Source organism: Salarias fasciatus, chromosome 7, assembly GCF_902148845.1.
Source record: "Salarias fasciatus chromosome 7, fSalaFa1.1, whole genome shotgun sequence".
Taxonomy (NCBI): Eukaryota; Metazoa; Chordata; class Actinopteri; order Blenniiformes; family Blenniidae; genus Salarias; species Salarias fasciatus.
In genome coordinates, this window is record NC_043751.1 from 2,623,420 (window position 1) to 2,694,622 (window position 71,203).

Genomic DNA, 71,203 nt, shown 5'->3' on the forward strand with positions numbered 1-71,203 from the left:
ATTTCAAGAGATTCCCATGTCTTTTGGATGCTGTTACATTAGAATAGAATATTTTTCATTGCACAAGCAAAGTGAATCACACACACACACACACACACACACACACACACACACACACACACACACACACACACAGAGTGAGTCAGTGTGTTTACTTGTGTTTGTGATGGTTGGTTGATCTTTTCTCGGTATTGATCCTGATTAAATGATCACAATACTGAATGATCCGGCCAAAACTCCAACATCTCACTTTATTTTTTATCAGTGCTTCTTTGACCCAATAATTTATGGTTCAACGTGAGGAAGGGTCCTGAGCCACGTGAAAGTTCTTTATTTATGCATGTTGCTACACAACCGTCTAAAAATACAGTCTGAGAAACGCCGGCTTTATTAACTGGTGCTGGGAGAGTGTTTTTAATTAATGGCCTGCGGGCTTGAGGAGTCACTGACCTCTGTTTCCATTCCATCATTCGCAGGAGGAGCAGTCGGAGCAGAAGAAAGTGTCGGGGACGAACTGTGACACCTGCAAGACTCCAGACAACGACAAGAAACAGACTGTACATCAGGAGAGAAAAGCAGGAAAGAATAGAAATGCCAAGAAAGAGTGTGAGCAGGAGAAGAGAGATGAGTGTCATCAAGAAAAGAAAGGTGTGATAGGTGGAACCAGAAGGACGGAGCCCAGCAGCCAGAGCCTGGAGAGGTCCTCTGAGAGGCTGAGCGGGAATCCCATCGTCATCGACAAGGCTCTGGAACAGATCCTGAGGGACGAGCCCACCATGACCGAGGTCAACCTCAACAACATCGAGGACGTCTCCCCGGAGACCCTGCTCCGCTTCGCAGAGGCCCTGTGCACCAACACTCACGTGCACGTCTTCAGCCTGGCCAACACTCACGCCGACGACCGGGTCGCCTTCGCCATCTCCCAGATGCTCTGTGAGAACCGCTCCATCCGGACCCTGAACATCGAGTCGAACTTCGTGTCCGGGCAGGGTCTCCTGCTCCTGCTGGCAGCGCTGCGGCACAACGGCACGCTGGTAGAGCTCCGCTTCCACAACCAGAGGCACATCTGCGGAGGGAAGGTGGAGATGGAGATGGTGCAGCTGCTGAAAGAAAACAGCACTCTGCTCAAGCTGGGCTACCAGTTTGAGCTTCCAGGACCCAGGATGGCTGCCACAGGGATCCTGACCCGCAACCAGGACCAGCAGCGCCAGAGGAGACTCCAGCAGAAAAAGGAGCAGAGCCTTTCAGAAGATCCTGGACACCTTTCCAAATTACCCACAGACCAGAAACCACAGAAGAAGCCACTGCAGTCACACTGCAATGTAGAAAATCAGAGAAGGAATTCACCTCCATCTCTGGATCCTCCCACCAGGAAGATCGCTGAGATGGTCAAACACCACGAAGGCTCCAGCGGCTCCAAGCCGCCGCTCAACCAAAGGAAACCCAAGTCCAAGAAGCTCAAGAATGGCGTCAACGAGAAGGAGAGCGCAGAAATCCTCAAAGACCTGAAGAACGCCTTGAAGCCGTCGTTTCAGAAGAGATGGGACGAGTCGCCCCGCCCGCCGCCGCCGCAGAGGTCAAGCCGTGACAACCTGATGGCGGCGATCCGCCAAAGCAGCATCAGCTCATTGAAAAGGGTGAGGCATCCAACGGTCTCAGAAGAAACATGGTTTGGCTTGGTCAGCACCGTGGTGGACAGGATGGTGGTTAAGCCTCCTGTCAGCAGACGACAGGCTGTCGCTGCTGGAATTCCTCAAGTCTCTGTCAGGTTATAAATAGTTTGACTTCTTCACTGCTGGCTGATAAGCTGCTGGGATTCCAGCAGACAAGCTCAACTAAGTGCTGTCAAGAGGTTCACTTGCTGTAGACGTATCCCTACATACATCAGTGGAACGAGTTCATACGCTTTAAAACGGCAAATGAACCCAGGACTCAACTCTGCCTCTCAGACACACTTGGCAAAAAGAATGATGCCTTAATGTTGATTTTAATATGAAAAACAGAAGAGAACTCAACAAAACAAGAGTGTTAGTTTGTGATTTCAGGCTCTCAGTGTCTCCAGTTCAAAACTCACTGACATGTTGATTAATAAAAGAGTATCCAGGAGCACCACAGGGTCCTGTTAGCTGCAGTCATAAGTTAGCATCACCAGATTGTGAACAAACAGCAACACTGGTTTGCTGACAACCAACAAAAATATTGACTTGTTAAAAAAATCCTCATCACAAAAATCCAAGAACAAGCAGTTAAAGTAAAGCCAGTGGCGAAATGTTCAGCATCACAATATCACTCAACCAACCGACCCCAGGAAGAATCGCTACTGAGATTTCACTGGCTAATGGGGATCTTAAACTAAACTAAATACTTAGATCAACGCAGAGCAGCATTTTGGTCAGGCACCCTTGAAATAAAATGTATTTTCTTCCAACGGCACCTTTCAAAGCACTCAAGGTCACTTTACAGATCAAAATAAATAAAAACAACAAACAAGACCAGCAGACCAGTGTGTCATCTTAAATCAGGCTTTACTGGTTCCAGTGTGTTCCTACCAGGTTCAGAAGTTCTGCCTGTTTTATTTCTCCAAGTCCAGATAAATATGCAGTACAAAAAGGATATGGCGCCATTCAGAGGCAGTCTTGACATTGCCTTGATTCAAAATCAGCATCTTACCTGGTTCCCTTAGTTCTTCATGTGTGGGCTCCGTTATATTTACAGAGTATTGCATGCTAATGTAGCATGGTGTCTGCCACATCAGCCCCATTTATTTTGGGCAATGAGGCCAGACGTTTGTACCAGCTAGTGAATAACTCTGACCAGTTTGTAGACACAGGCGAAAGCAGAGGTTCAGAGGCACAGGCTGGCCCTGAGGGACGCCAGAGAATGCAGTGGGGTTCAAACCCTGGAGGGAGACCATCAAAATGAACTGAGAGACGTGTTTGGGTGGGAAGAAGCGAGAGGTCCCACGGATACACACAGGAAGAACATGCAATATAGCAAGGTCCTGAATTACAGGTGCAACTCCAAAAGAGGCACTCAGCAATAAATTTACTATAAAAAAACAATTAAAATCATTCCCTTTTTTCAGCTGTCATTGAAGAAACATTCTCTTTAAACAATCTGTTGATTCCATCAACAATGTCTTGGTCGGGGTCTTTGTCTTGTGAGGGTCTGCTGGGAACGTCTGGTGGAACCCTCTGTCAGCAGGGTTTTCAACTCCCACCTCCAGGAGAGCTTCTCTCATGTCCCGAGGGAGGCTGGGGACATTGAGTCCGAGTGGACCATGTTCTCCACCTCCATTGTGGAAGCAGCTGCTTGGAGCTGTGGTCGTAAGGTCTCCGGTGCCTGTCGTGACGGCAACCCCCGAACCCGGTGGTGGAGACAGGAAGTAAGGGCTGCCATCAAGCTGAAAAAGGAGTCCTATCGAGTCTTGTTGGCTCATGGGACTCCAGAAGCAGCTGACAGGTACCGGCAGGCCAAGAGAACTGCATTCCGAGTGGTTGTGGAGGCAAAAAATCGGGTCTGGGAGGAGTTCTGGGAGGCCATGGAGGAGGACTATCGGTCGGCCTCGAAGAAATTCTGGCAAACCGTCCGGTGCCTCAGGAGGGAAAAGCAGGTCTCCGCCAACACTGTTTACAGTGGAGGAGGAGCTGCTGACCTCCACTGGGGACATTATAGGACGGTGGAAGGAAGACTTCCAGGACCTCCTCAATCCTATCGCCACGTCTTCCGTAGAGGAAGCAGAGGCTGAGGTCTCAGAGGTGGACTGAGGTCTCAGAGGTGGACTCGTCCATCACCCAAGCTGAAGTCACCGAGGTGGTCGGTCAGCTCCTCGGTCTCAAGGCACCGGGGATGGACGAGATTCACCCTGGTACCTTAAGTCTCTGGATGTGCAGGGACTGTCTTGGTTGACACGTCTCTGCAACATCGCGTGGCGGTCGGGGACGGTGCCTCTGGATTGGCAGACCGGGGTGGTGGTCCCCCTGTTTAAAAAGGTGGACCGGAGGGTGTGCTCCAACTATAGGGGGATCACACTCCTCAGTCTCCCTGGGAAAGTCTATTCCAGGGTACTGGAGAGGAGGATCTGACCGATAGTTGAACCTCGGATTCAGGAGGAACAATGCGGTTTTCGTGCTGGTCGCAGAACACTGGACTCATGGGAGTTCGCCCAACCAGTCCACATGTGTTTTGTGGATTTGGAGAAGGCATTCGACCGCGTCCCTCGTGGCGTCTTGTGGGGGGTGCTCCAGGAATACGGAGTCCGGGGCCCCTTGTTAAGGGCTCTCCGGTCTTTGTATGACCAGAGTAGGAGTCTGGTCCACATTGCCAGCAGTAAGTCGGACCTGTTCCCGGTGCATGTTGGACTCCGGCAGGGCTGCCCTTTGTCACCGGTTCTGTTATTGATCTTTATGGACAGAATGTCTAGGTGCAGCCAGGGGTCGGAGGGGGTCCGGTTCGGGAACCACAGGATTTCATCTCTGCTTTTTGCAGATGATGTTGTCCTGTTGGCTTCATTTAACCTGGACCATCATGCACTGGGGCGGTTCGCAGCCAAGTGTGAAGAGACAGGGATGAGGATCAGCACCTCCAAATCCGAGGCCATGGTCCTCGACTGGAAGAGGGTGGTCCTCCCTCTCCAGGTCGATGGAGAGATGAGTGGGGGACAGATGGAGGTGGGATTGACAGGCGGATCGGTGCAGCGTCAGTGATGCAGTCGTTGTTTCGGTCCGTCGTGGTGAAGAAGAAGCTGAGCCGAAAGGTGAAGCTCTCGATTTACCGGTCAGTACACGCCCCCACCTTCACCTATGGTCATGAGCTCTGGGTGATGATTGAAAGGACAAGATCCCGGATACAAGCGGCCGAAATGAGTTTCCTCCGTAGGGTGGCTGGACTTCCTTAGAGACAGGGGGAGGAGCTCAACCACCAGGGAGGAGCTCAGAGTAGAGCCACTACTCCTCCACATCCAGAGGAACAGCTGAGGAGGCTCAGGCATGTCCCACCGGGACGAGACCCCGGGGAAGACCCAGAACACTGGAGAGACTATGTCTCTCGGCTGGCCTGGGAACGCCTTGGGATCCTCCAGGAAGTGCTAGAGGAAGTGTCTTGGGACAGGAAGTCTGGGCATCTCTGCTTAGACTGCTGCCACCACGACCTAGTCCCGGATAAGCGATGGAAGATGAATGGATGGATGGAAGAACCTTCTGATTTATTTGGTTTTCAAAGCATGTTCTGATCTTTCCATGCAGGACACACCTGTAGGTCATTCACAGTCATATGTTGTTTACCTTAATGTTAGCTTGTTAGCCACATGATTAGCATGGAGTCAGTGTTGGTAACTATTTCCAGTGTGATTAAAGGTTTCTTCAATATGTGAAAGGGCCTGCATCATGCTTTTTTAGCTCGTCCAAACCCCATTATTGGCATTAACATGGTAATAGTTTATTTTTGATGCTAAGGAAAAGTCATTTTGTGTTAAATAAAAGATTTTCTGGGGCTAATTCTGAAACCCAGAAGAGAAAACGCTCTGTTTCACTGAAAATCCCGCCTCTCCCCCTGTGGACTTTGACTGACAGTGTACTTCAACCAATCGGAGCTTCAAAACAAACACGTCATGCGTTAGCATCTCAAAGGGTTAGCTTTAGCTCTTTAGCTCTAGCTTCTCTACACGCAAAGACACGCGAAAACGTCTTTTCCTGTTAGAAACTCACCAAGTGCAGACCCTTCAGACCCTCCAGACCCTCCAGACCCTCCAGACCCTCCAGACCCTTCAGACCCTTCAGACTCTTGCTCTTGCTTGATTGTTGCTTTCAGACGATGGTTAAAGTTTATATCCGTAATTGGAGATACAAAAAGTGGCAATGCTGATTGCCGAGGGCCTGCGGGAGGGGGGTGGGGGGTGGGGGGTGGGGTCTCCTCAGTGGAAAATGTGAATCAGCTGCTGCTGGTCAGAGGAGAGTGGGGTGTTGTCTGCGGGGGTGGGGTGGGAGAAGAGTGGTGGGAGGAGTTCAGCTTTTGTGACGTACTTAGGTTTGAAGAGTTTCAAACGAGCTGTTTTCTACCCGAAGGGAACCTGAAAGAGATTACTCAGATATGCGTGGATGAAGGCAAATAACATTTTGGGGGTGGTTTTAAAGGTAAATCAACTTTGTGACATGCTTAAAACCTGAAAAAAGTGGATTTTGCATGATATAGGTCCTTTAAGTCTGATGATGTGATTTTTGTTTCAGGTGGATCCCTCACAGACCTGAACCTGGACAGCTGACTTTTGATTGGAGCCACAGAGCGTTTCGCAGCTGGTGTAGCTGATGTAGCTAGTGTAGCTGGTATAGCTGGTGTAGCTGATGTAGCTAGTGTAGCTGGTGTGGTTGATGTAGCTGGTGTGGTTGATGTAGCTGGTGTGGTTGATGTAGCTGATGTAGCTGGTGTAGCTGATGCAGCTGGTGTAGCTGGTGTAGCTAGTGTAGCTGATGTAGCTGGTGTAGCTGATGCAGCTGGTGTAGCTGGTGTAGCTAGTGTAGCTGATGTAGCTGGTGTAGCTGTTGTAGCTGTTGTAGCTGGTGTAGCTGTTGTAGCTGTTGTAGCTGGTGTAGCTGGTGTGGTTGATGTAGCTGGTGTAGCTGGTGTAGCTGATGTAGCTGATGTAGCTGATGTAGCTGGTGTAGCTGTTGTAGCTGGTGTTGCTAGTGTAGCTGATGTAGCTGATGTAGCTGGTGTAGCTGGTGTAGCTGATGTAGCTGATGTAGCTGGTGTAGCTGATGTAGCTGGTGTAGCTGATGTAGCTGATGTAGCTGGTGTAGCTGGCGTAGCTGATGTAGCTGACGTAGCTGGTGTAGCTGGTGTAGCTGTTGTAGCTGATGTAGCTGGTGTAGCTGTTGTAGCTGGTGTTGCTAGTGTAGCTGATGTAGCTGATGTAGCTGGTGTAGCTGATGTAGCTGATGTAGCTGGTGTAGCTGATGTAGCTGATGTAGCTGATGTAGCTGGCGTAGCTGATGTAGCTGACGTAGCTGGTGTAGCTGGTGTAGCTGTGTGTGAAACCTTGAAACCAATACAATAAAGTTTGGATTGTTGACCTCAGTCTGTTTGTCGTTCTTCAGTAATGCCAGCGCTGTGCTCTGGGGGGCAGTAAGGAGTCCAGACTGTGGTCTGCTAGCCATGTACATGATGGAGTCACTGCACCATCTAGTGGTATGCTGTGATACTGCAAGTCTCATCTGCTTTTTTTGAACATTTGAATTGTTTCTTAATCTTTGATAAGTTTCAGAACATATTTTTCTCTTCAACTTGCTTAAATGAGTGAAGTTGTTCGTCTGACTGTGGTTCAGAAGGTTCATGTGTTCAGACGTTATATTCAGTATGAAGTCTGCTCAAAGAGCCGTAATGAAGAGGGATCGTGGGATCATGGGATCATTAACACTTCCAGAAATCATGCTCTGAACACAGGTACACCGCGGTGGAGACGACAGACAGTCTCCTCTTGTGAAATCCAAAAATCCAAGTTGAGGTTATGAAAAAGACACCTGGAAAATGCTGCTGTCTTCTTCTGAACCAGATCTCATTTAAAAAGATCAGAGTTCAGGACAACAAGGCACTCCTCCGACAGGAAGCAGTTCAGAGAATATGATAACACAGTAAGCCAAGCTCAAGTCTATCAGGGAGTCAGCTCAGGATGGACTGCAGGTTAATGAAGGGAACCTCGGGTAAACAGCAGTTCAGCAAAACAGTAACTGAAAAGAAAACATCTTTGGCTAAATGTCATTATTCTATAAACAGAATAACCTCGCCCTGCAGAGACTGGAACCCATCATCTGGATTAAAGTGGTCTGGATAGTACTGACAGGGTCCACTTGGTTCCTGTTAATGACTCTTCAGCTAAGACTGAAGATAAACCTGGAGTTCCACAGGGTTCTGTCTGAGAACTTAAATTGTTCACATTCTCTATGCTTCCTGTAGGGAACATCATCAGGAAACTCTCATTAACTTCCATTGTTCTGTAGATGAAACAGAGATCTGTTGATCAGTGGAACCAGATGAAACTGATCCACTTGTCAAACTGGAAGTTTGTCTTAAAGACATCGGAGTCAGAATGTTCTGCTTCTGAATCATCTAAACATCTAGAACCACTGAGGAACCTGGAGTTCCTTTAGACCAGGACCAGAACCACTGAGAAGAACCTGGAGTTCCTTTAGACCAGGACCAGAACCACTGAGAGGAACCTGGAGTTCCTTTAGACCAGGTCTTCTCCTGCAGCTCCACATTGAACCAGTCTTCAGAACCTCCTGTTTCTCCTGGAAAGTCTCTAAAACCAGGAACCTGAGACTCAGAGTCATTAGTCCTTCATCAGTTCCTCCAGAATAGATTATAATAATTCTCTAGAACCAGGGAGAAACGAGGCCGGCTGAAGAGACTCCAGGTGATCCAAAATGCTGCAGTAGAGTTCTGACAGGACCCAGAGGAGAGAACTCATCACTATAGTGCTAACTTCTCTTCATTAGACAGTCTCTAAGTCTGGTTCTGCAGGAAGTCTCCTCTGGTTCTGGTTCTGCAGGAAGTCTCCTCTGAGTCTGGTGCTGCAGGAAGTCTCCTCTGGGCCTGCTTCTGCAGGAAGTCTCCTCTGAGTCTGGTGCTGCAGGAAGTCTCCTCTGGGCCTGCTTCTGCAGGAAGTCTCCTCTGAGTCTGGTGCTGCAGGAAGTCTCCTCTGGGTCTGGTGCTGCAGGAAGTCTCCTCTGGGTCTGGTTCTGCAGGAAGTCTCCTCTGAGTCTGGTTCTGCAGGAAGTCTCCTCTGGGCCTGGTTCTGCAGGAAGTCTCCTCTGAGTCTGGTGCTGCAGGAAGTCTCCTCTGAGTCTGGTTCTGCAGGAAGTCTCCTCTGAGTCTGGTTCTGCAGGAAGTCTCCTCTGAGTCTGGTGCTGCAGGAAGTCTCCTCTGAGTCTGGTTCTGCAGGAAGTCTCCTCTGAGTCTGGTTCTGCAGGAAGTCTCCTCTGAGTCTGGTGCTGCAGGAAGTCTCCTCGGGGCCTGGTTCTGCAGGAAGTCTCCTCTGGGCCTGGTTCTGCAGGAAGTCTCCTCTGAGTCTGGTTCTGCAGGAAGTCTCCTCTGAGTCTGGTTCTGCAGGAAGTCTCCTCTGAGTCTGGTGCTGCAGGAAGTCTCCTCTGACTCTGGTGCTGCAGGAAGTCTCCTCTGGGTCTGGTGCTGCAGGAAGTCTCCTCTGGGCCTGGTTCTGCAGGAAGTCTCCTCTGAGACTGGTGCTGCAGGAAGTCTCCTCTGAGTCTGGTTCTGCAGGAAGTCTCCTCTGAGTCTGGTGCTGCAGGAAGTCTCCTCTGGGCCTGGTGCTGCAGGAAGTCTCCTCTGGGCCTGGTTCTGCAGGAAGTCTCCTCTGAGTCTGGTTCTGCAGGAAGTCTCCTCTGAGTCTGGTGCTGCAGGAAGTCTCCTCAGGGCCTGGTTCTGCAGGAAGTCTCCTCTGAGTCTGGTGCTGCAGGAAGTCTCCTCTGAGTCTGGTTCTGCAGGAAGTCTCCTCTGAGTCTGGTGCTGCAGGAACTCTCCTCTGGGCCTGGTTCTGCAGGAAGTCTCCTCTGAGTCTGGTGCTGCAGGAAGTCTCCTCTGGGCCTGGTTCTGCAGGAAGTCTCCTCTGAGTCTGGTGCTGCAGGAAGTCTCCTCTGAGTCTGGTTCTGCAGGAAGTCTCCTCTGAGTCTGGTGCTGCAGGAAGTCTCCTCTGAGTCTGGTTCTGCAGGAAGTCTCCTCTGAGTCTGGTGCTGCAGGAAGTCTCCTCTGAGTCTGGTTCTGCAGGAAGTCTCCTCTGAGTCTGGTGCTGCAGGAAGTCTCCTCTGGGCCTGGTTCTGCAGGAAGTCTCCTCTGAGTCTGGTGCTGCAGGAAGTCTCCTCTGGGCCTGGTTCTGCAGGAAGTCTCCTCTGGGCCTGGTTCTGCAGGAAGTCTCCTCTGAGTCTGGTTCTGCAGGAAGTCTCCTCTGGGCCTGGTGCTGCAGGTAGTCTCCTCTGAGTCTGGTTCTGCAGGAAGTCTCCTCTGAGTCTGGTGTTGCAGGAAGTCTCCTCTGAGTCTGGTGCTGCAGGAAGTCTCCTCTGGGTCTGGTGCTGCAGGAAGTCTCCTCTGGGTCTGGTTCTGCAGGAAGTCTCGTCTGGGCCTGGTTCTGCAGGAAGTCTCCTCTGAGACTGGTGCTGCAGGAAGTCTCCTCTGAGTCTGGTTCTGCAGGAAGTCTCCTCTGAGTCTGGTGCTGCAGGAAGTCTCCTCTGGGCCTGGTTCTGCAGGAAGTCTCCTCTGAGTCTGGTGCTGCAGGAAGTCTCCTCTGAGTCTGGTTCTGCAGGAAGTCTCCTCTGGGCCTGGTTCTGCAGGAAGTCTCCTCTGAGTCTGGTTCTGCAGGAAGTCTCCTCTGAGTCTGGTGCTGCAGGAAGTCTCCTCTGAGTCTGGTTCTGCAGGAAGTCTCCTCTGAGTCTGGTTCTGCAGGAAGTCTCCTCTGAGTCTGGTGCTGCAGGAAGTCTCCTCTGAGTCTGGTTCTGCAGGAAGTCTCCTCTGAGTCTGGTTCTGCAGGAAGTCTCCTCTGAGTCTGGTTCTGCAGGAAGTCTCCTCTGGGCCTGGTTCTGCAGGAAGTCTCCTCTGGGCCTGGTGCTGCAGGAAGTCTCCTCTGAGTCTGGTTCTGCAGGAAGTCTCCTCTGGGCCTGGTTCTGCAGGAAGTCTCCTCTGAGTCTGGTGCTGCAGGAAGTCTCCTCTGAGTCTGGTTCTGCAGGAAGTCTCCTCTGAGTCTGGTTCTGCAGGAAGTCTCCTCTGAGTCTGGTTCTGCAGGAAGTCTCCTCTGAGTCTGGTTCTGCAGGAAGTCTCCTCTGAGTCTGGTGCTGCAGGAAGTCTCCTCTGAGTCTGGTTCTGCAGGAAGTCTCCTCTGGGCCTGGTTCTCTGGGGTTCACCTCTTCCTGCTCAGGTGGAATTGCTGTTTTTTTCTTTGTCTTCAGATGAGTGTTTCTTGTGCTGTATAAACAGGGCTGCACATAAGCAGTGCGCTGGTGCGCATGCGCTACCAAATTAAAAAATGCGTACCTGGTGAAACATTGTAACGCTCATTTGCGTACCAAGATTTGGGGATAGCAAGGTGCATGTGAGTGCTGGATAGGACAGTGTTCACCCGTACTGTCGGACCGGGGGGCGGTGCTCACTCTGAGCTGTCTTCAGGTGTAATGTTCTGCTGTTGTGAGTAAAATGATGCGCATAATACTTCGGACTGCTGTTCAGTCAACACTCCCGCGCAGGGGGTACTGCAGCCTCACAGGGAAAAAAAGCTCGCTGCGCCTCCCCTGAAGCCCTCTGGCGCCCCCCAGGGGAGGCGCGCCTCACACTTTGAAAACCGCTGGTTTATGTGATAAAAAGCAGATACTGTACGAGCAGTTTTTTTTTCAGAGCTTTAAACACTGTTATATTTTGTGAAAGTTACAAGGTTTCAGACATTCTGTTGCTGCTTCTCTTCATTTTCAGTTGAAATTAAAGCAGCTATGTAACACTGTCCACGCATCCCTCTACTTGGTTCTTCCTGTTGGTAGGCGTGGGAAAAAAATGTATTTAAAAATGTGAGGACCAAGCAACAACCCAAGGTTCTCCCCTGAGAACCAGATGAAAAATATTATGTGCAACCCTGTGTATAAAAAAAGTTGACTTGAATTTGGTGAAGAAAACTGATTCAGTCAACAGTAGAGTTCAGACTAAATGAGACAGCAGCTCTGCAGCTTCTCAGCAGTACGTTCCACTGCCTCAGAACTAACTGGTGTCTTTACCACTTCCTCTAAATCGGGGGTGTCCAATACGTCGATTTCAATCGCCTGGTCGACGGCCTGGCATTAAACGGTAGAGGATGGATGATCGGCCACCATCAATCCACCAATTCGACGTCTGATCACTTGTCGACTTCCGGGGTGTCGCCATACGCATGCCAGCGAAAACCCACTGATTTCTCTAGCGAGCGTGTTGCGTAGCTAGCCTCCAGTTTATTTAAACTAAATTTAAGAAGGGTATAAGATTGTGTGAAATAGCTGGACCAAGCAGGAAGCCTAAAACCTACCGCTTCATACGGAATGGGAGGACTGTTTTTCACCATGTCATATTCCAAGTGCGTTTGCCTCGTCTGGCAGAGCGCCACTGCGACTCAAAAGAAGGGAAATGTGGAGCGGCATTTTCAGACTGTTTATAAAAACTTTGAGACTGACTTTCCACCAAAAAGTGAGATGACAGAAATAAAGGTGAACAAGTTAAAATCCCAGCTGTCCGGACAGCCGTCGTGTTTCTCTCATCCAACCACAAAAGCAAAGGCAGCCGCCGAAGCATCGTTCCTGGTGAGTCACGTGACTTAAAGCTCGTGTCCGGAGTTTTGAAAGACAGAGTTTTTTTTAATCCAGCGTCTCAGGTTCCCCCTCCCTCTGCTTTCATGAGCGACCAAGCCACGCCCCTTTAATTGTGCACGCTATTATCCGTCGGGTGAAAATGAGAGCCTCTGAGTCCTACAGCATCCTCCATGTTGAGCTGTTTACGGTGGATGTTCAGCAGACAGTGGATATATCTGCTGCAGAGCTAACTCTCCTCTGCTGGGCGAGCGGCCGTGCTCTCTGGCTGCTCCACACTTTGATTGACAGCACGAGAATGCGGGAGCTCGAAATCTATTGGCTGAAGCTGACCGGCGCTTTTTCGGATAACATGGGGGTCTATGAGACGAAGGCGGGGCTCATAAATAAGTTTTTATATTGCTTTATGCTAATATTATATTGTAGTATGGAACCAGACTGACACATTTAAGCTCTGCTGAAAAATGATACATACAAACGAACGGAAACTCCGGACACCAGCTTTAAACAGAGGAAGTCCTTCCCAGACGGAAAGACGGGAAAAGAGCAGCTGGTTCGTTTCAAGACTTTAAAGGGACTGAAGGCAAGATTTGTGAAAAACTTCACATGCATTAACGGGTCGTGAAGCATTAAAAACCTAAAATAACAGGCCAATCCGCGTATCTGTCTGTTACCTTATACAGGCTGTGAGCCAAATAATTTGTTGCTGTTCAGGGTCCGAATTTCCCGCGCCGTCGTGGGGATGTGACGTAAATTGACACTGTATGCGCGTTGCCGAACAGGAAGAACATGGCCGCCGTGGACGCGGACTCAAACACTGCTGGGATCAGGGGTGACTTTCTCGTTAAATCTGGTGACTTTCCAAAGCCTCTTGGCGACTTTTTTTTGTCAAAAGCCACTAGCGACAAATTTAGCAACTTTTTCTGGTGCTGTGGAGACGTGACAGGACGTCTCCGCTGTCCTCATCAGGCAGCGGGTGCTGCGTGAGCCCCTCCCCCGTCCCAAAGCACTCACAGGCGGCCAGTCTCAGCAGCGCCCCCTGCTGCAGTAGAGCAGAGAGGAGACCCACACCACTCCTCCACATGTCAAATGAATCAGCAAATACACCGCTGCTCACTTGCTGACAAACCAAGAATCAACAGAAGAAAGTTAATTTGTAGTTCTATTTGTAGTTTCATTTGTCCGCTCTCCCGGTATATTATACATTTACTCCCATCTGTGAATCCAAGCACGAGCCGAGCCCCCCCCCCATACAATCGGATAACTACATTCACTCAAAGCCCACAAAAAACACCACGAAGAAAAAAAGGACTTTATCGGCGTTATCTCGCGAGTCAGAAAAAAAAAAAAAACAAGACCGAAGCCGCAGGCACCCGAATAAATATTGGATCTGCGTTTGATTCATGGAGGGAACTTCAGCTGCATTTGGGAGTGAAAACAGATGCTGACAAAAATCACATAATATGCGCTGTGGTCTTGCAGTAAACCGCGACGTAGTGAACAGCAGGAGCATCCCTGGTGCAGCGCTGTGAAGACGGACATTTTGTAAAATGTTTGTGGCGCTCCCGCGCCGCCTTGGCTGGTGGCTGCAGTTCCCCGCAGCGCCTATCGCGGCAGCACTGAGGTACATTTTGAAAAGTTGCCTTAAAGGTGCTGTAGGCAGGATTCCGCATCTCCGCCATCTTGCTTAGGGTTACTTAAGCAAAATGGCGATTTGACCCATCTAAGATGGCCATTTGAAACCCAGCACAGCCAATCCTGTCCTGTTTTCTCTGACATCACGCCCTTAAATCCCCTCCCACAAGATTGTGCGACGAACACCCCTCAACCAATCACGGTTAGAGCCTCAGGGGCTCTTCTGATTGGTCAAAGATACCTGGAGCTGTTGAGATTCCTTTTCAGCTCAGAACAGAGACAGATGGAAACGCTGCGCCCTCGCGGTAGAGCAGTTATGCTGCAATCCTAAAGGATTATCAATGGATACTCTAACATTTAATCCAAAGAAAACACAGAAAAAATAGCATTGACTAGCAAAATCCTGCCCACAGCAGCTTTAAGTCCCTTTAAAAAAAGAAATCGGAAATGTCTTCAATTAAAGCTCTCCTGCTATCAAGGAATACAGTTACACGCGCTCTGAAGGAATGGCCAGAGATTTGACTCAGCAACTCTGGAAGGACGTTGCAGACTGCGAGTGTTTCTCACTGCAATTAGGCGAGTCAACCGAGGTGACACAGCCCCGCGGTGCATTTTCACTGGGATGATCTCCACTGACATGAATGCAAACGAGGAGCTGTTGAAGGAGCAAATGGAAGGAGAGCACATTTCCAGTCTTTCAAAAACTTTGAGAAAACCCAGCTCCCGATGTGAGAACTCGTCCCCATCACCACGGACGGAGCCCTGCGATGATTCGCTGCTCGAATGGATTCACTACCAAGTGTAGGGAGGATGGTGATTTCCTGGACTTCCTGTTACCACTGCAACACATCAACAGTGTTATGCGCTAAAACGCTCAACATGACAGAGATTACAGTTGTGGCAACGAAGACTGCCTGTTGTATTTGCGCCGGATCTCTCCGGAGCTCCCAGCGTACAAACTTTGCTTGGAAAAAGCACAAAACACCAGCGTCTCTCTGTAAATATTAACATTTATTCAGGTATACAATTTAGTGTTTTCATGTCTCCCCTCCCCCCTTCACAGGTCGGATGTCAGTATCTCCGGACGGAAAAATCTTCCACCACAGTTAAGAGCAGCGCTGTTAGGATTTCCTCGCGGCGCCTTGCAGAACTCCTCAAGCTGCTGGAACACGCCACTTTTGGTTCTTGTTATTTGCTTCTTGGATTAGTTTTCATGAGGAGGCATTTACAGTGGCATTGCATAAGACTGTCTGGATGGACAGGTGGACGGACGGGACAGGGACAGATGGACGGGGGGGCGGGGACAGATGGACGGATGAGTTTTATTTTTGTAAAGTGGTGTGCTGCTTCCTGTTGGGATGATGTCAGAACAAAAATCAACCAATCAGGCATTAAGAAGAAAACTCCCAGGGTTCACCCATCAGGAGTCACTAACTGGGTCATTCAGTCTCTTCAACTTCAAGTAAAAAGACAAACTATGGTAGAAACGTGTGCAAATACAGACTATATAAAAAAAGAAACACTGATGATCGCTCAGTCGTTTTGGTCTTCAAGAAAAAATAAGACGGTTAAACTGATTTAGCAGGAGAAACCTGGAAACTAGGAAAAGAAGGACGGTAAGAAAATAGTGTTATCTGACATTTAAAGCAACCACTATCTCACACGAAGAGGATCCGGCCTGTTAGCACCCAAGTCTCCCTTTTCTGTAACGCAGAACCGAACACATGGAGAGAAGGGTGACGGACAGACGGACGGACGGGGTGGACAGGATGGAGGGACGAGGTATTGCACAGAATAATTAGAGTCATTGTTGAAAAGAGAAAGAAAAAGAAGCAAAAATAAATATACAGCAAAATGGTACATTTACATCACAATGAGTCTGAATCTGGAGGACTTTCAGGAGATCTTAGTGTCAGCGGTCCGGCGGCGGCGGAACGGGGGAGGGGCTTCAGTCATCCCACTCATCGTCGTCTTCAAAGTCCTCGTCTTCATCGTCGTCCTCATCTTCGTCTGGATGGACGAAACAAAAGGTGGAAAAGCTGTTGGTCTCTTTTCTCATTCAGACGGAAGCATGAGAAGAGTGAATCTTAAAGTATTGTTTAGAACAAGGTTCCTCCTGAGAACACCAGAACCCTGGTAAACCGGCCCCGCCCACTCCTCAGAACACCAGAACCCTGGTAAACCGGCCCCGCCCACTCCTCAGAACACCAGAACCCTGGTAAACCGGCCCCGCCCACCCCTCAGAACACCAGAACCCTGGTAAACCGGCCCCGCCCACTCCTCATCCACACCAGAACCCTGGTAAACCGGCCCCGCCCACTCCTCATCCACACCAGAACCCTGGTAAACCGGCCCCGCCCACTCCTCATCCACACCAGAACCCTGGTAAACCGGCCCCGCCCACTCCTCATCCACACCAGAACCCTGGTAAACCGGCCCCGCCCACTCCTCATCCACACCAGAACCCTGGTAAACCGGCCCCGCCCACTCCTCAGAACACCAGAACCCTGGTAAACCGGCCCCGCCCACTCCTCAGAACACCAGAACCCTGGTAAACCGGCCCCGCCCACTCCTCATCCACACCAGAACCCTGGTAAACCGGCCCCGCCCACTCCTCAGAACACCAGAACCCTGGTAAACCGGCCCCGCCCACTCCTCAGAACACCAGAACCCTGGTAAACCGGCCCCGCCCACCCCTCAGAACACCAGAACCCTGGTAAACCGGCCCCGCCCACCCCTCAGAACACCAGAACCCTGGTAAACCGGCCCCGCCCACCCCTCAGAACACCAGAACCCTGGTAAACCGGCCCCGCCCACTCCTCAGAACACCAGAACCCTGGTAAACCGGCCCCGCCCACTCCTCAGAACACCAGAACCTTGGTAAACCGGCCCCGCCCACTCCTCAGAACACCAGAACCCTGGTAAACCGGCCCCGCCCACACCTGGACTGTGGAGCTGGGAGGGTCTGGGGATAAGGCAATGCAAATACAATGCGACGGAGCAGTTTGACTGATGAGCCAATCAGTGTTGCCGCTTTTTGTTTTCGAGTTTTTTTGGTGAATTCCGGTGGCAGAACCGGAAGTGACGCCATCACTGCGTAGCTTCTTCCCAAACAGACGTAGCGGAGATTACAGAGATGACATTAACCCTCGTCGGAAAGCTGAAATGAGTAAAGTTAGAGCAAAAATACCAAGAATTACAACAATCAGCAGAGCCAGAGTCTGGCCTGGAGAGGTTCTAACAGCGAGTCAAGAAACTAGAGCTAAAGAGCTAAAGCTAACCCCGAGAGAAGCTAGAGCTAAAGAGCTAAAGCTAACCCTGAGAGAAGCTAGAGCTAAAGAGCTAAAGCTAACCCTGAGAGAAGCTAGAGCTAAAGAGCTAAAGCTAACCCTGAGAGAAGCTAGAGCTAAAGAGCTAAAGCTAACCCTGAGAGAAGCTAGAGCTAAAGAGCTAAAGCTAACCCTGAGAGAAGCTAGAGCTAAAGAGCTAAAGCTAACCCTGAGAGAAGCTAGAGCTAAAGAGCTAAAGCTAACCCCGAGAGAAACTAGAGGTAAAGAGCTAAAGCTAACCCCGAGAGAAGCTAGAGGTAAAGAGCTAAAGCTAACCCCGAGAGAAGCTAGAGCTAAAGAGCTAAAGCTAACCCCGAGAGAAGCTAGAGCTAAAGAGCTAAAGCTAACCCCGAGAGAAGCTAGAGCTAAAGAGCTAAAGCTAACCCCGAGAGAAGCTAGAGCTAAAGCGCTAAAGCTAACCCCGAGAGAAGCTAGAGCTAAAGAGCTAAAGCTAACCCCGAGAGAAGCTAGAGCTAAAGAGCTAAAGCTAACCCCGAGAGAAGCTAGAGCTAAAGAGCTAAAGCTAACCCCGAGAGAAGCTAGAGCTAAAGAGCTAAAGCTAACCCTGAGAGAAGCTAGAGCTAAAGAGCTAAAGCTAACCCTGAGAGAAGCTAACGCATTTTGATGGCGTATTAGTTTTGAAGCTCTGATTAGCCGAAGTGCGCTGTCAGTCAAAGGAGTAACCGACGCCCCCTGCTCCCCCAGACCCCCCTAGCTCCACAATCCAGATGTGGAGTAGGCGGCTCCGGTTTACCAGGCTACCAGAACCCCACCAGCACCTCTAAGCACCCAGGAGGAACCTCCAGTGTGAGTTCTACTGAAGAACGAACCCAAACAGGCAAGTTCCACTGAGAGGAACCAGAACACAGCAAGGCCTGCAGCGCTTCTCTTTCTGGGAGGACAGACAACAAATGTCCCTCTGGAGGAACTCTGTAGAACCTGAACCTGGACCCAGACTGGACATGTGGTTCTGCTCTTAAACTGAAGGAGGAACTTGTTACCGTCATTTCACCAACTAGCTGTTTTTCCTCATTTCTCCCTGCAGAGCTCCAGTCTCTCGGGACTGGAACCAGTCTCGATACAGAGCTCCAGTCTCTCGGGACTGGAACCAGTCTCGATACAGAGCTCCAGTCTCTCGGGACTGGAACCAGTCCCCCTGCAGAGCTCCAGTCTCTCGGGACTGGAAGCGTCCCCCTGCAGAGCTCCAGTCTCTCGGGACTGGAAGCGTCCCCCTGCAGAGCTCCAGTCTCTCGGGACTGGAAGCGTCCCCCTGCAGAGCTCCAGTCTCTCGGGACTGGAAGCGTCCCCCTGCAGAGCTCCAATCTCTCTGGACTGGAAGCGTCCCCCTGCAGAGCTCCAGTCTCTCGGGACTGGAAGCGTCCCCCTGCAGAGCTCCAGTCTCTCGGGACTGGAAGCGTCCCCCTGCAGAGCTCCAGTCTCTCGGGACTGGAAGCGTCCCCCTGCAGAGCTCCAGTCTCTCGGGACTGGAAGCGTCCCCCTGCAGAGCTCCAGTCTCTCGGGACTGGAAGCGTCCCTGCTCTGGGTGCTGGGTTGCAGCAGTAGCACTGTGCTGAGCGTTAGACAGGAGTGGTCCTGCACTCCGTGGAGAGCTGGCGGTTACCTGAAGAGTGGATGGCTTTGCTCCTCTTCTGCATCACTTCCATCAGAGCGCCGACGATGCCGGCGGTCGGTGCCAGGGAGGGGGGGCTGGACTCCGGGAGCTCGGACACCTGAGGACAGGGAGACAGACCCGGCCCAGCTCGTTGAGGTCCTCATTAAAGGTTAAAGACACAGCGAGGCTGTAACACTGAAGGCTTCTCACGGTCTTGAGCTGGATCCCCTGCCGGATCTGGTCCAGCAGGGCGTCGCGGCCCGCGCTGGAGGCCGGCGCTCGGTGGTTCTGGTCCACCTTCTTCAGCTGGGTTCCTCCTCGGATCTGCTCCAGGAGAGCCGATTTACCCCCGGGACCCGGAGAGCGAGGCGAGTCTCCTCCTCCTCCATCGACCTCGGGGGGTGGAGGGGGGGGAGGAGGGGGAGGCGGCGGCGCCGGGGCACTGCTCACCGGGGACTGGTGCTGGGCCGGCGGGGGAGGGGGAGGGGGCGGGGCTTGGGGAGAGGAGTGTGAGAAGGATGAGAAGGATGGAGGAGGAGGGGGAGGCTGGTGGTGGTGATGGTGCGGGGGAGGAGGGGGCTGGTGGTGACCACCCCTGGTGGGGGGAGGCGGGGGAGGGGGGGCGCCCAGAGTTCCCGGTCTGGAAGGAGGCGGTGGAGGAGGCGCAGAGGCTGGGGCTCTGGACGGAGGAGGGGGAGGAGGGGCGCCACGGCCCCCTCGGGACGGAGGGGGAGGGGGGCCAGAGCTGTGAGGGGGAGGTGGAGGAGGTGGAGGGCCTCCACGGGAAGGGGGGGGGGGCGGAGCTACAGGGAGTGGATGAGAGATAAACATTAAACTACAACATTGATAAGCAGCACCAGGCGGCCAATCAACACGGCTCAAACACTGAAACACGCCCAATGATCACCAACAACCATCTCAGACCACACGGTGGCGCTCTGACCACACTGCTCCCATCACCTTATCGCCCCAAAATGTTCAATGTTCAACATCTTCACCTTCACCCTGTTCCGTCCCCCCCATCAGTCACCCTGTTCCGTCCCCCCCATCAGTCACCCTGTTCCATCCCCCCCCTCATCAGTCACCCTGTTCTATCCCCCCCCTCATCAGTCACCCTGTTCCGTCCCCCCCATCAGTCACCCTGTTCCATCCCCCCCCTCATCAGTCACCCTGTTCCATCCCCCCCTATCAGTCACCCTGTTCTATCCCCCCCCTCATCAGTCACCCTGTTCTGTCCCCCCCATCAGTCACCTTGTTCCATCCCCCCCATCAGTCACCCTGTTCTGTCCCCCCCATCAGTCACCCTGTTCCATCCCCCCCATCAGTCACCTTGTTCCATCCCTCCATCAGTCACCCTGTTCTGTCCCCCCCATCAGTCACCCTGTTCCGCCCCCCCATCAGTCACCTTGTTCCATCCCTCCATCAGTCACCCTGTTCCATCCCCCCCATCAGTCACCTTGTTCCATCCCTCCATCAGTCACCCTGTTCCATCCCCCCCTCATCAGTCACACTGTTCCATCCCCCCCATCAGTCACCTTGTTCCATCCCTCCATCAGTCACCCTGTTCCATCCCCCCCTCATCAGTCACACTGTTCCATCCCCCCCATCAGTCACCTTGTTCCATCCCTCCATCAGTCACCCTGTTCTGTCCCCCCCATCAGTCACCCTGTTCCGCCCCCCCCATCAGTCACCCTGTTCCATCCCCCCCCTCATCAGTCACCCTGTTCCATCCCCCCCTATCAGTCACCCTGTTCTATCCCCCCCCTCATCAGTCACCCTGTTCTGTCCCCCCCATCAGTCACCTTGTTCCATCCCCCCCATCAGTCACCCTGTTCTGTCCCCCCCATCAGTCACCCTGTTCCATCCCCCCCATCAGTCACCTTGTTCCATCCCTCCATCAGTCACCCTGTTCTGTCCCCCCCATCAGTCACCCTGTTCCGCCCCCCCATCAGTCACCCTGTTCCGCCCCCCCATCAGTCACCTTGTTCCATCCCTCCATCAGTCACCCTGTTCCATCCCCCCCATCAGTCACCTTGTTCCATCCCTCCATCAGTCACCCTGTTCCATCCCCCCCTCATCAGTCACACTGTTCCATCCCCCCCATCAGTCACCTTGTTCCATCCCTCCATCAGTCACCCTGTTCCATCCCCCCCTCATCAGTCACACTGTTCCATCCCCCCCATCAGTCACCTTGTTCCATCCCTCCATCAGTCACCCTGTTCTGTCCCCCCCATCAGTCACCCTGTTCCGCCCCCCCCATCAGTCACCCTGTTCTGTCCCCCCCATCAGTCACCTTGTTCCGTCCCCCCCATCAGTCACCCTGTTCTGTCCCCCCCATCAGTCACCTTGTTCCATCCCTCCATCAGTCACCCTGTTCTGTCCCCCCCATCAGTCACCCTGTTCCGCCCCCCCCCATCAGTCACCTTGTTCCATCCCTCCATCAGTCACCCTGTTCCATCCCCCCCCATCAGTCACCTTGTTCCATCCCCCCCATCAGTCACCCTGTTCCGTCCCCCCCCATCAGTCACCCTGTTCTGTCCCCCCCATCAGTCACCTTGTTCCGTCCCCCCCATCAGTCACCCTGTTCTGTCCCCCCCATCAGTCACCCAGTTCTGTCCCCCCCATCAGTCACCCTGTTCCATCCCCCCCCCATCAGTCACCCTGTTCCATCGCCCCCCATCAGTCACCCTGTTCCATCGCCCCCCATCAGTCACCCTGTTCCATCGCCCCCCATCAGTCACCCTGTTCCATCGTCCCCCATCAGTCACCTTGTTCCGTCCCCCCCATCAGTCACCCTGTTCCGTCCCCCTCATCAGTCACCCTGTTCCATCCCCCCCATCAGTCACCCTGTTCTGTCCCCCCCATCAGTCACCCTGTTCCCCCCCCCCCCATCAGTCACCCTGTTCCACCCCCCCATCAGTCACTCTGTTCCATCCCCCCCCATCAGTCACCCTGTTCTGTCCCCCCCATCAGTCACCCTGTTCCGTCCCCCCATCAGTCACCCTGTTCCATCCCCTCCCATCAGTCACCCTGTTCCGTCCCCCCCATCAGTCACCCTGTTCCACCCCCCCATCAGTCACTCTGTTCCATCCCCCCCCATCAGTCACCCTGTTCTGTCCCCCCCATCAGTCACCCTGTTCCGTCCCCCCATCAGTCACCCTGTTCCATCCCCTCCCATCAGTCACCCTGTTCTGTCCCCCCCATCAGTCACCCTGTTCTGTCCCCCCCATCAGTCACCCTGTTCTGTCCCCCCCATCAGTCACCCTGTTCCGTCCCCTCTGATTAGCATGAAGGCCTGCAGTGTGAGCGCAGCCTGGGTTGTGTATGAGCGTCTTTACCCTGCCTCCTCAGCTCGTTCTTCACCGCCTCCACGCCGCCTTTCTTTTCGATGAAGTCGTAGATGACTTTGGAGGTCTCGCGGTCTTTCAGCTGAGCCTCAGAGATGCCGCACATGTCGAAGAGGTTCTTGAGCTCCGGGTCCAGGTTGTTGAGCTGTGAATCAGAGTCCACAGAGGCGCCGCCCACTGTCACCATCACAAACTACACTGTCGCTGTATTCTGAACATTTCCACATTGGTCTGAGTTCAGGCTTCCATGTCTAAACATTCCGATTGAACCTAAATCAGCTGACTGGGCGATTTCTAGTTTTCATACTGTAAATCCACATCTTCAAGTCACAGAACTCTTTGTGTTGCTCTGTTCATTCCAGCTTCATGTATTTCATACCGACAGTGATTCAACTTAAATTGTGCCCTGGAGGTTTCTCTTTATGGAGACGTTGTTGCTGTGCCTTCACGGGGTTTTTCTCTGGTGTTTGTAACTGTGTCTGTGGTCGTGCAGTGACACCTAGTGGTCACAGAGTGTTAATTTAAGCCACTAACAGGTCACTAACCAGTCGCAGAGACCAGCTGAAGGAAGAAAGTAGACAAAGTCTGGAAAACACTACAACCCAGAATTCATGAGGAATCGCCACATAATCGCTAAAATCTCAAAACACATTAGGTTCATTGATCAGCCATAACATTATAACCAGTTAGGACATGCAGGTTTTTACAAAGCAGCTCTCTAAACAGAGCATGTGGATTCTGACAGCTCCGCTCTGCCTCTTGGTCTGTCAGCTTGTTTCTCCAGTGGTCTGTAGTCTGCACTGACCCCTGCTGGCCACCCAGCATCACTACAAGTGGCCACCACCACATTCACGCCTTTAAATGAAGGAAAGCAACAGTTTAGTCTCTGTAGTGGTCTCTCCCTCTTTCAGTAAATTTCACTGTTACACCATTTCAGTCCTTTTATGTACTCAGGTTGTGTTTTAAACTATTTAAAACATTTGAGCTCTCCTGTCATTTCCCTGTTTTTTTTTAATAAATTTCAATAAGCTGTTTTAACCAATTTTTGCTTTTTTACACATCTTTGGCTTCACCTGCAGCAGAAAAGAAAACAGTAAGTGTTTTAATCATCGGGCCACTTCAATCTTTCTAGCACTTCTTTCCATGAAAGCTGTTTACAGCACTTCGGGCAGTTTATTGAATTTTTTTTTTTTTTTTGTGCCATTTTGGCTTTTCAGACCCACTGTAACAGTTTCAGCTTGGGAAGATATTTCAGCTGTCTTAGATATTTGAGCTTGTCAATATTTTCAGTATTACCAGTTTGGTGACAATTGAACATTTGTCTGCATGTTCAGAGTCATATTTATTCCCTCAACGTAGGAGTTCCCAAACTACGGCCCGCGGGCCAGATCCAGCCCACCTAACCAATTGGCTCGGCCCACTTAATGATCCCAAATAAATCGGTTTAATCCCTCGTCATTGAACGCAAGATAAAGTAAAGCATGAACAATGAACAGCAGGGGGCAGCGTTGTGCTAATTTGGGTACAGCCTGCCTGAAGTAATGGGGCTCCAAAAGCTGATATCACACCGCAGTGCATCATGGGATAAGCAGGTCACTGTGACACTGTTCACATCAGCTGGCTGCACTGACCGCTCTGAACCTTTTCTCTTCTAACTACTTAAAAACATGGTTGGAGCATCATGTTCACACCACTGCTCCCCGCTTCAGACTGTTAAAGAGGACATATTCTGCTTTCTTCACTCTGTGAAGAGTTTCTTACATCAGTATGTGTTGTCGTAGCCGCATTTTGACATTCAAATTTGAAAACGGTCCGTTTCCTCCCTGTCTTGCTGCACCGCATTTTGTGAAAATGAAACAAACTGAAGCTGAAACAGTTGAGTTTGGTCCGCTTGTCCTGAAAAAAGTGGATTAACTCCTCCCCCTGGCTGTGCCCCCACCGTGTGTGTGTGTGTGTGTGTGTGTGTGTGTGTGTGTGTGTGTGTGTGTGTGTGTGTGTGTGTGTGTGTGTGTGTGTGTGAGAGAGAGAGAGAGAGAGAGAGAGAGAGAGAGAGAGTGGACGTGGCCAGACCGGGAAGCAGGCTCAGAAGCAGTCTGTTCTGACCCTTTTTAGACCCTGAAACTCCAAACTAGGGCTGTCACGATATCAAATTTTCTCTTGACGATTATTGTGGGCAAAAAATATCACGATAACGATATTATCACGATATCAGCAAAGATTTAACTAATAATGGAACAAACATTTAGATTCATCTTTAGTTTTATTTTTGTTTGTTTTCTCTCTTTTCCCAGATGAATTACAGTCAGAATACCTGTCAAATGAGGTGTTGAAACAATATGAGAACAGTGACTGTACAACTGCATACAAAAAGTGTAGTTACACTCAACTAATTAAAATCTGATGAACTGATGAACAGAGGATCCACAGCAGAGGCGTAATGTACGTAGGGTTGGTGGGTTCTGAAAACCCTCGGGCCCTGTTGGGGTGAAATCCTGTCCCACCACCACACTGCCGAGAACTTCTGTTTGTTTGTTTAAATCCGAGGCGGAATGAGCAGCAGCTGCTTCTCTCCAGCCAGAGGCGAAGCTACTGGCTAGGGCCCCGAGCTGAAGGGGGCCCCGAGGGACGGCTGACATCAGTCAATTTCAATGACAGATTTAAGGCGCTACACTAGACGCTGCAACGACAACGTGTTGAAAATCCCCCGCATGGGGCCCTTTTCTGAGGACTCACCGGTTAGTTGCTGGAAGGGGGCCGGCGGAGAAGACGGCGGATATCAGCGACACAACTTGAAACCCCCCGGACACATTACAATGACACGTCTGGAACCTACCTAATGGGGCCCCACTGCTACCCGGCTTGCATCAGCGTGCAGTCAGTGCTGCTAAACACACTTTTTTCAGGTTAGGATAGAGCGTCTTGCTGTCGCTGTCGGCCACCGCCGACATGTTTAGTTCACTCGTGACGCTCGCTAACTGGGAGCTAGCTAGCTAGGAGCCGTGCCGCTACCGCTGCTCTGCTGTGTTTATATGTGAGGGGAGGGGGAGAGGAGGGGGGCTGCAGGAGGGAGACAAAGCAGGGCAGAAGAACAGGAGCGGATTTTGAAAATACACGTTTCAAGTGGCTCTAGATCCTCTTTCCGATATTATCATGTGCGCATTTTGAGCACGATATTGAAATTTCATTTTTTATTACCACGATTATCGTCAATACCGGTTTACCGCGACAGCCCGACTCCAAACAAAGGAGGAATTTGTGGCGAACAAACTTAAATACTATGTTTTTGGGCTTCTGAGAAATATGTATCATGACTGAAAAACAGCATAATGTCTCCTTTAACTTCAGATTGATGTTGTCTTCTAATCCTAAACTGAGTGGAAGCCTGTTTGTCACGTATCCTTCCTACACACATTTACCTGCATACACAAAATACTTCATTACAATTAACTCACCTTTGTCTACAATTAAAAACATCAGCTCGCCAAGATAAGACTTCTGATTCTGACCATCAACATTATTTCACTACCTGTGAAGACAAACACCTGGTCACTCACCTGTACCTGCTAGAAAACCACCTCACCTCGCTGCTGGTGTGCATCATCTTGTGTTGTTTGGTAAAATGAAGGAATAACGGGGGTTCTTCAAATACACACTGAAGACTTCATTACTATTTATTAAAGCAACAGGTGGCGCCAAGGCCAAGCAAAGGGCGTTGCAACACATTATCATCATAACTGCAATAACACTGGTCATTTCCTGCTACTGACTGGCCCCGCCCCCATCACAGGAAGGAGACTTGATGTGGCCCGATCGAAAAACGTTGGGCGACCCCTGCCTGAACGTGTGAGAGAGACGGGACTCTGCTTCCTCCCAGTCGGACTGCAGCTGTTGTGGAACCACACCCAGTCTCTGAGCTTTAACCTCTAAAGTGGTCTTCCACATGGCGGAGGACTCTGGACCGAACGTCCTTCAGAGTCTGATTAGACCAACTGGACCAGTTCTCTCAAACACACACATCCAGCTCTGAACTTCCATCATGGACATGAAACACCGCAGAATATTCACGACAAACAGCTGATTGTAGAGTGTCAAGACTCCCCAGCCCGGGTCCCGGTCCCGGTCCACGTTCTCCCAGCCCTGGTCCCAGTTCTCTGAGTTCTCCCACTGTAAATGTTTGGAGTGTCTTGTTCTCTGCAGAATGTGTGTGTGGTTTTGTTTCAGAAACAACCAGCAGCACCAACTAGTGGAGCAACATGAGAACTACATGTCTCCACAAACATGTCCATCATCTCCAAAGTGAAACACCGACCAAGACCTGACGCTTCCAGGAGCTCAGTGGAGTCAAGCCACTGCAACGCTGAGAGAGAGAGAGAGAGTGTGTGTGTGTGTGTGGACTCGTATTTCTATCCTTGTGGGGGCCAAATGACCCCACAAAGATAGGAAAACCTGCACGACGTGCCTTGTGGGACCTTTTTCCGGTCCTAATGAGGGGAAACAGTGTTTTCTTGACCATGTTGTTGTTACTGAAAAAAGTCAAAGGTCAAAAACATTTCTTTAGGGTTAGGCTTTGTTGTGGTGTGGGTTAGGGTTAGGGTCAGGAGTTAGAAATGAATGGGAGTCAATGGAAGGTCCCCACAAGGATAGAAATATGAACCTGTGTGTGTGTGTGTGTGTGTGTGTGTGTGTGTGTGTGTGTGTGTGTTTCCTCAGACATGTTTGTGAATATGAAGCAACAAAAGCCTATTGTGTGGTTTCATCATCAGGCCGACACACAACTCACTATTGTATTCCTGCATGTGTGTGTCTGTGTTGTGTGTGTGTGTGTGTGTGTGTGTGTGTGTGTGTGTGTGTGTGTGTCCTCTGAGGGTCTCACTCTGGAGGACAGGATGTCCACAGGAACGGAGACATTGCTGACTCTCAACATCAGAGGTGGACTGTAGCAGTACGTGAAGATGCTGCTGGAGCACAGTGTGTGTGTGTGTGTGTGTGTGTGTGTGTGTGTGCGGTACTTACATCAAAGCCTGTGTTTGGATCCCAGCCCACGTGGCCGATGTGTCTGTGGAGGACAGAAGAGATCATGCATAAACATGGTTCATGTTAATGTACAGAAGCTGATGGTGTGTGTGTGTGTGTGTGTGTGTGTGTGTGTGTGTGTGTGTGTGCTAAACAGTGAGCCCACACATCCACTGCTCAGTGTGTGACAGTATTCAGATGCTGCTGATCCGTGTTTGATGTGACTGAACACAGACGCAGAAGACGCAGACTAGTGTGATCTAGAGGACACTCTCTCTGGGGGTTAAAGGTCAGGAGATCGACGCCCATTCCACTAAATTTTCCTTTGTGATCTAAACCAGAAGTGGATTTGTGACTGAGCAGCTGTGATCTGAAGTGAGTTTTGGAGTGTGAGGTGTAGTGAGGTGTAGTGTGAGCTCTGAGGGGTGTAGCTCTGAGGGGTGGAGCTCTGAGGGGTGTAGATCTGAGGGGTGTAGCCCTGAGGGGTGTAGCTCTGAGGGGTGTAGCTCTGAGGTGTAGCTCTGAGGAGTGTAGCCCTGAGGGGTGTAGATCTGAGGTGTAGCTCTGAGGAGTGTAGCCCTGAGGGGTGTAGCTCTGAGGAGTGTAGCCCTGAGGGGTGTAGCTCTGAGGTGTAGCTCTGAGGGGTGTAGCTCTGAGGGGTGTAGCTCTGAGGGGTGTAGCTCTGAGGTGTAGCTCTGAGGAGTGTAGCTCTGAGGGGTGTAGCTCTGAGGTGTAGCTCTGAGGAGTGTAGCTCTGAGGGGTGTAGCTCTGAGGGGTGTAGCTCTGAGGTGTAGCTCTGAGGGGTGTAGCTCTGAGGAGTGTAGCCCTGAGGGGTGTAGCTCTGGGGTGTAGCTCTGAGGTGTAGCTCTGAGGGGCGTAGCTCTGAGGTGTAGCTCTGAGGGGTGGAGCTGGAGTGTGTTTTGGTGTGTGAGGTGTAGCTCTGAGGGGCGTAGCTCTGAGGCGGAGCTCTGCGGGGCGGGGGGGCGGAGCTCTGCAGTGTGGGCGGGGCCACTCACTGGAAGTTGCTGGGCGTGCCGATGTCGGCCTTGGTCAGCTTCTTCTTCTTGGCCTTGGCCTTCTTGCCGCGCTGCAGGCCGTGGCTCAGCATGTTGTTGAGCTGGTACGGCTGCTGGGGGCCGTGCGAGTTGTGGAAGCGCACGTTGTTGATTTCGGGGTTCTTGATGTCCACGGTGGCCATGTGCAGAGCCGGACCTGGACCGGAGAGACAGACAGCCGGCCATGAGGACCGGGACCGTGTCCACATGGAGGACACGCCTCAGGCTTCACAGAACCACCACCCAGCACTGCATGTCCACATGTCCACTCTGCAGCAGAGACAGAGACGTCCAACACTAGAAGACAGGCCGATCACCACTCTGAGGACGCGGTGATGATGGAGCGTCAGGGATCAGAATCCTCTGCAGGCCGCGATCACATGATCCAGCCGCAGGTCCAGGGGATTTAACACCTTGATCAATGAGTCTGATCAGGACGGTGACACAGCGAGGACAATCTGAGACCATCATAAGGCCGTCCTACAGGTGGTCTTACTGCGCCGTGCCGCTGACACTGAACTTTATTTAATGAAGATGTGACGTTTGAGAGCAGCAGCAGAGGACGGACCGCAGATCAATGATGTGGACATCAGACAGAAGGTGGTCCTCTGCCGTCTCCCCTTCTGCTTCAGAAACCAGATCATCTCCGCATGACGGGAATCGGGCCGTCGGCCATGTTGAAGCCACAAACTGTGAAACTGCGACCTGAGAGCCAGAGAGTCAAGACTCAGTCCTGAGATGCAGCCTCAACACTCCTGGGACTGTTCTGGTCCCGTTCCTCCAGGGAGGAGACACTCCTGGGACTGTTCTGGTCCCGTTCCTCCAGGGAGAAGACACTCCTGGGACTGTTCTGGTCCCATTCCTCCAGGGAGGAGACACTCCTGGGACTGTTCTGGTCCCGTTCCTCCAGGGAGGAGACACTCCTGGGACTGTTCTGGTCCCGTTCCTCCAGGGAGGAGACACTCCTGGGACTGTTCTGGTCCCATTCCTCCAGGGAGGAGACACTCCTGGGACTGTTCTGGTCCCGTTCCTCCAGGGAGGAGACACTCCTGGGACTGTTCTGGTCCCGTTCCTCCAGGGAGGAGACACTCCTGGGACTCTTCTGGTCCCGTTCCTCCAGGGAGGAGACACTCCTGGGACTGTTCTGGTCCCGTTCCTCCAGGGAGGAGACACTCCTGGGACTGTTCTGGTCCCGTTCCTCCAGGGAGGAGACACTCCTGGGACTGTTCTGGTCCCATTCCTCCTGGGAGGAAATCTTCAACCCTGCTTTCTTTGCTTTGGTGCTTTCTTTTATCTGTTGATCAGCTATGGCGCCACGGCCTCGCGTATCCAGTCAAAACGATGGTTCCCTTCATAGTTCCCAGATTACGTCCTCTTCAGCCTGACTGGATTCAGACCCTGGAGATCCTGAAAGGTGTTCTCTAGTCTGAGGCACCTTTACACACCATCACTAAAACCTGATGATGATGGTAACAGAAAAACACACCTGTACTGATTAATAAAGGTGATTCTAGGTCAGTTACAAGAACAGTTCCAGCTTCTTGTTTCAGTTGTGCTTTGAGTGGGAGTCGTTGAAAGGTGCTCGTCCTGTCTGCATGTTTCAGTATGGTTCTGACTGTTCAGGGGACAGTGGGTCACTGGGCCCTGCCCTTGATAACACTGATCCGTCCAACTTCCGTCCAATTTCCAAGCTTCCATTGCTGTCTAAGATTCTGGAAAAAAATGTATTTTGTCAATTGAAAGCATTTCTGGATGAGCATGAGATCCCTGAAGTTTTTCAGTCTGGTTTTAAAAATCTCCACAGCACGGAGTCAGCTCTACTTGGAGTTTTTAATGATATTTTGATGTACACTGACTCTGGTCATACTGTTGCACTGGTTCTGTTAGACTTGACCGCTGCTTTCGACACAGTGGATCACGAAATCCTCCTGTGCCGGCTTGAAAACACAGTGGGCATTCGCGGGTCTGCTTTGGAATGGTTTCGTTCCTATTTAACTGACAGAACTTTTTGTGTCAGAATGGGTGATTTTACCTCGTCCTCGGTTCCCCTGAATTGTGGTGTGCCACAAGGTTCGATCCTTGGACCACTCCTTTTTTCACTGTATTTGTTGCCGCTTGGGTCTATTTTTCGTAGGTTTGGTGTGTCTTTTCACCTTTATGCTGACGACAGCCAAATTTATTTTCCCCTGAAACGTCATGATAGCTTTAGCTTTAACTGAACTGTTAAAATGCATTGATGAAATTAAAATGTGGATGTCGGCCAATTTCTTGCATTTCAATGATAAAAAAACAGAGGTTCTCCTTGTTGGGCCGAGCAATATTGGTGACGCTGTTTCAGTGAACCTTGGATCCTTGTCACAGTTTGTTAAACCTACTGTCTCTAATCTTGGTGTGAAAATGGATCAGTTTCTCAAATTGGATAATCAAATTAGTGCTGTGGTGAAATCCAGTTTTTTCCATTTGAGACAACTAGCTAAAATAAGGTCTTCACTTTCAAGGCATCATTTTGAGATTTTAATTCATGCATTTGTCACCACACGGCTCGACTATTGTAATGCCCTGTACTGTGGGATCAGCCAGGCCTCGCTCGCACGGCTGCAGCTGCTTCAGAACGCTGCAGCGCGTCTTTTAACCCGATCTAGGAAGTACGACCATGTTTCTCCTATTCTGTCTTCCCTTCACTGGCTCCCTGTCCAATATCGGATTGATTTTAAAGTTCTTTTGTTTTTAAATGCCTAAATGGCCTGGCCCCTCGTTACCTGTCTGACCTGTTGGTGAGGTACTCCCCTACACGCTCTCTGAGCTCCACAGATCAGCTTCTGCTTGTGGTTCCAAAGACAAAGCGCAAACTGAGAGGAGACCGAGCCTTTTCTGTGGCTGGTCCCAGACTGTGGAATGATCTGCCTCTGGACATTAGACAGTCTGAGTCGCTTCCTATTTTTAAGTCTCGTCTGAAGACACATTTGTACTGTTTGGCTTTTGACTAGTTTGATGTTTTGATTTTTACTGTTAACAATGGGCTGATGTGCCACTTCATTATAAATATGTATATATTTATATATATTTTCTTTGTTTTTGTTTTTTAATTTTATCTCTGTATGGCACTTTGGTCAACTTTGTTGTTTTTAACAGTGCCTTATAAATAAACTGGAACTGAACTGAACCAGTTCCCTGAAGGAACTCTGCCAGCAATGACTGGCGCGAGGTTCCACCTGGAGGTCCTGCTGGAAGCAGCCGCTCCGCGCTCACATGTCTGCCCTTCAGCACAAGAGGCTGTCTGGTGTGAACAAGCTGTCGGGCTACTAATGAGCAATGTTGTCATTTGGTGAGAGACATGGACGGACGTCCAGTTTGACTCCAGATTTTCAACCCTGGAATTCCTGGTAATCTGCATGAACCACAGAAACATCACATAAGCACTAATCCGATGCTAATCCCACGTCAAATCCCCCGTGTCCCCCACATTCCTCTACCAGTGCTGGATTTCTGCAACCAGACGACCCAGCTGGGCTCAAACCTGCCGTCTCCGAAGGACGAGGCCGAGGCAGCTTACCCCACTGACCCCACAGGCACTAGACACTGTCTGGTCGGATGGAGCAGTCCTACAGGTGGACATGGAGACAGGGCAGTCCTACAGGTGGACATGGAGACAGGGCAGTCCTACAGGTGGACATGGAGACAGGGCAGTCCTACAGGTGGACATGGAGACAGGGCAGTCCTACAGGTGGACATGGAGACAGGGCAGTTCTACAGGTGGACATGGGGGCGGGGCAGTCCTACAGGTGGACATGGAGACAAGGCAGTCCTACAGGTGGACATGGAGACAGGGCAGTCCTACAGGTGGACATGGGGGCGGAGCAGTCCTACAGGTGGACATGGAGACAGGGCAGTCCTACAGGTGGACATGGGGGCGGGGCAGTCCTGCAGGTGGACATGGGGGCGGGGCAGTCCTGCAGGTGGACATGGAGACAGGGCAGTCCTACAGGTGGACATGGGGGCGGGGCAGTCCTACAGGTGGACATGGGGGCGGGGCAGTCCTACAGGTGGACATGGGGGCGGGGCAGTCCTACAGGTGGACATGGGGGCGGGGCAGTCCTAAAGGTGGACATGGGGGCGGGGCAGTCCTACAGGTGGACATGGAGACAGGGCAGTCCTACAGGTGGACATGGGGGCGGGGCAGTCCTACAGGTGGACATGGAGACAGGGCAGTCCTACAGGTGGACATGGAGACAGGGCAGTCCTACAGGTGGACATGGGGGCGGGGCAGTCCTACAGGTGGACATGGGGGCGGGGCAGTCCTACAGGTGGACATGGGGGCGGGGCAGTCCTACAGGTGGACATGGGGGCGGGGCAGTCCTACAGGTGGACATGGGGGCGGGGCAGTCCTGCAGGTGGACATGGGGGCGGGGCAGTCCTGCAGGTGGACATGGGGGCGGGGCAGTCCTGCAGGTGGACATGGGGGCGGGGCAGTCCTGCAGGTGGACATGGAGATTGGGGCAGTCTCAAGTGGACATGGGGGTCCACCTGTAGGACTGCAAGCTTGACTGGCCGATGAACACTGATCCGTCTGCAGGAAGGACCACAGCAGGTCCCCTTATCTTGAGGTCCGTCCTCCTTCCTCCTCCTCAAGTCCTTCAATGTCTGCGATGCAATGTTGAACATGGGGGGGCTGGTCTCACTGGGGGCCGTGGTGGAGAGGACGGTGCGAATCACCGACATTCTGGGTAACACCACCAACCCCTCCACCACACCCTGATGGTCAAGACAGCAGCCACGGCGGGCGGCTCACGGCGCTGCGCTGGAGGACTGAGCGCCACAGGACGTCCTTTGTCCCCACAGTCACCAGGCTTTTTAACAGAGCAGTGGTGGACAGGGGGCGCTCACCAGGCTCTGCTGCCTCTGGTATCAGATTCAGGTCATCTGAAGACCTGAACCACTGTCTGTCTCATAGAAACTGTCCTGATAGCTTTAACACAAGTCGACCAAGGAGGAATTTACGATCAGCAGCCATTCTGCTTCAGTTTAAATTCCACAAAGCTTGATATTCTGGGTGAGTTGGCAGGTTTGATGCTGTTGATGAGTAAACTCAACTAAATCCTGAATCCTCCAACAGAGCTTCGGTCTGTGTGTTGGTCATGTGGTTCATGTCTAGGAGCTTACAGGTGTGTATCAGAGTAATAAGTATGTAACAGCGTGTAAGAAGACTGCTGCTAAAGCAGCGTGCGACGAACTGAACTTTAACTGGATCTCCAAGACTTTTTCCTGGCCGAGCGCATCGTATCAGGACTGACTGCGGCGAGACGGGGAGAACAGTGAACACAGGGATTACAGATTAGTGCTAAAGGCAACTACAACAGAGAGCGTGTGGTCTACATATGGCCCGCCGGGCGTCCTGCTGGCCAGATTAGCTCGCCGCTGACTCGGCCGATCTGCTACCGGAAAGCTCGCCGTCGACACGGAGGAGGCCCGTCAGCGGCTGCGGTGCAGGAGGAACATCTGGATCTGACGTTCTGAGCGGCTGTAATCACGTCTCTCCTCCAGTGGCGTCCACACAGAGCTTCCAGCCCTCATGAGGAAGCAGGGATGGCAGGACGGTGAAGACAGAGCCTGAACCTGAACTCAACCTGAAGCATACAAGCAACTGGTTCGTTTCATGACTTCAGCATATCGTTACACCCCTCCTAATCACCGTAGCAACGTTCAAATGACGCTGTACTGAACCAACACCTGACAGAACACAGAAGCTGGTGTCAAATTACAGGCCTGGTTCAGCTGGAGGAAGGAATCCTGACGCTGCAGTGTTTGTTCTAGTAAATCCTTTAAAGCCATTACTGTTGAATTTAGGAACAGAAAAAACCTGCAAATGTGCCCAGCAGATCTCCTTGTAGCCCTGTGTGCAAGTGGACAGAATCCTTCAAGCTTTTTAAAGAGAAAAATGAAGAATTCAACATACCATTTTTAGGGTCACCTCTTTTCTCTGGAAAAAGAAACGGCCAGAATTTAGGATTCAGAGTCAAATATGCTTTTAAGTCAATTCACAATACCTGAAACAGCAGCTTGGTGCAGTTATGAGGGAAGGAGAAGGCGCGCAGTTACAGGAAGGGTTTGGAAGTGGGGTTAACAGGAAGTGAGAGGAGACAGCAGGGTGATGTGGAAGCTGGCCCGGCTGTCCCCCATGGACAGAGACGAGAAGACGACAAGGACTCAAAGCAGAGCGGTCCTCCAGGCTGGTGGGGGGCGACGACGAGGGGCGGCAGAAGAAGGAAGGAAGAAACAGCCAAAGCAAGAATCCACTCGGACCCAGACAACAACCTCCACATGAGACTCCCCAGCTCGGGACGACCGCTGCTGCTGCTCAACACATGTGGCCTTTCATGACCAACAGCTGGCAGGACTGACGGGGCCCTGCCCCCTCCCCGACGGAGCACGACCCCCTCCCCGACGGGGCCCTGCCCCCTCCCAGACGGGGAACAGCCCCCTCCCCGACGGAGCACGGCCCCCTCCCGGACGGGGAACAGCCCCCTCCCCGACGGAGCACGGCCCCCTCCCGGACGGGGAACAGCCCCCTCCCCGACGGAGCACGGCCCCCTCCCCGACGGAGCACAGCCCCCTCCCGGACGGAGCACGGCCCCCTCCCGGACGGAGCACGGCCCCCTCCCCGACGGAGCACGGCCCCCTCCCCGACGGAGCACGGCCCCCTCCCGGACGGAGCACGGCCCCCTCCCGGACGGAGCACGGCCCCCTCCCGGACGGGGAACGGCCCCCTCCCGGACGGGGAACAGCCCCCTCCCTGACGGAGCACGGCCCCCTCCCCGACGGAGCACGGCCCCCTCCCGGACGGAGCACGGCCCCCGGCCCCCCCCCCGGACGGGGAACAGCCCCCTCCCCGACGGAGCACGGCCCCCTCCCGGACGGAGCACGGCCCCCTCCCGGACGGAGCACGGCCCCCTCCCGGACGGAGCACGGCCCCCGGCCCCCCCCCGGACGGGGAACAGCCCCCTCTCAGCATCAAGACTGAACATTCAGCGTAGAGACTGAACAGTCTGAGTAACTGTCCACGTTTTTAACCAATTCTTCAAGCATGTCTCCCTAAAAAAATGAGAAGTGTAAAATACTAATCCCAGCAGCTCATGTAATCCATGCTAATTCCAGCTACACCAGGCTAATGTTTGCTTTGGATTGAATCAGTTCAATTTGAGCTTTTATCACTAAATGTTCACAGACATGATTGCAGGATATTTATGTTCCTTGATCATTTTTTGAAAACTAATCGATCAATCTATAAGAAAAAAAAGATCAGAACAGTGAAAATGTAGTCCGTAGTTCAGCAGCTTTTTTCATGATTTTCTCAGAAGTCAGATAAAGGCTCATTCATCGTCCTGAACAAAGGACAAAGAGCGCTTTGGTGTCAGAGTTCACTTCAGTCTGGACACTTCATACCCTCAGCACGAGCTGCGCACTCAGAGGCCACGCCCCTTCACCGGGAGGCCACACTCCAACGCCAAGAGACCACGCCCCTCACTGGGAGACCTCACCCACCACCAGAAGGCCACGCCCCCTCACCAAGACGTCACGCCCTCACGCCACAGACACTTTTCCCAATGTTAGCCTGGTACAGCGAGAGGAAGAGACAATGGAGTAGAGAGCAGTGAATGGGTTAATTAAAGATGAGGAGGAAGAAAACGGAGGCTGAGGATGCAGTAAAGGATCAGGGAGGTGTGTGCGAGCCGCTGGAATGCAGGCGTAAACACCGCGCTGCACCGTTCAGCTCCTCCGTCAGGCAGCAGGACCACTCAGTGAAAGCCACAATATCAACGGCTGTTTCTCCACTGGCGGCGGTTCAGCCGGCTGACACTGGGGACAAGCCGGCGATCCGGTCAAGTCTATTCTCCAAATGCTGCAGCCAACACTCCAGGAAGTGGAGGGCGGAGCTAAGAACACTGACTGTTACCACTAGAACCCAGCCGGGGTTCTTCATCCTCATGGCTACCATGCAGAACAGTTCTACACATGAAGCGTTCTGTCTTCACTTCTTCTGAGCCATCTAACCACTTCATAATAAGAGAACCAAGCCTACAGAGGAATCAGCTGTCTGCTACGCAGAACATCAACTGCAATACCCACAATGCTTTGTGTCCGTCTGCACTACAGCAGCCCTAGGGTCCATGAGCTGTCATCCAGTGGTACCATCGGGGATCAATAAACCTAAGTGCTATTAAAATGTTTCTAGGGTCACTCTGAGTTTTAAAAAATGTGACAGCATTTTCACCTCGGTAGCTTTCTTCTTCTGTTGTTGCGGATTTACGCATGAATTTTACCAATTAGTGTTTCTGTAATTTCCATGTAGATAAGACACGCCATAGCTCACCAAGAGCATGAATATCACTGAAAAATACTTCCGCCAGTTCCTTTCAGTACTTTTCTTTAAAGCTCGTGTCCGGAGTTTTGAAAGAGAGAGGTTTTTTAATCCAAGGTCTGGAGGTTCCCCCTCCCTCTGCTTTTATGAGTGACCAAGCCACGCCCCTTTGATTATGCATGCAAATTATCTGTCGAGTGAAAACGAGAGCCTCTGAGTCCTGCAGCATCCTCCGTGTTGAGCTGTTTACGGTGGATGTTCAGCAGACAGTGGATATATCTGCTGCAGAGCTAACTCTCCTCTGCTGGGCGAGCGGCCGTGCTCTCTGGCTGCTCCACATGTTGATTGACAGCGCCAGGAGGCGGAAGCTCGAAGTCTATTGGCTGACGCTGACCGGCGCTTTTTCGGATAACATGGGGGTCTATGAGACGAAGGCGGGGCTCATAAATAAATCTTTATATTGCTTTATGCTAATATTATATTATAGTATCAAACCAGACTGTTTTGAGCTTTGTATAAAGCTATAGAGTCATTTCCCCGTTAAAAAGACGCATGGAGTTGTTTCCTGAACCATTCATGCATATTTGAGCAATCCCTGAATCTCCCCTGGCAGCCATGCTGAGGCTGAAACGCTCGGTGCTGCACAGCTCCGCCCATAATGCACAGCTCCGCCCATAATGCACAGCTCCGCCCCAGCTCTGACGTAGTCTGTGCAGTTCGTCCTGCACAGCTCGCTCCCCCACCCCTCTGAGGGGCGGGGAAATACACCGCAAATCACCGAGATGGACACTCTGAGGGGGCGTGTCTCTAAGCTGAGGAGCTTCTTAAAGAGACAGGGACTCATTTCCAGGGGTTTGAGGCAGCCTGATGCAGAGGAACATTTGATTGAAGCTGTTTTTGACACATGCAGCTTTCAGCAGCTTTGGCCAAAGCTGTTGCTTGAGTGTGCTGTAGATTGATGCTAAAGGGCTAAAAAACACGTAATACCCCTCCTTTAAATGAACCCAGAGGCCTTGAGGCATTTCGCAATGTGCTAGCCAAAAATACCAAAGTACTTCTACACATAATGACCAATGAAAACCAGAGGAACAGACGGATGCCACTGTTACGGTGTGTCCCATCCAGCTTTTCCTGCATTTAGCCGTATACACACCATTAATTCCAGGTGATGGAAGGAGGCGCCCGGTGCTGTTTACACCTCTGACAGTAGTTTGATCACATTAAATAAGTCAACAAGGGAATTGGTACTTTCATTTCTTATTATTCATCAAGGGTACAAGAACATAACAGGAATTGGAACATGCCTAATACATTCTGATGAAGGTATTTACCACAGCTGCAACTATCGAGTATTTTTGGAATGGAGTACTCTGTTGATTATTTCTTCGAGTAATCGAGTACTCAACATTTGGCTCAGTGGTGTGTTAAATGCTTGAGCACTGATCCACTTGTCCTCGGGGAGCTTTTCTGTTGCTCCAGACTGTTTCTCTGCTCCTTTATTACAGAGTATTTATAGTAAATGAAGCTCATACATTGTCAGTCTGTTACCTTTTAGCATCAGAGTTTAGTTAGCCTTTTTTTCTGTTTCTGAATCGCGGGGCGGTGCCTGAGTGATTAGACACTTTCACTCCTGTCGCAGACCGTCTCGTCCCTCCAGACGGAGTGTCTTTCTCCGTTCTCCAGTGTCCGACTCTCCCGACCGACCGACTCTCCCGACCGACCGACTCTCCCGACCGACCGGCTCCTGATGCTGGCCACAGAGAACCTGGATTCTGAGGAAGAGGTTGTCTTCATGGCACACCGGGGCCCCAGCTGATCCAGAGCTGCTGTACCACCACAGAGCAGAACCAGTGCTACAATCGCTCCCAGTGGCGTGAGAAAAGCTGGACAGTCTTGATGCCTCATGTTTGGTTTTATATTTGAGAAACATGCATACGTTTGAACTTATATCTAGTAATTTTGTTCAAAGTGACATACATATAATAAATGCTGCAAGCAGATATTGATTACATTGGGATTGGTAGTGGATGTTTGTCCGTTCAGTAGTCAAAATAAAGGTGGGTTCTTATGGAGGGTATGTCTATTTATCATGTGATAATCACAGGGAGAACTGGCTCGTGGCGGCCCAGCATTCATAGCAACGTGGCTTTTAGATCCTTCGATGTCGGCTCTTCCTGTCATTGTGAAGCAGCATTCACCAGGCGGTGGATTGTTCTCCAGTAACAGGGAACAGGAGCTGGTTTAGACCGTCGTGAGACAGGTTAGCTTTACCCTGCTGATGATGTGTTGTTGCAGGAGTAATGCTGTTCCAGCCAATCATCGATAAGTAATGTATTTATCACATTACAGACTAGAGACATACAGCAAGTCAAACTTTTCCTGAAGTCTCCTGAATTCAGCCCCTGTGGGACCGATGTTAGCTCAAGAGCAACTAGTAGTGCAAAATACATCCATACATCATGTGCATGGATGACAATAAAAAGGAATCATCCATACTGATGCATGTGGCGGGGAATCCACAGGATCTGCCGCAGATCCACACACACCTGCTGGAAAATCACAGAAGACTTGGCAGAAGCTGGCCCAGAGCGAGGGAGGGGTCAGGTGGAGCTGAGAGACCCCCCCGCCCTCTGGCTTCGCCAGGTGGAACAGACCTCCGGAGCCGAACCCTGAGCTGGGCTTCTTTGTTCTGAGCTGACCTCGGTCCGGATGCGGTGGTGCATTTATAGTTTTGGGAGACAGCCTTCACGCTGCTGTCTTTTGGTTTACCAGATGGGCGTTCTGTGGTGAAAATGAGCCAGACAACACCTCTCCATGTCAGCAGAGCTGTTTTCAAATGTCAGTCTACTCCATGACGGCTGGAAGCGCTGCAGCTCCAGTGGACGGGCACAAGACCTCCTCAGCCTACGGGAACCAAACACTCACTGCAGTGGTTTGCAGACCGGGACAATACCAGCGTTCACAGCTAGCATGACGAACCCTGCTGATAGGCCCCCTCGCTATCGGGGGGCTGTGCTGAGCACTCCTCTCGCTGATGGGTGAGAAGAGAGCAGGAGGACCGGTGTGGGTCCAGAACCAGGCTGGGTTAGTAGAAGAGGACAGCGCTCTCTGAGGATGACTCAACAGCTCGGACCAAGCTCACCTGTTTTCCGCTGCCGTCGATTGAGCAGGTCGTTGATGGCCGCTCTGAACCGTTTGGCCTCTTCCTCACTGGCAAAGTTCAGACCGATCTGACAGCTCTGCAGGACAGAACCAGCACATCATTCAGAACGGTGGACGGACACAAGGTCTGCAGTCGGAGTTAGAAGCAGGCGAGCGGAGAGAGGACTTACGTCTCCTGTGAACGTGATGAAGTACGGCCTGGAGCTGCTGATCAAGAAGTTGTGGTACAGCTCCTGTTCAAACATGGTTTTTCCTTCCTGTGAAAGACCGGGTGGCACATAAGAAAGAGCCAGTCAGTCAGACCGACGCCAGCTTTCTGGAGGCAACCCAACCCTTTCCACCATGATGGAGCATATTCGGGACATTAGAGGATGAGTGACGTTCTCTCAAGCCTTTCCCCCGAGCGCTGTGCCTCAGTAGGACTTCTCATCATGTGATCTTCAGCATGGTTCACACAGGAGCCCTACCGGGAGGATTCCACCCTTTCAGCCCACTTCTGAGGTTTTTTTGAGCCAAAGTTGTAAAAACTTGTGTTTTCCAAAGGGAGGGGTGGAAAGCAGCAAAAAAATGTACACTTTGACCAAACATGTACTGCTAAGTCAAACTGTGTCTGCTTCCTCTCACTGCCTTTCAATGGCCTTGATTTGAGTTCATTTCATTTCCTGTTGCTGCCCGAGACGTCCGGCCAGGATGTGGGAACCTGAGAATCCCGACTTAATGCTTTACTGCTTTTTGCTGTCATGCACCCTTTTTTTTTCCTACAGAGCAGATCGCACCACACAGGAAGTCGGGAACGGAAAATACGACAGAATCCGGTCAATTTTCAAAATAAATGAAGTAAAATAACATCAATTATGCTGCTTTTCGGTTTTCCTTTTCAGATAAACACACACACACACACACACACACACACACACACACACACACACACACACACACACACACACACACAGGGAGAGAGGGTGAGAGAGGCACGGCACGCCGCAGCGCTCCACTCCGATCACAATGTTGCTTTATGGTGTTCTTAAGGTGTTCTTAAGGTGTTCTTATGGTGTTCTTATGGTGTTCTTATGGTGTTCTTATGGTGTTCTTATGGTGTTCTTAAGGTGTTCCTAAGGTGTTCTTATGGTGTTCTTATGGTGTTCTTAAGGTGTTCTTAAGGTGTTCTTAAGGTGTTCTTATGGTGTTCTTATGGTGTTCTTATGGTGTTCTTATGTTGAAGGTGACTGATTTCAGCTGTGGCGGAGGTCTGCCTCTCTGAGTGCCAAATTCTAGTTGTTTTTTTAAATTAAACACTACACAATCAGCTACTACTACAAGGGTATGACAAAGGGCATCTTGCTTTTTTCCCCTTCCCTACAACAGATCACTATTAGTCTAGCCCACCACAGGAAAACAATTCAGCTAATTTCACCAGTAGAGTGTGAAGAGTGATTAAAGATCAAAGATCAGCGTGATCAAGTAAATGTAATAGTTATAGTGACAGTGTTCATGCATATATGACCTCTGACCCCTACGAAGGCCAGAAGCAGGCCAGAGAGGCCCTCAGGGCCCAGAAATGTATCTGAAATGGATTCAACTACTATACACAAAACCAGTCGCCACAGCTGTAACAAACAGCCAGTTGTCAAAACCTACAGACCTTTGTAGGTCGACAAGGCAAGGCTGCCCTTCAAGCCCCCTCCTATTCCTTTTTGCCATAGAACCTCTTGCGATGGCTATATGCAAACCTCCAGAAAGAGCAGGTATTGAGGTGGGAGAGGGTGAACATCGGTTATCCCTTTTTGCTGATGATATTGTTCTTTATTTAACTAATCTGGAGAAATCAATTCCAGCTGTGAATAAAATACTGAAAACTTTTGGAGTATTTTCAGGATATAAAGTTGATCAAAAGAGAAGTTCTTTACTACTGCTGAATAAAAATAATCCACCAATTCAAACACAGTGTACATGCACTTATGAGGGCTTCACTTGCCTAGGGATAAAAATCGTTCCTGATATGAATCAGACAGTCCCAGTAAATTATGACCCACTACTTCAAAAAACACAGGACTCTCTGCAGAGGTGGAGGGGGATGCCAGTTTCACTTATAGGTCGAGTTAACATTATTAAAATGTCTATTCTCCCAAAATTCCTCTATCTCTTTCAATCTATCCCCATACATCTCCCGGTATCCTTCTTTTCCTCTGTATCAAAAAACCTCACCAAATTTATATGGAGTGATAAGCGTCCACGATTGCAGCTGTCACTTTTATATTTGCCTTATGATCGTGGCGGGCTTGCAGTACCAAACCTTAAAGGGGCTGTATCCTGCTTTTTTAGCTCGTCCAAACCCTATTATTGGCATTAACATGGTAATAGTTTATTTTTGGCGCTAAGGAAAAGTCATTTTGTGTGAAATAAAACATTTTCTGGGGCTAATTCTGAAACCCGGAAGAGAAAACGCTCTGTTTCACTGAAAATCCCGCCTCTCCCCCTGTGGACTTTGACTGACAGCTACTTCAACCAATCAGAGCTTCAAAACAAATACGCTAGCTAGCTTTAGCTCTTTAGCTTTAGCTTCTTTACACGCAAAGACACGCAAAAACGTCTTTTCCTGTGAGAAACTCACCAAGCGCAGACCCTTCAGACCCTTCAGACCCTCCAGACCCTCCAGACTCTTCAGACCCTCCAGACTCTTCAGACCCTTCAGACCCTTCAGACTCTTCAGACCCTCCAGACCCTCCAGACCCTTCAGACCCTTCAGACTCTTCAGACCCTTCAGACCCTCCAGACCCTTCAGACCCTTCAGACTCTTCAGACCCTCCAGACCCTCCAGACCCTTCAGACCCTTCAGACCCTCCAGACCCTCCAGACCCTCCAGACCCTTCAGACTCTTCAGACCCTCCAGACCCTTCAGACCCTCCAGACTCTTCAGACCCTTCAGACCCTCCAGACTCTTCAGACCCTCCAGACCCTTCAGACCCTCCAGACTCTTCAGACCCTCCAGACTCCTCAGACCCTTCAGACTCTTCAGACCCTCCAGACCCTTCAGACCCTCCAGACCCTTCAGACCCTCCAGACTCTTCAGACCCTTCAGACTCTTCAGACCCTCCAGACTCTTCAGACCCTCCAGACCCTTCAGACCCTCCAGACTCCTCAGACCCTTCAGACTCTTCAGACCCTCCAGACCCTTCAGACCCTCCAGACCCTTCAGACCCTCCAGACTCTTCAGACCCTTCAGACTCTTCAGACCCTCCAGACTCTTCAGACCCTCCAGACCCTTCAGACCCTCCAGACGCTTCAGACCCTCCAGACTCTTCAGACCCTCCAGACTCCTCAGACCCTTCAGACTCTTCAGACCCTCCAGACCCTTCAGACCCTCCAGACTCTTCAGACTCTTCAGACCCTTCAGACCCTTCAGACTCTTCAGACCCTCCAGACTCTTCAGACCCTTCAGACCCTTCAGACTCTTCAGACCCTCCAGACCCTTCAGACTCTTCAGACCCTCCAGACCCTTCAGACCCTTCAGACCCTTCAGACTCTTCAGACCCTTCAGACTCTTCAGACTCTTCAGACCCTCCAGAGTCTTCAGACTCTTCAGACTCTTCAGACCCTTCAGACTCTTCAGACCCTCCAGAGTCTTCAGACTCTTCAGACCCTTCAGACTCTTCAGACCCTCCAGACCCTTCAGACCCTCCAGACCCTTCAGACCCTCCAGACTCTTCAGACCCTTCAGACTCTTCAGACCCTCCAGACTCTTCAGACCCTCCAGACCCTTCAGACCCTCCAGACGCTTCAGACCCTCCAGACTCTTCAGACCCTCCAGACTCCTCAGACCCTTCAGACTCTTCAAACCCTCCAGACTCTTCAGACCCTCCAGACTCTTCAGACTCTTCAGACCCTTCAGACCCTCCAGAGTCTTCAGACTCTTCAGACTCTTCAGACTCTTCAGACCCTTCAGACTCTTCAGACCCTTCAGACCCTTCAGACTCTTCAGACCCTTCAGACTCTTGCTCCTGCTTGACTGTTGCTTTCACACGATGGTTAAAGTTTATCTCCGTAATCAGAGTTAGAAAAAGCGGCAACGCTGATTGCCGAGGGCCTGGGGGGGGCTCAGGGGAGCCATCTTCACCGTGTGACGTGAACGTGAGAAACAGAGCGTTTTCACGGTGGGAGGGGCTGCCTCTCTGAGCAGCAGGAACACCAGGAAAGCTCAAACACACAGGCAGGAAGGAAAAAAACCCCTTTGGGGTGTTTTTGGTGAGAACATGACTATATAACAAGGTTAGGTGTAACCCAGGTGTCAAATCCTGACAGCCAGTCATTATGTTGTTCTCTCTTGTCCACATCCAGTCATTTACAGATCTGCTGCACTCTCTCTCAAATCCCGCGGCATATGATATGTTCCCCTTGGCTTGGCGATTAGCCAATCAGATCGCTTCATTTACGACGACGTCACGCAGTCACGTGACCTAGCGCCGGCTATTATTAGCAGGATCATGCCGGGGAGTAGTCGGACACGGAGAGGCAGTGGGGACGCCAGGAGAGGGCTGTGCTCAGGTCGGTTTGGTCGCTCCATACTTAACCATGCACTTATATCATAGGAGTCGTCGGTTACCGTGTCCGAAATCGTGCGATTAGAGCACACACGTGCAATCCAGACCGTGGAATCGGTGAGTGCTCAGTTCGTTGTGCTAATGTTAGCATAGCGTCTCCATTCATTCTGATGGGAGTTGTTAGCATGCATTTTCTATTCAAAGTGTGCCTTGTTCTCAAAAATATCAACTTTGGATGAATAAAGGCATTAATAAAATTAAAGATCTGTATAAGGATGGAATATTGATGTCCTTTGAACAATTAATGCTTACGTCACAAGCAAGATGGCGCCTGCGTCTGTTTGGGCTGCTCACCTGCTCCTGTGCCGACTCCCTGGGTTGTTTATGGTCGTTTTCGCTGTCATAACGACGTTGACGGACAGCGATTGTGTCTGTGCTGTGAGGACTTATGATCGCAGCTCCCTCCTTAGAGTTAAGGAGTCTATGGAATGCCTCTTTAGTGACTGGGACGGCTACAAGCAGGCATTCCCTCCACCGTTTGTTTGCCCTCCCACCACGCAGGATTACCTGTTGCCTCTTTGTCGCCGTCCGCGTGATCGAAAGAGGAGGAAAAGAGGCTGCCGAGCCGGTGTCCAGGTCCGGGTTAAGCGTGTAATGAAGCACGCTGCTCGTGGAGGACTTCACCGAGGCTACAGGTGGCTGCGCCCGATTCCTCTTCTGCAGGACACGACCGACGCCGCCGACGTCCTTCCGCCTCTCGCAGCCTCTCTGCATGGCCGTGCTCCTTTTCCGCAGCGCTGGATCCCCGCTGAATGCGCTATGTGGTCGCCGGTTTTTCGCCGATTCCCAGTGTTTACATCCCCGGAGCAGCGTGGGTCCTGCCGCCGGTCCAGCTGGTCGTCACGTGACCGTGGGAGATGCCTGCAGCCTATCCCGCTGCGCACAGCGAGCCGCACGGACTCGCCATCCCTCTCATCGTGCAAGATCGGATTATTTAATTCACGCTCGATAGCAAACAAAGCCTTCTCCCTTAATGAGCTTTTCATCAGGGAAAAACTCCAATTCTTTTTCCTTACAGAAACGTGGCAGAAGGAGGATGAGTTCATTCATTTAAATGAACTGTGTCCTGAGGGCTGTCTGACTCTTGGGAGGCCCCGCCCCTGCCGCCGTGGAGGAGGTCTGGCCGTGGTGTACCGGGACAGGTACACCTGTGGTCTTATAAACACTGAGCACTTCTCATCCTTTGAAGCACTTATGATCAAAGTTGGCACTTCAGACATGTTTTATTGTATTTTAATCTATCGCCCTCCGGGCCCTGCTGGGGGCTTTTTAAGGGATTTCTCTGACTTTTTATCATCAATAATCCGCCTGGAAAGAGTTGTGCTTATGGGTGATTTCAACTTACATATTGATGATAACACATGCAGCCCAGCAACTGAACTTTTATCCATGACTGAGGCTTTTAACTTTAAACAGCATGTGTCAGGCCCCACCCACACCAAACGTCACACTCTGGACCTTGTTTTTTCTTTGGGTCTGCATGTTGACACTGTCTGTGTAGAAGATGTGCATTTGAGTGACCATCACTGTGTCTTCTTTGAACTAAGTGCCCCACCTGAGTCCAGGCGTGTTCCATCTAAGTCAGAGAGGAGGATTATCACAGAGGCAACAGCCACGCATTTCTGTGATAGGTTTGACCCTTCTCTCTTTAATGACTGCACTGATATTGATGATTTTATGCACTGTTTTAACAGTCACTGTGGGTCTATTCTGGATCAAATAGCACCACTTAAAACTAATATTATGTGCCGCAAACAGTCCTGTCCCTGGATCAATGATGCAATTTTGAGTCTAAGGAGAACATGTCGCCAAACTGAACGTTTGTGGAAATCTACGAAACTGGAGGTCCACAGGCTTCATTTAAGGGACCTCATAGCTTCCTTAAATAAGAAGTTAGAGGAGGCTCGGGCGACCTATTTTCATCAGCTGATTTCCTCCAACAAAAAGAATCCCAAGGTGCTTTTTGATACGATCAGTTCTATTGTATCACCTGTTGTCCCTGCCACCTTGGCTCATTGTAATATCAGAAGTGATGAGTTCTTGAACTTTTTTATTGAGAAGGTCAGAGCTATAAAAGATGGTTTGCCTTTGTCATTGGCCCCATGCCAAGGACCTCAGCATTTGGGACCCCCCCCTCAACGCTGGGCATCTTTCAAGCCCGTCACGCAAGAGGACATTTTATCTGTCATTCACAAAATGAAACCATCCTCTAGTAGTCTTGATGTTCTCCCTGTTAGACTCCTCCTGAACGTGTTTGATTTGATTGGGGCCTGTACTGTAGAAATGTTCAACATGTCACTGTCAACTGGCGTGTTTCCACGTTCTTTCAAACATGCCATTGTGGAGCCACATTTAAAGAAAGCACGCTTGGACCCTACAGATGTTAAGAGCTTCAGGCCAATATCAAAAACCCCATTTCTGGCTAAAGTCCTGGAGAAGGTGGTCTGTGTCCAACTTGCTTCCTTTCTGAAGACACACAACATACACGACATATTTCAATCTGGTTTTCGTGAGTCTCACTCAACCGAGACGGCCCTGTTGAAAGTGTCTAGTGACATTATGATGGCTGCGGACTCTGGCAAATGCACTGTACTGGTTTTACTAGACCTATCATCTGCCTTTGACACAGTCGACCATGGCATCCTGATCAACAGACTGAGGGACTGGGTTGGGTTGTCAGGTCCTGTTTTGGACTGGTTTAGCTCATACCTGTTTGGTAGAACTTTCAGTGTTTCCGTTGACAATGTGATGTCTGATCCTGTGGAGCTTCAGTGGGGAGTGCCACAGGGATCTGTTCTTGGACCTATTTTGTTCTTGCTGTATATCCTCCCTCTTGGCAAGCTGATTCAGCAGTTCAGTGACATGTCCTACCACCTGTACGCCGATGACCTGCAGCTGTACTGCTCCTTTAAGTCATCTGAGCCAGAAAAACTTAAGTCGCTGATGAGATGTCTGGCCAAAATTAAAGAGTGGCTCAGTGAAAACAGTCTGCAGCTGAATTCAGACAAAACGGAGACTCTGATTGTTGCCCCAGACAGCGCCATGTCTGCCATAAAACACCATCTTGGTGACCTGAACTGTTCAGTTAAAGGCAGCCTAAGAAATCTGGGTGTTATTTTTGACGAAGGAATGTCCTTGGAACACCACACCAATCAGCTTGTGAAAAACTGCTTTTTCCAAATTCGGAATATAGCTAAACTTCGCAAAATGGTGTCCTTCAAAGAGTTGGAGTTGATTATACATGCATTTGTCTCATCTCGCCTCGACTATTGTAACAGCCTGTTCACCTGTCTCAACAAAAAAGAACTGGCGCGCCTTCAAGTTGTCCAGAATTCCGCTGCACAGCTCCTGACCCGCACTCGTAGGAGAGCCCATATAAGTCCTATTCTCAAGGACCTGCACTGGCTCCCTGTTTCATTCAGGATAAATTTTAAAATCTTGGTTTTGACGTTTCGGGCTCTACACGGGCAGGCACCGGACTACATCAGGGGCCTGATCCAGCCCTATGTTTCCACTCGCTGCTTGAGGTCCTCCAACCAAAACTTGTTAATGGTTCCCCGCACATGTTTCAAAACTCGAGGGGATAGATCATTTAAGGCAGTGGCACCGCGTCTTTGGAATGAGCTTCCCTGCTCGCTCAGGTCTCTGGACAATGTTGATTCTTTTAAAAAGCAGCTAAAGACCTTTTTCTTTGAACAAGCCTTTTAGCCTGTATGGTACTGTTTTTTATCTTGTATATCTATTTGTTTTCTGGCCTGCATGGTACTGTTTTACCTTGCATATTTGTTATTTTAGTGATTGTTTTTTGTATTTTCTATTATGTACATATTATTTTTATGTGAAGCACTTTGTGACCCTGGTCTGGGAAAAGTGCTATACAAATAAAGCTTACTTACTTACTTACTTACATTTAATTTACCTAAAAAACATTTTTTCACGTACCTGCAGCTCAGAAGCTTCAAAACCTCTAATCTTAAATCGACCTCTGAGCCTCCGTTATCCACAATAGAGAGCCTATGTGTTAACTATCACCACAGAAGACGGCACCTTTCCAGATTCTATAGTATTTTACTTGAATCTGCCAAAGAAAACAGCCTCTCATACCTGCAGGCATGGAAAACCGATCTGGAGGTTGATATTTCTGTAGAGGAATGGAATAAATCCTGCTTAATAACACCAGATTCAGACTGCTGCAATACGAATGGGTATTTGGAACGTATATTACACCTGTGAAACTTCATTATTTTAATCCGAATATTCCAGATGTGTGTGTGAAATGTGGCAGGGAAAAGCGGACTCTTTCATTGTATGTGGCAAAGTGTGGAACTTCAGTTGTTTTGGAAAGAAATCACAGATGTGATTTCTGACTTGATCAACTGTAGGTACCACTGGACGGAAAACTCTGATTCTAAACATCTTCACAAACACTTTCAGAGGCACATGAAATGACAGGAAACTCGTGCATTTTTGTTTACTACAGGCCAAACACACTGGAAAGACATGAGAGACCGAAAGTAAATAAATGGATCAAACTGATGTCCAGCAATCTGGCTTTGGAGAAAGTGGCCGATGTTTCTAAAGGAAAACTTGAAGACTTCAAAGAAATTCGGTTAGCCTTTCTTCGCTTTGTGGAAAATGTCGACATGTAAACAACTTTGCTGCATTTGAGTGAAATGTGTGTTTTAGGGTGGGGGGAGGGTTTTTATGTTTGTACCTATTTGTTTTTGTTTTTCTTTGTATTGTGACTTCATGTTTCAAAGTAAAATTTCAATAAAAATATTTGTAAAAAAAAAAAAGAAAACACGTCTTTTAAAATGTTCTATAACCATTTGGATTTACTTCACGTGCTAACACGCCGTCCCCTGGACCACTGGAAGGAGGAGTTTGTCCACTTTCGTCAGTCCGGCTCTGTCTCCTTTTCACCTCCAGCAGCTGAGCTAAGCTAACTGCGATGCTAACAGCTGGGATCCAGCCGCTGGACGCACAGACACAAGAAAGGTATTTATGAGCTTATCTCACTTTGTCAATGATAGGGAAAGGGTGTGGATCCAAAATCTTCAGAGTATTCCTTTAAATCTACGCCGTTTCAACAACCTTTTCCTCAGTAAAGATTCAGGGCCGCGTGCAGAGGGTTCTGAGCCCGGCTGCCTGTCAGCAGGGTTCTGGTCAAAGGGTTTGAGTCCATTCACGCCCGTCCTGGAAAGTGTGGATTTTAGACCCAATCGGGACTTTCTGGGAAAATCCTAAACATTCATGCATGTCTGAACGCTCCCCTGAACTCAGATTCTGATCTTTCAGGCGAACCCCGGACCCCCAGGATCACCTGGTCTCGATCTGGACCTGCAGACTGTCCAACAGCTGCAGCGAGGGTTCAAATTCCTGCTGAGATGTTCCTGGTTGCTCTCCCGCTCGGTGTTCCTCACCTTGATGTCGAACACTTTGATGAAGTAGGACCGCTGGGGGTTGTCCTTGACCAGGCAGGCCACGCCGCAGCACCGCTTCACCCAGCTGCAGCTCCGGTCCGACCCGTACACCTGCACCACGGCCGAGCACAGCGTCTGGACACACCGGGCACAGGACAGGGTCAGGCTCAGCGAAACACAGGGAACGGTCTGAACATCCTCAAACACAGCTGGTGTCCTCATGGGGCACTTTCACAGCAGCACCGTCTGACCCGGACCAGAGCTGGTTTCAGGGACAGAGCAGTTCTGGCAGCTCCCCGGCTCTGGTCCCAACCAAACAGGGAACCTGAGTTCAGGCTGAAAGGCTCATCAGGCTGCCAGGGTATTATTGCCCTGAGTTCAGGCTGACAGGCTCACTCACCCTGCTTATTGTGCACGCCTTCTGCAGTCATCAGGTGAAGCAGTGCCTAGAGTCTTTGAGCATGGCATCGCTGTGCAGGACGGAATTCCAACCAAACTCAGGGAGCATCAATTAATCTCGTTTGTGCATAAAATAAATAGAAATAAGCCCATTTTTGTTGTAAAAGTTTATATTTTTCATGGTTCGAAGCAAGGCAGCTTGTTTGATGGTAAACAGATCAGAGAGCTGCAGACTTGATAGTCAGGCTGCTTTCACACCTGCAGCATCTGGTCCGCTTGAAGCGGACTAGAGTCCCCAACTCCTGCAGGGTCAGTTCGTACGCGCTGGTGTGAAAGCGGACCAGTTAGTTTTGGTCCGGGACAAAGAACCGCACCGAGACCTCCTCCAGGAGGCGGTCTCGGTGCGGTCTCGGTGCGGTCCGCTGCTGGTGTGAACGCTGACCGGCCTCGGTCCTGTCCGCTCTGTTGTGGAGAAGGCTTTTTGGTCGGCGGAGGCTTCCGTAGCAAGCCGCGCGGCGCATCACGTCACACATGCTGGCCAATCAGGGTTCACTTCCGTCACCCAAAACACACTATTGTGTGAACAGCGCCACCAAGGGGCAGGAGGGTCATAGTGGAGAGTTCAGCTGCAAAAACAAGTGGTGTGAATGAACCGAACTCGTTGACAGCTGCAACATTTATGAATAATTTATGTCCGAACCGAACCACTCTAGTGGACTAGTAGGTGTGAAAGCACCCTGAGAGCTTCATCTGTATTTTCTGTTTCTTGTATTTTTTTATATTTCTATTATTTTTCGAGGAGCCACACAGATATGAGCTGTTCCACCAATATTAATTTATGTTCATTTATCGCGTTTGCAATATTTTTAAAATGAATTCTCGCAAATTCTCTCATTTGTGTTTTTATGCACATTCCAGTCTATAAATAATGTTTTATTTTTACACTATTATAAAAATCATTTCTAATATATTTCATTTTCTACATGATTCTACATGATTTCTACATGATTCTACATGATTTGTTTCTCCTCCCATCAAATCATCAGGAATTAAGGCGCCTTGTGTTTTACTGATCCGTCTCCAGACGCAGTCTCGCACTGAAAGAGAAGCTCTTTATTTAGTGGTCAAGGCATTGAAAATGATTTTATCATCATCTGTACAGATGCAGCTGATGCACCCCTGCCAGATCCATCCACCAACTCCACCTGCACTGCTGCTCCTGATCAGTGGTAGTATAGAGGGTGGAGGAACCAGAGGGTGGAGGAACCAGCACCTCCAGGACCAGAGAGACCGTCGGGACTCCGAGCATCTCCAGCAGCCCGGGATCAAGAAATGACTTTCTGGAGTTTTCCAGACTCCTCCAGGACTGGAGCCTGGCAGGAGGGAGTTATAGGGGCTGTATTAATTCATTGTAAAATCAAGAATCCAATAAAAATATTTTAAATATAGCAATCAATGTGAATAATTTCTGCCATGTCTTTGAAAGAACTTTGATTCAGATATATATACTTTGAAATTCTGGTTCATTACCATATTGGCCCAAATACAGTACGACTCCGATTATAAGACGACGCCTATTTTTCAAATATTTTGTGAAAATAAAAGTATGTTGAAGACAATAAGGTTACTCATAAAAGAACTTTTTATTGTACAATTATTCTAAACTCAAAAAATCAAAGAGATAACATTTCACGTGATTTAAGATAAAAAAAATATTACTGCAGTATTAAATAAAAAATATATTCTCGTTCTCAAAATAAGCAACAATAAGCAACAATTAAAGCAAGATGGCGATTTAAGCCCCTCCCACAAGAACATGCGACGAACGCCCCTCGACCAATCACGGTTAGAGCCTCAGGGGCTCTTCTGATTGGTCAAAGATACCTGGAGCTGTCGAGATTCCTTTTCAGCTCAGAACAGAGACAGATGGAAACGCTGCGCCCTCGCAGTAGAGCAGTTATGCTACACTCCTAAAGGATTATCAATGGATACTCTAACATTTAATCCAAAGAGAAAACAGAAAAATTAGCATTGACTAGCAAAATCCTGCCTACAGCAGCTTTAAGAACCGCAAAGGTTCAATAACTGCATTAATGATGTAAATAACTTTATAACCATCAAACTCCAGTTGTGTTCAGCTTCATGAACATGAATAATTCAGCCTCCTGGATGCTGGGTTCAGTCTGGCCTGTAGAGAACAGTTCTTCAGAGAGGAAGCAGCAGGTTTCAGCTGCTCTGAGCTTTTATTACTTTCTCCTGAAGGCTGTAAAACTGAAACCAACCGGATAAACATAGAAGTGAACAAACACACAAGATGTACCACAACATACATCACTGTCTGAAAACTAAACCAGTCAGTATTTAAAATCAGAGCCGCTAGCTCAATGCTAACTATTAATGGAAACGCCATTGACATGCTAACGGAATTAGCATCTGCGTTGAAACTTCAAAACAAACTGACAAACTCACAAGTATCAGTTCCACCTCCATCCTGAACATCAGCTGAGTATACTCGAGTACTGACAGGCAGGTATTCTGGATGCTGTTTGAAATGAAGCTCAGAAAAACCAGCAGCAGCCACACTGCTCAGTCTTCTTCTCTCACTGCTGCAGGCTGACTCTCTGTCCAGCTCACTAGCTCCCCCTAACGGGGGGCGGAGCCACTGCATGGAGCAGAGGCAGTCCAGCTCCCCGGGACTCTGGCTCCATCCAGTCCTCCATCAGAGCACCACCCCGTTTCTGAGAATACCGTTTCTGGAAAAAAAAATATCCTCTTATATTCGGAGCAATGCAGCATTTTTTGGAGAAATGTCAGGACTATGCAAGTTGGATTTATTTATTTTTCCCAGGGATATAAAGTGTTTGTGGTATCTTGGCAATATATAATAAGAAGAACATCGTTATCAGAGTCATGAAATCCATCCTTTGAAAATGTGTTCACTTCAGTCATTAAACAAAATCAGTTTAAAACACGATCTGAGTCCAGAACTAGAAACTGGCACTCAGAGAGGCAGACCTCCGCCACAGCTCAGATCAGTCACCAACGACAATAACAACACCATGTATAATAAAACAACATTGTGGAGCGCTGCAGAGTGCGGTGCCTCTCTCTGTCGCCCTCTCTCCCTGTGTGTGTGTGTGTGTGTGTGTGTGTGTGTGTTTATCTGAAAAGGAAAACTGAAAAGCGACATAATTTATGTTATTTCACTTCATTTTAATTTGATAATTGACCGGATTCTCTCGTATTTTCCGTTCCCGACTTCCCTGTCTGGAGCGATCTGCTCTGTCCAGCTTTACAGCTGGCGGTCCACGGCGCGAGCCGCCACCCTCCTGTATGAACCGTCAGAGAGGTTAACAGGGCGCCGCTCTGACAGTCGACGCGCGGCGCTTCCTGTGTGAACCAGGCCTTTGTCCCCCCTTTAATGTAACCAAAAGAAGCGTTTCTCCGTTGAACGTCGGTAACATTTGGTTAGATATAAAGCGGTACAAGTAATGTAAATAAATACCTGGACAGTTAAGATGAATTCAGCTGACTTTATGAGCGACTTGGAGCTTTCTGCTCCATTTCAAAAAGCACGGTCTCTTCAGTGGCTCCGCTTTGGCAATAAATGGGAGTGTCGAGGTGAAGCAGGAAAATCTGACCAATCACATAAGACTTCCCATCACCCAGCTGAAGAAAGTTGTGACAGGAGGAGGGCGAGGTAGTCGAACGTGGTTCCTGTTGTCGTGGAGGATGACCGGTCCACCAGCTCCACTGGGTGGGACATACTCTCCAGCTGCTGCCTCCAACACCCAGACCTCCTGGTGGAGTCTGAGCCCTGCTCACACCTGCCATTAACCTGTGTATTGGTGAAGTGTAGAGTACTGAAGACAGGAGAGACCAGGCACCTGTCCAGGGTGTCCTCCACCGTCCTCCCACTGAAGACTAGGGGTGTAACGGTACACAAAAGCCACGGTACGGTACGTACCTCGGTGTAAGGGTCACGGTTCGGTACGTTTTTCGGTACAGTGGGGAAAAAGTAAAAAAAGCTCACAAATGTACCAGAACATTTTTCCCAAGCTTTCCCATGCAACACATTATTGGCCCAGTTTGCATGGTGTTTTTTCAATCCGATTGTAAACAATAGTATTAAACGCGAGTGTATTCATGTACAGCATACAAAGCATCCACGATGAATCCTCGTTTACAAGGACCCGGTGACATTTGCACAAAGTCTCACGAGGAACTTGCAGGTCTTCCTCTCTGCAGCAGCAGTCCTCAGCGCCAAGCAGAGAGTTTTTATCTGCTGATATCTGCTCAAATAATGTCCCAAAATCTCCATGATACCTGCTGAAGGAGCGGCTGCTCCCCTGACCGCAGCACCGCCGTGCGGAGCAGCACGTCTCGGTGTGAGCTCTGCGCCGCATGCCGATGTTTCGAATTAACTGGTGCCCGTGTTAACTTGTGACCAATAATGACTGAAACATCTAGTCGTTCTGGCGAACGTCGGTTATCGACAGTCACAGTGAGTGTATATGTTTGAAGTCTTTTGTGAGTCTTACTTTAACAACTGCTGTAATCAGCATGTGTTTACACAGACCTCCGCTGTCATTCGTTAACACGGGAACCAGTTAATCCATAACACCAGCCGGCGATCGCTCGTATTCTGCTATGGAGCTCTTTATACAACTCGCTGTTGCGCGATTTGGTTCCATCTCGCCTCTCCAATGTTTTTTATGTCGGGGTTTTGTATTAAAAAAGTGTTTTTCCACCACCGTGGCGTTCTCTGCTGGTTTTTTGACTGTGCTGCTTCCCGTTTACTGGCACGTCACACGTCACTCCGTATGAGGGAACACACGCGGAACAATTACTCTCCCGTTTAATCCGCTCCGCCACACGCTGCAGCTCTCATTCCGCTTGTACTTTCTTCTTTGATTGTTCATGTTTGGACCTGCTTGTTCTACTTCTTCTTCTTCTTCTGTGATAATGGTGGTTGCCGGCAGCTTTTAGGCTCATTACCGCCATCTAAGGTTGGAATTTTTTTTTTTTTTTTACTCACTGGTGTATTCGTCGTGTGATTGTGTGTGCCGAACCGTGACCCCCGTACCGTGACGGTACGGGACGAATACAAATACCGTTACACTCCTACTGAAGACACTGACCAACTGCTCTTTAAAATCAAACAAAAACAGAAAAAAATCTGCTCCAAAAGCAACCGTTTGAATCTCTACTCCCTCAACAAGATGCGACTCTCACAGGCGTCCAGTCCAGCGCCGCCTCCAGCGTCTTCCTTCTCCGAACTCCTGTGACCGCAGTCACCAGTCAGACCTGATCAGCCCGGGCCGTGACCCCGCAGGCTCAGATCTGAGCTCTGAAACACTGAGACCTGCCGAGGCGTCCTGCGGCTACGACAGACATCCACACCGATCAGACTCCCGGCCCGGACCGTCCAATCAGCTGGGGACGGCCTGCACAGTGGGCGGGGCCTGGCTGATCGCAGCCGTCCTGAGGAAGACTCTGCTTCCAGAACCGTCTGAATTCCAGCAGCTCTCCTTAAAGAGCTCCAACTGTTCTGTCCAGTCAGCAACCAGCAGAGGGCTGCAATACGCTGAGCATCCAGCAGATGATCCCCTGAACCAAGAATTCACCACATCACAGAGCTCTTTGTAATTCACAGCTGCTGGAAGTGAGTGAGTATGTTTACATGCAGGCAATAACCCTTTCATAACCAGAATATTCGCAATAACCCGGTTGCTCACAGCCATGTAAACACCTGCTCATATTCCGGTTTTTAAAAATCCGAATATGGTTACTCCTTTTCTAACCCGAATTTCTGGTCATATAAACGCGCATCGGAATATTCCAGTCGAAAGGGACGATACTATACTGTTTGACCTTAACCTGACTACTGACTGCATGTAAACGCAGTCAGTAGTCAGCCAGTCATGAGGATGTGTGTCTGCAGCTCAGAACTTCAGCAGTTTGTTGATTTTGCCAGTTTTTGCAACGTGTTCCAAACCAGGTACAGTGCAGCATCGAAACATTGAAATAATGAATCATCATTATTGTAATATTTGCTATTGCGGAGCAGGAAGCGGTCTGTAAAGCCTGAGCATCTCAGCGCCGTCAGCCTTTTGCAACACGTACAACCTGCATGTTGATTTCGCCGTGACAGTAAACGACAACGCGTACCAGCTGACTGGGTTCATTTGAAAGATGCTGTACACACCTAAAGGGGCAACGACCAAGAACCGCACTGTAAAAAATTCAAAATCATTCCCATTTGTTAGCCGTCACTGAAGGAACACTGCCGTTAATCAGTCTGTCATCTCTGTCAACACTGTCCTGCTCAAGTTTTTCTCTTTCAACCTGAGCGGTACGGAGGTGGGGCCAGATACTTCCTGCTACCAGGCATACGTGAGATCCCCAGGCTGCAAAAACAAGCAGAGCAGCATTCCGTACTTTATGCCTGTGCTGCCGGCCATGCGCCGCCGGTGAACGCCGGCCACACAGCAACTAACTCTCACGCCAGCAGAAAGTGGGTTTGGGCTCTGGGAAGGCCTTCCACGTTAAGTCAGAGAGGGCAGGGCTGTTCTGGTGGCGTGAACATTAAAAAACCTGAGGTGGGGGGAGTCTGAAGGGACATGAACACATGAATACTTCTGAACAGCACACCTTCCAGCCTCGAGAAGCACACACACTAGTGAGGGAAGACTCAGTCTCCCACGGCCCGGCCTCACTCATTATCTATGCTAGCTTCAGTCACGTTAAAATAAAATCCACATTTGTTCATTAATCGCATTTGCGTTCAGCTCGGAAATAATGGCATTAGCTGCAGGCACGCGTTACTGTTCCTCAAACAGGACTGGCCCATGTTCGTGTGGGGTGGGTGTGGGTGGCGTGGTTAGATCTAGAGTCGGTAGCTGGAGATAGAGTCAGTCAACAGATTTTCTTTATGTATAGGCCAGATTCTTTTTCTTGTTCAAATTTTGGACTTGATGAGCGAGCTACTGCTACTTATTGCAGCCTGAGCCTCCGGTCGGGGACCCCTGTTCTCGAGGAATGGGAACACCGTCTCGAAAAGCATGTGACTGCTCCACTGCTGAATCCCTGTCGTCCCAAACATCCTCTCTTTATACACTTTAATAACTAGCAAGACACCGAGTGTGGTTCAGGGTGTTTTTAATTCAGAATTGGTTTATTCCGAATGGAGAAATTCAGAATTATATTCACGAACGTTGTGTTTTCATGGGTAAAACTAAGGATTAATCCTCTCTCACGCCAGGGTCTGTGAAGCATTCTGATTGGACGGTGCGGCCGTGACATACCGACGCCTCCAGGAAGTAAACAGCGTTCTTCTCTCTTTCTGGATTAACTTTGACGCTGCAGCATTGAAAATGTCCGCTTTGTCCAGCGCCCGCTGATCCGCTCATTTCATTCTATTCAATTCTTCTAAAACTGCCATTGAACTAATCGTCTCCACTGGAGTTGAAACGCAGACTTCGGGCCGCCATCTTGGAATATTTCGTCATCACGGCGGAGCAGAACGACCAGAATGAAGTGGCCTCATTAGATTCAGATAATTGATCTTCCAGAGGAGAACAAACCCGCCGGTCTGTTCGAGTTTAAACTTATTTCTGAATAAAGTTTTCAGGGTTTACGTGGCGAGTTTACAGCAGAATTCGGCTTTACTTGGATTTATAGAGGAATAAAAAGTCCCACGTAAACACATGGATTTAAATCACAACAACAAAACAGTCGAGTGTTTTTTCTGACCAATAATCACAATTCTCCAAGTCAAGGGTGATAAACATCAGGTTCTGGGACCAGCAGAGGACCAGCAGAAGGTCCAGATGGCCCATGGGATGACACGAACTTTATTTCACCAATAGAAGGGAGATTATATCCAGAGGCTGTACTGTTCACAGATGCAGTAGAGACACTTCCTGCTTTAGCATCAAACCCAAACTGAGAAGTAATGGAAACATGCTGGAAGCTGCACAGTCCCAACAGCCAGCGTCATGTCGCGCAGTGTCATTTCCCCTAAAACACTAAAATCCATCTCAAACTGAACAACAGATCAAACAAAGGCAGGAAACACCTTTACCTGAAGGCACTGAGGCACTGAGCGCCGGTCCTGCGCAGGTCTGAGGACTCCTCTGCTTACGGGGATGTCGTTGGGGAGTAGCTGTCATGACGGAACTGAAGCGTTCAGGTTTTAACCAGCGGGGATCAAACTACCAGAGCTGCTCAGTTAACCCAGCTAAGACAGGCCGTCTCATTTCAACAGGATCTGAGCTGGATCTGCAGATCTTCAGTCGGTACTGCTGGATCAGCAGCACTGGACCTGGTATGAGGGGCGGGTTTGGCCGGGATCTGGAGGTACTGAGGCACCTCTTTCCCCCAGGTGTGGGCCAGGACTTCAAGTGCCAGTTTGGATAAGATCTGGGGGTATTTAGTCAGTCTGGTGGCGGAGCTGCAATCTTGAACTGGTTATGGGCAGGATCTGCAGATCTTGAGTTGCTTTTGGGGCCAGATCTGCAGATCCGGAACTGGTTCTGATAGGAGATAGGATCTGCAGGTATTTAGCTAGTTTTCTGCGGGATGCACACGTCTGAGCCGCAGATCTTTAACCCATACGGTGCCAGGTGCACCTGCTGGCTCTGCAGGGGGGCCCAGCAGTGAGCTTCGGGCCCGTTTGGACCGTCGGCGGCTGTCGGGAGCTGGGGAACTTACCGAACATTTCCTGCCCAGGTATCCGAACAGACACTCGTTCTCCTGCGGGGTGAGCAGCATGGAGCCGACGTTCCCGGCCCTGCGCGGGGGCCCGTGGCTGTTCATGATCCTCAATCTTCAAGTGAAGCCCGAACTAACGCGGTTCTCCCAGGACGGCGGAGACAAATCCCGGCACTCAGAGAGAATCCATGCGGGCTCCGGCTGCTGTGGCCCGGATCATCTCTGCTCAGTCCGCCCGGGCAGGAGGAGGGGAGGAGGGAGGGAGGAAGGGGGGCCGTCTGCCCGGCCCCGGCCGGCTCCAGATGAACACCTGCCCTGGTTCTCCTGACCGTGCTGGATTTGCAGTAAAGAGATGCTTAATATCTGCGGAGGAGGAAAAGATGAAGTTTCATTTGGAAACTCCAGCAGGAGAGATGCGTACATCCAACATGGCAGCGGGCGGAACACACCACTCCAGCGGCCGGGCGGGGGGAGGGGGCTTCAACAGCCGCTGTACAAACCTCCTGCGGTGGGGCGAAGGCATTCGGTTCAGCTCAAAGAGACGCATATAAACGTTAATCCCAGGTTAAAACCGTGGAGCTTTTTAATTCTTACGACAAGGATATGATATGTTTTCCATAACAAAATGGTTTGGTCCACTGTGGCAGCATAAATGCAGCTCTGCGGAGGACGAGGGGCGGGGCTACAGCGCCGAGTGACGTCAAGACGTAACAGACCGCGGGTAGACCCATATGCTCCACATCAATACGTTCACGTGAACATATAGATGTGGAGCACGTGGGTCCACGAGAAGACAAATCAATAATGTGTCTCTAAACCAGGATTTCATTTACTGGAGAAATTATTACAAAAAACTACATCACAAATAACACCACCACCAACAACTATAGTGAAACTGATTGTAGAAGTAACAGTAGAGTACATGTTTGAATGTTTTATACACAAAATAGCATCTCAAAGTAAAAGTATTTTAAATGATATTTGAGGAAGACTGACATTGGAAAGCTGGCGAAGCTAATCTAGCCGGCTAGGCTACCAGCTGGCCGCGTAATAACAACAAACACGATGCCACCCAAGAAAGTTCCAACGATCGAGGAGATGAAGGACATCAAAAAAATCCCTCGATTTTCTGAGTGAGGAAGTGTCTGCTGTGAGGCTGCAGCAGAAGAACATTCTGGACCTGGTGGAGGAGATTAAGGTTCTGCGGCTGCAGAACGCAGAGAAGGCAAAACGGATCGCCTTTCTCGAGAATCGAGTGGAGGATCTGGAGCAATACACTCGGATTAATAACATCATTGTGACTGGACTTCAGATTATCTCCGGTCATACGCAGAGCGAGGAGGATGCTGTCTCTGTGGAGCAACAGCTGATGGAGTTCCTGCACTCCAAGGGGTTCGAGGTAAAACACACAGACATTGAAGCATGTCACCCTCCTCCCAGGAGAAAGAAACGACAAACCGGCCGTAATAATAAGGTTTAGCAACAGAAAGCATAAGATGTTAAAGCAAGGCAAGAAATTTAAAGGCACAGATGTTTTTCTGAATGAGCACTTAACGAAGAAAAATGCGGACATTGCAAAAAAGGCGAGACTCCTGAGGAAGCAAGGAAAAATACAAAGCACTTGGACACAAAACTGCAAAATCTTCATCAAGCTGCAGGGATCTCCAGAAGAGGTCAAGGTTTTGGTTATCCGAGATATTGGAGAACTGGACAAACTATGATGGAGCTAAACAAAGCAAGGAATGATCAAACTCAGGGACTAAACATCAGATCATCATGACCGAAGAACTGGACACTTTCCATTTTACTGAACATAAAACGCAAGATATAGAAAATAACACTGATCCAGAAAATAATCTTTTCAACAATATCAATATCAGCTGCCGTTATTACACTGAAAACCTATACAATACCATGATCAAACAAGAGAACAAGATATCAATTATTCACTTCAACACCAGAAGCATGTATGCAAATTTTCACAAAATTAAGGAATATCTAAGTCAGTTCAATACTCCTTTCAACGTAATAGCCATATCAGAAACCTGGATCAACAACGAGAAGGGAGCAGAATTTGAGCTGAATGGCTATGAATTTAATTATATCAATAGAAAGAACAAAAGTGGAGGGGGGGTGGCAATATATGTTGACAATATTTTGCTATAATAGTTTGTTAAAATCATTGAAAAAATGACTGTAGTTGTTGAGGATTTACTCGAGTGCATTACAGTAGAAATATGTTGTGAAGAAATGAAGAATTTAATGGTGAGCTGTATATATAGATCTCCTGGATCAAGCATCGAAGTCTTCAAAGAGTGGATGGAAAATATGTTCATAAAATCAACACAGAAGGTCTTGTTTTTTATTTTAACATCGACCTCTTAAATCCACAGAAACATAAAATGACGGATGACTTCATAAACTCAATGTTCAGTATGGGTTTGTATCCTACTATCACCAGACCGAGCAGGACCACTTCTCACTGTGCCACTTTAATTGATAATATATTTACCAACATCATGGAAAATAACACTGAGAGCGGACTACTATTAACTGACATCAGTGACCATCTGCCTATTTTTAATGTATATTACCGTAACTATAGTAGGAAGAAGAATATCAAAAATTATAAATATATAAGAGTGAAAACAGAAGAGGCCATGATGGCACTAAAAAATGACTTAATGACACAGGACTGGAATGTGGTTTATAAAGATATATTGATAAAGCATGTGATACATTTCTAAGTATATTCAATATCACAATTATTGTCCTATGAAGAAATACAGTATTATACAACAACACACATATAGTCTGTGGGTCACAAAGGGGCTGCAAATGCCTGTAAAAAGAAAAACACATTATACAGGCAATTCTTAAAGCATCGAGGTAGTATAAAAAATATAAAAATAAATTAACTAACATTATGAGGACAAGTAAGAAAGAATATTATAATAAATTATTGGAGAGAAATAGAAACAATATTAAAGGCGTATGGAATGTTCTAAATGGCATTGTGAGAAGTAGATCTCAAACTATAAATTACCCAGAGTACTATATTGAAAATAACAAGACCATTAACGATATGGAGGATGTGGTGAATGGTTTTAACAGATTCTTTGTAAATGTAGGACCAGATTTAGCAGCGAAAATAAAGAAACCATAATATCATAATATAATAAAGAAATTAGATAACTATGGTATTAGAGGAGTCGGGTTGAGTTGGCTATCAAGTTACTTAAGAAACAGGCAACAGTTTGTACAGATGGGGAATTAAAAATCAAAACTGATGAATATTACATGTGGGGTACCGCAGGGACCAAAACTATTCATAATTACACAAAATTATTGAAATTTATTTTGTTTGTGGACGACACAAATATCTTTTGTTCCGGTGAGAATTTGCAGCAGATTTTGGAGACTAAGTACCGCATTGGCCCGAATATAAGACGATGTTTTTTTCCAGAAACTGCATCCTAAAAAGTGGGGTCGTGTTATAATCGCGGACTTACGGTAGATGGTCAATACGCATCCGCGCCGCTAGATGGAGCCAAAGTATCACTGAGCAGAGAGCGAGTGGAGCGATGAAATGAGATCAAATGATCTGATGAAAAATGGCGGATCATCTGGAACAAAGGGGCTGAACGCTGGACAACTGAGCAACAACAGAGGAGAAGTTATGATACCAACTTTAAACTGATGGTGATCAACGCAGCAGAGTCATCAAACTACTGCCAAGCCGCCAGGAGGTCTGGTGGAGCAGAGCCTCGTTCTTATTGGAGAGCACAGAAAAAACACTACAGATGCTAACGCTATGAGAAAAGCTTTCCTGGTCCTGAGAGACGCTTCAGAGAGACTGATAGAAGGGAGAGTGAATACGTCTCTGAAAGACGGAAAGACGGAATGTCCACCACCAGAGCCTGATTCAGCTGAAGGACCTGGACAGTTATTTACATCATTTATGCAGTTTTGACCCCTTGAGGCGTCTAATTTGTTAGCTATTGTTTCTTATTTTGAGAAAGAGAATATATTTTTTATTCAATACTGTAGCAATATTTTTTCATTTTATATCTCTTGAAATGTTATCTCAGTTGTGAGTTTTGAGTTTATAATAATTGTATAATAAAAAGTTGTTTTATGAGTGACCTTACTGTCTTCAGCATTTTTTTTTCACAACATGATCTTTGAAAAATAAGGGTCGTGTTATAATCAGAGTCGTCTTATATTCGGGCCAATACGGTACTTCTAAGTAAAACAAAGATCATGCTGTTTGGGAGACACAGGACTCATAATAGATGATAACAAAATAGAGAGAGTAAGTGAAATTAATTTTCTTGGCGTGATTCTGGACAACAAAATCTGCTGGAAACCTCATGTGAGCTACATACGAGCAAAACTGGCAAAATGCACATCAATACTGTGGAAAACTAAACATATTCTGGTCATTAAGTCACTGCACACCTTATATTGCACACTTTTTTTTACCATATCTGTCTTATTGCCAGAGACCACTCTACAGCCTATATGCACTATACAGAAAAGAGCAATAAGGATAACAGAGACCACACAAACCCACTATTCATAAAAACACACTTGTTGAAATTCATGGTCAAATTCAAAACAGCACAAATAATGTACAAAGAAAGAAATAATCCACTGCCAGGGGATGTTTGCAGAAAGAGAGGGTGGTTATAATCTAAGAGGAGACCTGAACTATAAAAAACCAAAAGTTCGAACTACACTGAAAAGTATGTCAAGCTGTGGAGTGGCTCTGTGGAACAGTCTGGAGACAGAAATAAAACTAGACTATATATACTATAAAACTAAATAAGATTTATATTGCAGTAGCAATATAAATCTGTTTAAAAAAGGTACAAAAATATTTCTGAATAAGTACATAACACTATGCTGTGTTATGTTGTTTTTTTTTCTTTTTTTCTTTGATTTGCATTAACTTTCTTTTTTATCTTTTTTTCTTTCTTCACTTTATGCGAAAAATAAATTCATTCATTCATTCATTCATTCATTCATTCTTATTACCAAAATATTCCATTATCAGTAAATCAACAAAAAATTAATTAAAAATAAAGATCAGTCTTACATTCCTACACAAACAACAACCACAACAACAAAACCTGAGTGTGTGAAAGAGTGTTGAGTGCTTCACACACCCAGGCTCATTCACCCATTTCGTTCACCGCTGGAAACGCTGAAGTGTTTTGGATTCTCTTGTCCAGCAGAGATCACTGCTGCAAACATTTGCAGGAATCAGAAAACGCGGGCTTCAGGATGTTAGGATCAACACCTTTGAACGAGTCTTTGTGAATGTGAGTCTGCATGGTTCCTATTTGTTGACCCTGTGACGGAGTGGCGAACTGTCCAGGGTGGAACCCGCCCTTGTCCACATGAAGCCGGGACCCTGAGGAGGACCAGCTGCTGGGAAAATGAACGAAACAAGTCTGGTTTCTAGCAACACCATGTAGAGTCATTGCTGATGTTTCCCTGGTGATTCACAGACCATCAGAGGCTGCGTTACTGTGGCAGAATCATGGAGCTGCGCTTTCAGATTAGCTTGAATTAACCATCATGGCCCTGGAGTCTGAGGAGGCAGCAGATGGAGGTTGTCTCCATGCAGAAGGGTTAAAGTCTGTCAGCAGCTTTAACACTAATCTGCAGACCAGCTGGCAGATAAAACCCAGTGCAGACAGGCCAGGAGCAACGGGACCGTTCACCAGCGTCAACAGCTCCAGGAGAGCATGGAGAACCAGAAGTTACGCCACAGGCCAATCAGATGGAGGTGAATGTTTTCACTGAGTGGCTACACACAAACATTTTCCACTGAAAGTGACCCCTCAGTGAACCTTTACTTCAGTGATTAACTGATGCTCAAGAAGCCATCAATGAAATGAAGGTCAGTTGGAAAGGCCCAGAGCATTAATCCCATAACCCCGAGGATAACCCAAACATTCTGATAAAGAACAACTCAAACAGTGCAATGCAATGACATAATGCTGCAATGACAACACTGGAAAAGGCTTTCAGTTTTGCAACTAATGTGCTAGGACACTTCATTCTGTTTCCAGTCAAAGTCTATTTCCACTTTCAAAAGAGCATTTCTCCATGGCAGGTTCTCTCAGCAGGAAGCTTTGGAGGAAGAGATGCTCTGTGGTGTCAAGAAATGAGACATGCTCATGTCAGAACAACCGGAATAAGACACTCTCCAGAATCCAGAGCAGACACGGGTTAAAAGCTTATTCCTTTTATTCTGAAAGGATTATTTTTCTGTCCTGTGAAAGAGGAACACTAAAAGTTAGACGCCACTGTTTTAAATTGAAGATCCATTCATCCAAATCGTGAAGATGACTGGACTCTCCTCTCTCTCTGAGTTCACTGCTTGGCCACTAGGTGGCGGCAGACTCATCCACTCAGCACTCCCAGCAGATCACAGGAGAAAAGAAGCTGTGAGGCCTCAGGAGAACACACTCACACTGTCTGAGAGCAGCTGGAAAATCTTCAGAGGTTCAAGCATTTTGTAAAAAAAAATAGGAAGAAAGAGAAAAAGTATTCAGGGATAAGAAAAACTAAAAAAAACATTTATTTATTGTTGACTGTGCAACACACAGCATATCAGAAGTTCATGACTGAGAAAAGGAGAATAATGACCTCAGTTAATGTAAAGGTAGAGACACAATGAAAAGCTCATTTTTGTAAAAGAAAAACTACAGCTGGAGAAGCTTTGTTACTTTTCGTCAATGTGGATGTGAGTGGCTTCGCAACCCGTTTTGGTGAAAAAATTATTTAGAGCAGCTGAGACAGCAAGAAAGATCCGACATGTACTGTATATCAGTCATTCAATCAGTCAAACTTTATTTATAGAGCACTTTTCATGTTTCATTAAAACAACAAAATTTGCTGAATAGTAAAAACTGTCATAAAAACAAAAAAAGAACAAAAACTGCACTATGCACACACACACACACACACACACACACACACACACACACACACACACACACACACACAGACACTCTCCCATTTATTTCAAACAACAGAGGAGACATGACCTGGCACTGAGCATCATGGGAAACACCACCAGTGGGGCCGCCCACACCGGGAGAAGTCAAAGGTCAATTAATACTGGGGCTCCAGCGCCCGACCCCCAACCCCGCCCAACCAAGGGAACCCCCACACTGAGGTGTGGAGACCCCCAGGCCAGCCGGGACCAGAGGACCCGGGGGGGACAGAGGCACAGAAACCCCAGCAGAGGACTGGAACCAACTCCCGGTGTGGAGTACCCCCTCAGTGTGAAGGACCCCCCTCATAGTGAAGGACCCCCCTCAGAGTGAAGAACCCCCTCAGAGTGAAGAACCCCCCCCCCAGAGTGAAGAACCCCCTCAGAGTGAAGGACCCCCGTCAGAGTGAAGAACCCCCCCAGAGTGAAGGACCCCCCTCAGAGTGAAGAACCCCCTCAGAGTGAAGAACCCCCTCACAGTGAAGGACCCCCCTCAGAGTGAAGAACCCCCCTCAGAGTGAAGAACCCCCCCCAGAGTGAAGGACCTCCCTCAGATTGAAGAACCCCCCCCAGAGTGAAGGCCCCCCCTCAGAGTGAAGAACCCCCCTCAGAGTGAAGAACCCCCCTCAGAGGGAAGGACCCCCTCAGAGTGAAGAACCCCCCTCAGAGTGAAGAACCCCCCCCAGAGTGAAGAACCCCCTCAGAGTGAAGGACCCCCCTCAGAGTGAAGGCCCCCCCTCAGAGTGAAGAACCCCCCTCAGAGTGAAGGCCCCCCTCAGAGTGAAGAACCCCCTCAGAGTGAAGAACCCCCTCAGAGTGAAGGCCCCCCCTCAGAGTGAAGAACCCCCTCAGAGTGAAGGACCCCCCTCAGAGTGAAGGCCCCCCCTCAGAGTGAAGAACCCCCTCAGAGTGAAGGCCCCCCCTCAGAGTGAAGAACCCCCCTCAGAGTGAAGAACCCCCTCAGAGTGAAGAACCCCCCCCCAGAGTGAAGGACCTCCCTCAGATTGAAGAACCCCCCCCAGAGTGAAGGACCCCCCTCAGAGTGAAGGCCCCCCCTCAGAGTGAAGAACCCCCTCAGAGTGAAGGCCCCCCTCAGAGTGAAGAACCCCCTCAGAGTGAAGAACCCCCCCCAGAGTGAAGGACCTCCCTCAGATTGAAGAACCCCCCCCCAGAGTGAAGAACCCCCCTCAGAGTGAAGGACCCCCTCAGAGTGAAGGACCCCCCTCAGAGTGAAGGCCCCCCCTCAGAGTGAAGAACCCCCCTCAGAGTGAAGAACCCCCTCAGAGTGAAGGACCCCCTCAGAGTGAAGAACCCCCCTCAGAGTGAAGAACCCCCCCCAGAGTGAAGAACCCCCTCAGAGTGAAGGACCCCCCTCAGAGTGAAGGCCCCCCCTCAGAGTGAAGAACCCCCCTCAGAGTGAAGGCCCCCCTCAGAGTGAAGAACCCCCTCAGAGTGAAGAACCCCCTCAGAGTGAAGAACCCCCCCCAGAGTGAAGGACCCCCCTCAGAGTGAAGAACCCCCTCAGAGTGAAGGCCCCCCCTCAGAGTGAAGAACCCCCCCCAGAGTGAAGGCCCCCCCTCAGAGTGAAGAACCCCCTCAGAGTGAAGGCCCCCCCTCAGAGTGAAGGCCCCCCCTCAGAGTGAAGAACCCCCTCAGAGTGAAGGCCCCCCCCTCAGAGTGAAGGCCCCCCCTCAGAGTGAAGGACCCCCCTCAGAGTGAAGGCCCCCCCCTCAGAGTGAAGGACCCCCTCAGAGTGAAGAACCCCCCCCAGAGTGAAGGACCCCCCCCCAGAGTGAAGGCCCCCCCTCAGAGTGAAGAACCCCCTCAGAGTGAAGGCCCCCCCTCAGAGTGAAGAACCCCCCCCAGAGTGAAGGCCCCCCCTCAGAGTGAAGGCCCCCCCTCAGAGTGAAGAACCCCCTCAGAGTGAAGGCCCCCCCTCAGAGTGAAGGCCCCCCCTCAGAGTGAAGAACCCCCTCAGAGTGAAGGACCCCCCTCAGAGTGAAGGCCCCCCCTCAGGAAACACTAACAGCTAAACAGCTAAAAACTTCAGAAGACATGATACAAAGTTGATATAAAATAAGTTAGAAGGACATAATAAAAAAGAATAAAATTACATGGTAATGAGCTCATAAGAAGACAGTTACAAAGGTGTGTTTTTAAACAGTGTGTTTCAACAGTCCCTGCGGTCCAGCAGGCGTGGGCCGCAGTGGCGAAAAGCCGCACATATGTGGAATAAAATTTAGCTCTGAGTCAAAAATCACACCCAGGTTTTTAACCGATTGTGCTCGTTTAAAATCTAGTAATTTTGGTAAAAGTTTCTCTCTCTGGTCTTTGGGATCGATCAACATGAATCAGTTTTCTCCTGATTGAGCTGCCATCCATGACTTCAGGTCTGAAACACAGTTAAAGAGGGTTTCTATTGGCCCTGAGACACGGAGACCAGGAGACCCGGTGATGACACGGAGTATCACCGAGTAACCATGGAAACTGATGAACAGCTGAGAATCATATCAGAGTAACCATGGAAACTGATGAACAGCTGAGAATCATATCAGAGTAACCATGGAAACTGAGGAACAGCTGAGAATCATATCAGAGTAACCATGGAAACTGATGAACAGCTGAGAATCATATCAGAGTAACCATGGAAACTGATGAACAGCTGAGAATCATATCAGAGTAACCATGGAAACTGATGAACAGCTGAGAATCATATCAGAGTAACCATGGAAACTGATGAACAGCTGAGAATCATATCAGAGTAACCATGGAAACTGATGAACAGCTGAGAATCATATCAGAGTAACCATGGAAACTGATGAACAGCTGAGTGTTGCAACACACACCATCAGCAGGGTAAAGCTAGCCTGTCTCACGACGGTCTAAACCAGCTCACGTTCCCTGTTACTCATTACAATCCACCGCCGGGTGAATTCTGCTTCACACAGGAAGAGCCGACATCGAAGGATCTAAAAGCGACGTCGCTATGAACGCTTGGCCGCTTGGTAACCCAAAAAGTCAGAAGGATGGTGAGGCCCCGCTTTCACTGGACTCATACTGAAAATCAAGATCAGGCGAGCTTTTGCCCTTCTGCTCTACGGGAGGTTTCTGTCCTCCCTGAGGCTCGCCTCAGGACACCTGCGTTACCGTTTGACAGGTGTAACCATGGAAACTCCTCAGTTTCGTGTCTCCTGATGTCCCCAGCACCAATGCCCCAGCTGAAGCACGGGCTGAAAACTGTGGTCTGAGACCCCTGGGAGGCTCACAGTGAGGGTCAGAGGTGTTTCTGCTCTGAGGTTGTCAAACTGGGACTTAAACACATCGAAGAAGAAAACAGCAGAAAAAAGCTAGTCTGCTAACAAGAGTTTTATTGTAAAGGAAAAATGCATCACATTTGATACAAGCATCCGTTAGGCCAGGGGTCACCCAAAGTGTTCAATAGCCATATTGGACCGAAAAAAAAAACCCAAAACAAATCTGTCTGGAGCCGCAAAAAATGAAAAGTCTTATATAAGCCTACACAGCTGTAGGTGTATATTAGCTATATTAGCCTACTATCAAAATGAGCAAGTAAGCTACAAATACATCATGAGCCTCATGACTGAATGTTTATTTTCCCTGCAGCGTCCTGGAGAGAATGAAACTCCACATGACCCTGCTGTACCAGACTTGGTGCTTTAAGTTTAACTTCCATTACAATGCTAATGTATTATGTTTTGTCACGTTGATGAAATTATAGAAATCAGTAAAGAAATCACATTGTTGGTGTCATTTTTATTTTGAGGATTTGAAAAAAACAAAATGGAACATGCCTATTATTGATAGGCCTCCTGTCAGACCTTCCCATGGAAATAAAGTGCAATCCTCTTTGAACTTCAATAATACAGTCCTCTTCTCTTTTCCATTATCTGGGTAACAGGGCAATAAAACACCTGCAGTTAAAACAGTCTGCAACTGTACAACTAGAACAGCAGCCTTTTGGAAAGGTAAATAGGTTATATAAAATGAAAATAAGCAGTTTAATTTTGATTTCAGTGCATTTCTGTGCATTCTGCAAATGCAAAGTTAGGCAGCCTGAAGTCAGTGCAAAGGAATAAAATGCAGAACAATCCTTTTCTATTTTCCCACTGATGGCAGCAACAGACACAAATGAAAAGGCCACAACTGCAAACGAGTAATAAAACAGCCTGCAATTAAAAGGCACTGCAGTTTGGCTTCCAGGTCTCTGATGTGATCTGCCTCCTCATCCAGAACACCTGTGGTGATTCAGAAGAAAGATTAATTCTGGTCTTTATACAATTTATTAAAATAATAGACCCTGTTGGCACACACACACACACACACACACACACACACACACACACACACACACACACACACACACACACTTTATTAAAATAATAGACCCTGTTGACAGACACACATAAGAAAAATAAAATGTATGTAATCCGTTGTTTACAACAGATGGAGTGTCTCACCTGCAGGAGGCGGGTCGCAGCACGCTCCAGTTTATCCTCCATCGCTGCAGTTTCTCTCTGTTTGCTCTCCGGTTCCTGGACAGACGCTCCACAGACTGCCGTGTGGAGCAGCGGCTGTACACGGACTCCTGGTAGGAAGCGGTGTGAACTCATTCCAGCTGAAGAGACCTGGAACAGCATCAGTTTTAAGGCGGCTAACACTTAGCTCCTGGACGTAGCCGCTGGAGTGACATGTCGGCTGCAGACGTGCTGCTCCCCTCGTTATTAACAAATCTGGGCCCCTCCCCCGCCTAATGGCCTGAATCCACTTTTGTCTGACCTCTCCGTTCTTTGGAAACGAGTGACAATTAAGATAAAGGCTGCTTCAGCCCATTAGAAAAGCAACCAGGTACGCTACAGCATCGTTTGTTTTTAGCTTGTGGCAGCGCTACCGGAAGCAAAGTCACCCACGGATGGCGTATTTCCGGCTAAAAAACCAGGAAGTGTGAAAAAGGTCTATTGGAAAATAACCTCGGACGTCAGAACAACTGATAGTAAATGGTTGAAGTTGTGTGGTAAACTCACTGTGGATTCAACACTGAAATATCAACATTCTTTAGATGTGTATAATCGGCAGTAGTTTTAAAATCATGAGATAAAAATTTCCCTGAAATATGTCAGTTGAAAAACAACGAAAAGAGAACAAAAGAGCCGCCCAAGCGGTTAAATTTAGTTCGTATTTTCATCAAATTGTGAACTTTGGAGAAACA

At 49.2% G+C, this 71,203-nt stretch overlaps 2 protein-coding genes across 3 annotated transcripts in view; one reads left to right on the plus strand and one right to left on the minus strand.

The window, feature by feature from the left end:
* LOC115391503 (leiomodin-2-like) overlaps positions 1–1,711 on the plus strand; it is a 2,622-nt gene extending 911 nt beyond the window's left edge. The window contains exons 2-3 of the mRNA XM_030095777.1: positions 477–1,637; positions 1,700–1,711. Of these exons, the coding sequence (XP_029951637.1) occupies positions 477–1,637; positions 1,700–1,711 (1,173 nt within the window). The remainder of the gene's footprint in view (positions 1–476; positions 1,638–1,699) is intronic.
* A 13,238-nt stretch (positions 1,712–14,949) lies between these two features.
* Positions 14,950–59,444, minus strand: LOC115392151 (neural Wiskott-Aldrich syndrome protein-like). 2 transcript variants are annotated; one of them, XM_030096681.1, is made up of 11 exons: positions 58,965–59,444; positions 49,851–49,985; positions 40,000–40,086; positions 39,810–39,906; positions 34,265–34,288; positions 28,273–28,468; positions 27,257–27,299; positions 22,235–22,388; positions 19,107–19,699; positions 18,906–19,014; positions 14,950–15,965 (listed from the first exon to the last, which is right to left on the minus strand). In XM_030096681.1, the coding sequence occupies exons 1-11, from the start codon at positions 59,067–59,069 to the stop codon at positions 15,904–15,906; spliced, it is 1,605 nt and encodes a 534-aa protein (XP_029952541.1). In that variant the 5' UTR covers positions 59,070–59,444; the 3' UTR covers positions 14,950–15,903. The 2 variants fall into 2 exon arrangements, with proteins under 2 accessions (XP_029952541.1, XP_029952542.1); XM_030096682.1 differs by lacking the exon at positions 34,265–34,288.
* Between the last annotated feature and the right edge of the window lie 11,759 nt (positions 59,445–71,203).

What these genes read in the sequence shown, in the direction of transcription:
- LOC115392151 (XM_030096681.1), bottom strand. Translation starts at nt 59,069, where the DNA reads ATGAACAGCCACGGGCCCCCGCGCAGGGCCGGGAACGTCGGCTCCATG. An exon ending in TCGACGGCAGCGGAAAACAG is followed by an intron (nt 34,289 to 39,809) that starts GTGAGCTTGGTC and finishes TTCTTTTTCCAG; the next exon opens with AGAAAAGAGGTGACCCTAAA. An exon ending in ATCCAAACACAGGCTTTGAT is followed by an intron (nt 22,389 to 27,256) that starts GTAAGTACCGCA and finishes TCTGATTCACAG; the next exon opens with CTCAACAACCTGGACCCGGA.